Source organism: Phoca vitulina, unplaced genomic scaffold (genome assembly GCF_004348235.1).
Source record: "Phoca vitulina isolate PV1807 unplaced genomic scaffold, GSC_HSeal_1.0 scaffold31, whole genome shotgun sequence".
NCBI classification, from domain to species: Eukaryota; Metazoa; Chordata; class Mammalia; order Carnivora; family Phocidae; genus Phoca; species Phoca vitulina.
Window position 1 is genome coordinate 24,008,137 of NW_022589734.1, and position 72,089 is coordinate 24,080,225.

The following is a 72,089-nucleotide window of genomic DNA, read 5'->3' on the forward strand; positions in this document are numbered from 1 at the left end:
CACATGTTCCCCAATGTCCTTCTTAAAGCACAGCCCATGTGCATCATACACACGCATGTACGACTCGCCGTCTTGGGGCTCCTCTGCCCCGCCTGACTGGAATGCTCCCCTGGAGGTTTCAGTGCCTGAGCAAGCTGGGGATCGCTCTTTTAATCAGAATTCATTGAGCTGAAAAGCAGCATCACAAAATCAGGAGCTGCCACGATGCCCTGAAATCAGAAGCTTGTTAAACCCACCTGGCGTGAGGAGCAAAGATCCATCAGGAGTGAAACAAGTGTAGGTTGAAAGACTTCATGCCGTCATCATGAAACATCTGGTAACTTCTCCCCTCTCCCGCAGCCCCTCTCCCAGACACAGCATTTTCAAGGCATTGGGAGTCGCAGGTCTTCTGGATGCTGTGTGCCCTCAGGTTCCTGTCCCAGCTCAGAGCGGCAACGTGCTGACCCAAGGGTCCCACGTTATTCCTTTTATTTATATTCCTATCCCTGGACATACCTTTTATGTTCATTAAAAATGGAGATCTTTTGTCCTTTACTGACATCCCATGGGATGGCCACGTCCTCCACAGAGGCAGAGGCATTAAATTCCCATCGGTAGCCCAACAAATATCATACACATCTTCTAAGTGGCCCCCCAGGATTGATAACAGTCCAATTCTCTTCATTCAGCTGAGCCTCATCCTCGTCCTGAAAAGCAATCTATTTTGGCACCTTGTTATCATTTACTGTCCACAATAGACTGAGAGCACCATCTCCTCCTGATGCTAAAATTTCCCCAATTGGAGAAAAACGCATGATCCTGACAGCTTTGGTATGATGAGCCTTAGTGGACAAAAATTCAACAATTCCATCGGGTTCTTTTTCTGCCTTCCAGATCCTAACAGTGATGTTCACGCCTGCAGACACCAGTCTGTGGATCCTCCCGGCTGTGCCATGCTGGATGTCCAGGCTGGACACGGGCTCCTTCTTATGCCAGGCTATTTACAAATAATGACTTTCATCCTCCCCAGTCTTGGAGCAAAAAAAAAAAAAAAAAAAAAAAAAAAAATCCCTCGGGCATCGTTCTTTTCCCTAAGACAGGAAAGCTGCAGGGATGCACCTGAGTTTTTATTTATTAAAGATTAATCCTAGCTTATGTAAACTTGAAACTTACTTGGGTTCATTTCTATTATATTTTTGCAAATTTAATTTATATAAGCACCTTATTTTCTTTAAGCCAATTCAATGGAGCTCTTTTAGAAATTAATTTTACCAATACCATCGGGAGATAGAAAAAAACACTCTCTTCAACAAATGATGTTGGGAAAACTGGACAGCAACATGCAAAAGAATGAAACTGAACCACTTTCTTACAACATACACAAAAATAAACTCAAAATGGATTAAGGATCTAAATGTGAGACCTGAAATCATAAAAATCCTAGAAGAGAACACAGGCAGTAATTTCTCTGACATCAGCTTTAGCAACATTTTTCTAGAGATGTCTCCTGAGGTAAGAGAAATAAAAACAAAAACAAACTATTAGGACCATAACAAAATAAAAATCTTCTGCACAGCCAGGGAAACAATCAACAAGACTAAAAGACAACCTACAGAATGGGAGGAGATATTTGCAAATGACATATCTGATAAAGGGATAGTGTCCAAAATATATAAAGAACTTATACAAACCAACATCCAAAAAACAATCCGATTAAAATGGGCAGAAGAAATAACCAGACATTTCTCCAAAGGAGACATACAAATGGCCAACAGACACATGAAAAGATGTTCAACATCATTCATCATCAGGGAAATGCAAATCAAAACTACAATGAGCTATCATTTCACACCTCTGAGAATGGCTAAAATCAAAAACACAAGAAACAACAAGTGTTGGTGGGAATGTGGAGAAAAAAGAACCCTCGTGCACTGTTGGTGGGAATGCAAACTGGTACAGTCACTCTGGAAAACAGTATGGAGGTTCTTCAAAAAATTAAAAATAGAACTACCCTATGATCCAGCAGTTGCACTACTGGGTAAAGAATACAAAAAGAATACAAAAACGGTAATAAAGAGATATAGGCGCACCCCTGTGTTTATTGCAGCATTATCTACAATAGCCAAATTATGGAAGCAGCCCAAGTGTCCATCGACTGATCACTGAATAAAGAAGAGGTGGTGTACAGTCATTTAAAGAAGAGTTAATACATATTCTTCTCAAGCTGTTCCAAAAAATAGAAATGGAAGCAAAACTTCCAAACTCATTCTACAAGGCCAGCATTACCTTGATTCTAAAAACAAACAAAGACCCTACTAAAAAGGAGAATTACCGGCCAATATCCCTGATGAACATGGATGTAAAAATTCTCAACAAGATACCAGCAAATTGAATTCAATAATACATTAAAAGAATTATTCACCACAATCAAGTGGGATTTATTCCTGGGCTACAGGGCTGGTTCAATATCACAAATCTACCAATGTGATATATATATACCATGTTAATAAAAGAAAGGATAAGAACCCATGATCCTCTCAAACAAGAAAAACAAGCATGTGACAAATACAGCACCCATTCTTGATAAAGAGCCTCAACAAAGTAGGGATAGAGGGAACATAGCTCGACATCATAAAGGCCATATATGAAAGACTCAGAGCTAATATCCTCAATCAGGAAAAACTGAGAGCTTTTCCCCTAAGGTCAGGAGCACAACAGGGATGTCCACTCTCACTATGACTATTTAACATTGTACTGGAAGTCTTAGCCTCAGCAAACAGACAACAAAAAGAAATAAAAGGCATCCAAATCAGCAAGGAAGAAGTCAAACTTTCACTCTTTGTAGATGACATGATACTCTATGTAGAAAACCCAAAAAACTCCACCAAAAAATTGCTAGAACTGATACAGGAATTCATCAAAGTTGCAGGATATAAAATCAATGCACAAAAGTCTGTTGTACTTCTATACACAAACAATGAAGGAGGATAAAGAGAAATTCAAGTGATTGATCCTATTTACAATTGCACCAAAAATAATAAGATACCTAGGAATAAATCTAAACAAAGAGGTAAAAGATCTGTACTCTGAAAACTATAGAACACTTATGAAAGAAATTGAAGAGGACACAAAGAAATGGGAAGAAATTCCAAGCTCATGGATTGGAAGAACAAACATTGTTAAAATGTCTACACTACCCAAAGCAATCTACACATTTAATGTAATCCCTACCAAAATACCCCCAGCATTTTTCACAGAGCTAGAATAAATGGATCCTAAAATTTGTATAGAACCACAAAAGACCCCAAATAGTTAAAGGACTGTTGAAAAAGAAAAGCAAAGCAAGAGGCGTCACGATTCCGGACTTCCAGCTCTATCACAAAGCTGTCATCATCAAGACAGTATGGTACTGGCACAAAAACAGACACATAGATCAATGGAACAGAATAGAGAGCCCAGAAATGGACCCTCAACTCTATGGTCAACTAATCTTCGACAAGGCAGGAAAGAATATCCAATGGAAAAAAAGACAGTCTCTTCAACAAATGGTGTTGAGAAAACTGGACAGCCACATGCAGAAGAATGAAACTGAACCACTTGTTACACCATACACAAAAATAAATTCAAAATGGATGAAAGACCTAAATGTGAAACAGGAAACCATCAAAATCCTAGAGGAGAACATAGGCAGCAACCTCTTTGACCTCAACCATAGCAACTTCCTACTAGACACATCTCCAGAGGCAAGGGGAACAAAAGCAAAAATGAACTATTGGGACCTCATCAAGATAAAAAGCTTCTGCACAGCGAAGGAAACAATCAATGAAACTAAAAAGCAGCCTACAGAATGGGGGAAAATATTTGCAAATGCCATATCTGATAAAGGGATAGTATCTAAAATCTATAAAAAACTTATCAAACTCAACACCCAAAAAATAAATAATCCAGTTTAGAAAGACATGAATAGACATTTTTCCAAAGACATCCAGATGGCCAACAGACACATGAAAAGATGCTTAACATCACTCATCACCAGGAAAACACAAATCAAAACCACAATGAGATACCACTTCATACCTGTCAGAATGGCTAAAATTAACAACACAAGAAACAACAGGTGTTGGCGAGGATGCGAAGAAAGGGGAACCCTCTCGCACTGTTGGTGGGAATGCAAACTATATGGAGAACAGTATGGAGGTTCCTCTAAAAATTAAAAAATTTTTAAAAAGTTCTAAAAATACAACAGCCCTATGATCCAGCAATAGCACTACAAGGTATTTACTCAAAGGATATAAAAATACAGATTCAGGGGCGCCTGGGTGACTCAGTCAGTTTAGCAACTGCCTTCAGATCAGGTCATGATCTCAGGGTCCTGGGATGGAGTCCCGCATCGGGCTCCCTGCTCTGCAGGGAGTCTGCTTCTCCCTCTCCCTCTGCCGTTCCCCCTGCTTGTGCACTCACTCTCTTTCTCTCTCTGTCTCTCTCTCTCTCTCGGTGTCAAATAAATAAATAAAATCTTAAAAAAAAAACACAGATTCAAAGGAGCACATGCACCCCATTGTTTATAGCAGCAATGTCCACAATAGCCAAAATATGGAAAGAACCCAGACGTCCATCAACAGATGAATGGATAAAGAAGATGTGGTATATATGTACAATGGAATACTACTCAGCCATCAAAAAAAAAGAAATCTTGCCATTTGCAACAACATGGATGGAGCAAAACTGTATTATGCTAAGCAAAATAAATCAGTCAGAGAAAGACAAATACCATATGATTTCAGTCATATGTGGAATTTAGGAAACAAGACAGATGAACATATAGGAAGGGGAGGGAAGAAGACAAAGGGAAGCAAACTGTAAGAGACTCTTCAGATAGAGAACAAACAGGGTTGATGGAGGGAGGTGGGTGGGGGGATGGGCTAGATGGGTGATGGGTATTAAGGAGTGCACTTGTTATGATGAGCACTAAGTGATGAATCACTAAATTCTACTGAAACCAATATTGCATTATAAGTGAACTAACCAGAATTTAAAGAAAATTTTGAGAAAAAATTAAAAATTAAAAAATAAAGAAGTGGTGTGTAAACACACACATGTGCACACACACACACAAATGGAATATTATTCAGCCACAAAAAAGAATGAAATCTTGCCATTTGCAATGACATGGATGGAGCTAGAGAGTATAAGGCTAAGCAAAATAAGTCAGTCAGAGAAAGACAAATACCACATGATCTCTCTCATCTGTGGAATTTAAGAAACAAAACAAATGAGCAAAGGGGGAAAAAGAAGAGAGAGACAAACCAAGAAACAGACTCTTAACTACAGAGAACAAACTGATGGTTATCAGAAGGGAGGCAGGTGGGAGGGATGGGGGAAATAGGTGATGGGGATTAAGGGGTGCACTTGTGATGAGCACCGGGTCATGTATGAAGTGTTGAATCACTATATTGTACACCTGAAACTGATATTACACTGTAATGTTAACTACACCAGAATAAAATAAAATAAATTAAATTAAATAAATAAAATAAAAAATAAAATAAAATAAAATAAATGAAATGAAATGAAGGAGCCTGGGTGGCTGGAGGCTCTAGAGGAACCTCCAGGTTGTCTAATTATTACAGAATGAAGTGCAGCCAAACCAGGATACCTAGGCGGAGGGCAGGAGAGAGAGACAGAGAAGGAGGAACTGTAGTGGTTTCTCAGTGAGCTTTTTAGATGGTCTCTGAAAGAGGTCAGACTCAGCTCTAGAAGGTTTAGGGTTATTCTAAGGAAGCAAGTTGAGAATCATTTCATTTCTTAGAGACTTCCAAACACCAACTGAAATATGCTTCCTATTCAAATTGCTTGGTTTCCTTTTCTTTTTCCAATTGTGCATGCAAATAAACTAATTTGGGGATCTCAAAAGATGGCCAGAGTGGCCACTGCAACAACAGCTCAGCTGGGTCCAGTAAGACTAAAACTGACATAAAATGGATTCACAACATATAATCCAGCTGGGGCTCCAGGCAGAGGCTCTCTCCAGCAGCGATTTTCCAAAACAAAGACCCTGCTGAGTATTCACCAGACAGAAGAACATAGCTCTCTGTAGTTCAGGCAGACAGACAGACAGAAGCTGTCACCAGAAAGACACCCAAATAAAATTAAGCTGAATCTCAACCAAAAAGAGGGAGGTCCGGAACTGAGAGGACTCACCACTGGAACTCGGAGCCACTGGGGGACTATCAGAGCGCAATGGCTCGAATCTACGCAGGCTCCCCGCTGAGCAGGGAGCCAGATGCGGGGCTCGATCCCGGGACCCCGGGAACATGACCCGAGCCGAAGGCAGGTGCTTCACCGACTAAGCCACCCAGGCGCCCCTGGATCTCACTTCTGACACTATTTAGGAAGCAAAACTGGAAAGGAACAAAGGTCTTATTCAGGGTCTCAGAATTGCAATTTGGGGGAACACAGATTCCGGAGTAACCAGAAAAGTGTGCCACTCATGCAGGGAAAGTGAGGGGTTTTTATGAGAAAGGAGGAAGAGGGAATTAGAGGCTTTAGATGACGAAGAGAAGAAAAACCCCTGCGGTATTGGTGCTGACCAGCTGGACCGCTTCTGATGACCACCTTCAGGACCAGCGGCCCCATCAAACGGAACCGCCCCCGCTGAGTATGAACTAACTTTACTGTCGTCCTCTGACCCGAATGCGGGCGGCTCCGTTGAAATGTTAGGAGCAAGCATTTGTCATCAGTTGCTGCTTCCGGCCCAGCTCAGGAGCTCGTTAGTTGGAAAGGAAAACGCAGTCCCTCGCGTGCAGAGGTTTCATACACTCCCACCTCAGTTTGGGGGGCGGGATACCGAAGACCAGAGCGCCGCACCAGAAAGAACCTGGAGATGTGCACGGGGGGCCCCCTCGGGCATTCAGCTGAGCATTCATGGTGTGGGGGGGAAAGAACCCCCTGAAAAGATTGGAGGAAACAGACACCGGCCACTCCCGTAGCCCCGGGGAGTAGTGTGACTCTCTGCATCTGACTCCTCGGAATGTCCTGCATCGTGAGGGCACGTACCCCAAACCTCAGCCCTCAGACAGCACTCCGAAAATGTCTCAGATTCCACGCTAACTCCCAGCCACACAGTCAACCGTGTACCAGGCACTTGGAGCCCTTGCTGACCCTGGCCAGCCTAAGACAAAGCCCGATTTAGGAGAAGTGTGGACACCTCTCTGTACCCTTCCACCGCTCACCACTGTGACCACCACTGCCCCGCACCACACACACAGGCTTGCCCATCCCACCCACACTGGCGTCCGGGGTGCTCCTCCTGGCCCGCCATCCCCAAGCTCTGGGACTTTTCCCTCACTGCTCCTTCCTGTCAATCCTGCCTTGCATCGCATTCCTTCGGTCTCAGGCTCTCTGCTTCTCAAAGTGGCTGCCAGCCTTCTCGCAACCCCATCTGTGCCCATGTGTGATACACTACAAAGAAAGAGGTTTTATCCCCTGCTGTTCCCCATTTTCCCTCTCTGAAACCCATCCTCCCCCCAGGCACCAGGTCATAGGAATTGGAGTTTCCTGGGATCGGGATCTGTCCACACAGGAGAGGCTATAGTACTAGCAACGAGGAGAGGAAGAGCGAGTGAGCAGGCCTGACCCAAGGACCTCATCCTGCTGTTCCCTGCTCCAGACTTCAAATCAGCTATTTCTCCTAAAAAAAGCTCTGGTTCCTTTTGTTGGAAATAGTGTCTGGAAATAATAGTCGAGGAGCTGCAGACACGGCCACTCTTACAAGATGTTGATGTGCTCACAGTTTGGGATAGTGTAAAGAAGTTTTTGCAAATCATATACAATCCTGAAAGACTTGATTATTTAAGAATGGATTATCTGGATCTCTTCTTCTAATTGCTTACATACCTGTGTCCTTTCTGAGGCCAGGAGTTTGAGAACCGTCACCTCTTCTTCACTGATACCTGGCCCAAAGCTTGGAGCATGCTAGATACTCAGAACAAATTCACCAAATGAGAAAAATCAGGCTTTAGATGCTTAAAAGAAACTACCAAAAATGAGTTTCAGAAATATGAGGAGAAATGACAGCATAATTAGAAGAACTCAATGATTTGATTTAGGTCCAACATTTGCTCGGATGGTTAAGTCCACGTATATTTGCATTAAAAAGTACAGACTATTTTAAAAAGAGCACTTCCATGAAAAGATACAAGACTTAATTTCCTACTTCAGGTCATCCTGACTTGAGCTTTTCAACCTAAGACAATTATCCAGTAGAGACAACCGTGGGAAGGCAGGTCTGAGCTCACAGCTGGGAAGTGTGTCCAGTAGGGCTGAAAGTAATGGAGACCCCCCCCCACCCCGTTGTGGAAGGGTGTTGGCAGGGTCGGGCAGGGGTGGCAGGTTGGTTGAGAGAGAGGACTTCTTAGTGGATGGGGAAGCACATGGATGGACCACCCTGTGAGGCTGCAGATCGGCCTCGGACAGTTTGGAGGCTTTCACAGGGGAGGGTAGGACCTGAAGCACAGGCCCTGTTAGGAAGCTGGAGAAGGTGATAGAGGTGGATCTGCTGGTGGGGGGCAGGGAATGGATGGGTGTAAAAATGGGCCTCTCTTCCTCTGTCTCCCCCTGACGTCTGCATCTAAGTTTCCGCTGACCTTGGCTGACGCAATTCCATCCTGCTCTTGGAGCATCTGCTGGCTTACACTCCCTTCTGTTCCTCTTTCTGGCCAGCAGCCTCTCTCCAGGAGCCCTTAACTGGCCATAATGTGGAAAAGACAACAAGGATTTTTGCTTGCTAAGGGGGAAAACCCAACTCTGGTTGCCTCCAGCACAAGGGAGTTGTGAGGAAACCGACAGCTCTGAAAACCAGTAGGCATGTTTCGAGAACCAGCCGTGGAAATTGGCAGGACCCAGGGTAGCTTTAGGGGTGAGATCAGCAGGAGTGAAAGGATCCATTCCTGGCAGGAACGGTCTTGTCCAGGATGTTGCCGTTGGGATCAGCCAGCCATTTGTCAGAATCTCCAAAGAGAGCTTGCTCCACCAAGGTCCTAAGGAAGGGGCTTCTGGAATGGAAGGCAGCCCACTGGATTTCCACTCCCACCAAGACTACATGTGACGGAGAGAAGTGTTCCAAATTGGCGGTGTTGTCACGAAGAGGGAATGAATGAATGCTGGTCAGCCAAGAAAGGGGTTGGGTTTTTGTTTGGTTTGGTTTGGTTTTTTTACTCAAAGATATTACTTCTTATTATTATTTCTCTGAGAAATGAATACATGAACATGAAAACACAGTGCTAATAAATATCATAACCACACTATGTATTACTTCAATCATATGTCAAGAGGTATGTTATTCATAGTGTTTCCAGCTCATACAGCAAAGCTGTAAGTTTGACATGATGGTTTTATCTGTAACTGATGCTCAGGGAGGTCGAAGTGCTAGGTCATAGCTAATTATGGCAGAGGTGGGATCTGAATCCAGGACAACTGACTTCAAACAGACCACCGTCCCATGATGCCTCTGATCCCCCCAATTAGATTGATTTCTCTCTCCTTCAACTTCTAACATCACTTTTGACACCACTTTATTTATCATGTTTTGCAATATTGATCTGGGCATGTTTCTTTCTCACTCATTATGATCATCACAGTTATTTAGTGATCCAAATTTTATGATCATTCTTGAATTTTTAAAGTCAACATTTTGTTTATTAAAAAAAAACTTTTAAATTGAAAGCTTATGTGTTGGTTTGGTTTCTTTTCCTCCCATGAGTTAGCAACTTTAACAACAAAAAGCTCCTCACCCCTGGACTAAGGCCAGGAGGAAAAATTCCTTTATTAAAATCAGCCAACCCTGTTCAGGGGCCCTCTTCCCACCCCCAGGTTCCTTCACAACTTCCCTCAACCCCATCAGAAAAAACCAGTCATCAAAGCCTAGGTGTTTTTCCAACTTATTACCATAATATACACAATATGCAAAATACAAAATTGTATATACCCTGGGCAATGCTAGAAAGAACGATATAGTCAACTTCCATGACCCAAACTCAACAACTCATCTCTACCTCCACTCATATCCTCACACACCCTCACACATCCTCATATACTCTCATACACACTCTTTCACACACTCACACCACCCCCTCACACCCTCACACCCGCTCACACCCCTTCACACACCCTCATACACACTTTCACATACACCCACACACAGCTACACCCCCTCACACACACCTTTACAGTTACATTCACACCCCTCACACACTCACACCTACCCTGATGCCCACACACACTCTCATACTCCCTCACCCACACACTCATGCACTCTCACACACCCTCACACTTAAACTCTTGCACACACTCACACACCAGCTCACACCTACACTCACACACACCCTCCTCACACACCTACACACTCAAACTCACACATACTGTCCTCCCCAGTGGGATGATTCTAAAGCCAACCCCAGACATCATGATTTCATCTTCTCATATTTCAGTATGTATCTCTAAAATATAAGGATTCTAATAAATGTAACTACAAACCCATCACCAAATCTAATACATTTATTAAAAATTCCTTAATATTATCAAATATCCAGTCAGAAGTCAAATTCCCCTAGTCATCTTATGTATATTCTGGAACAAATCAGGATCCAAACCTGGTTCATACATTTCAGCCAAAATTTTTTTTTTTAAGATTTTATTTATTTATTTGACAGAGAGACACAGCAAGAGAGGGAACACAAGCAGGGGGAGTGGGAGAGGGAGAAGCAGGCTTCCCGCAGAGCAGGGAGCCCGATGCGGGGCTCGATCCCAGGACCCTGGGATCATGACCTGAGCTGAAGGCAGACACTTAACGACTGAGCCACCCAGGTGCCCCATTTCAGCCAAATTTTTAAGGAGATACCTATAACTGCCCAAAATAATGAGATTGCTCCATGTGTAATGACATGGAAATACCAAGTGCCAAGATACATTGGTGAATGAACATAACTATATGCATAATATGATCCATTTTTGCCTAAAAATTATGCATTTCTATATACATATAAAGAAATCTGAAAGAATAAGCCATTTGGTACATACCCAAATTTTAGACTCCCGGAAGACAATCAGGTGTTCAGCATAAAGCATACTGTTTGCACAGGGCACCTGGGTGGCTCAGTCGGTTAAGCCAGCAAACAATTAGAAGGAGTCAAGTGCACAATAAAAATAAAAATTACATCAGCAGCCTCCAGTCTGTTTTCATGGTGAAAATGGTAAAGCCAGTCAACTGTATCTCTTTTCAGGAAATCACATCTTCCCTCCAGAGACCTGGGGATATAGAGCGGAGCCCTAGTGTCACACTTCCGGCAAGACGGCCCCCTTCTGTGGACAAAGGCACTGCATTTCTTGTCCCTTTCTTCACTTTTCACAGCATCTTCCAAGAAAATTTGGGCCAACCCAAAACAATCCATAGAAAGAGTTTTCCCGGTCACTACAGCAGTTCTCATTCAATTGCTGTCTTTAAGGAAGGGTTTGGATGCCCTGGTCTAAGGTCTTTAAAATGGAGATTTGATTTCGAGCTTCTTGGTCACTCCCACAGTCTTTGATAGTCCTTTCCAAATCACGTGACTTGGACAAAGAAAGAACCGAGCCAAGTGCCTGATCCATCAGCAGGTTCTGCCCAGCCCAGCCCGGGTGGCCATACTTGGGTAACTCTACCCTCACTTTTGGGGTGATAACTTTTGCCCTTTCTTTCTATGTAAAATATCATAATTCATACATCCAAGCATCTACACTCAAGATATCTTGGACAGTGTTGATTTAGGACATGCTATCTGACGTATGACATAATATGTTTAGATTCAGAGTTCAGCAATTTGAGGATTGTCCAAAGCACTAGACCATCTTGTCTTGTCTGGTCCACATGGAGTTCTTTCATTGTTTGCAATTCAATCTCTACTGAAAAATGATAGAAGTAGAGAGCTTGGAGGTCACTTGCTGCACTTACAAAATCTGAAAACTCAGCTCAGTTCTGGGATTATTTATATGTTTTACTTATAAACCGGAAGGCTTGTATTTCCTTCCTCACAGCCACACCAACTTGTTATAGCCATGAGCCAGATACCTGCCACTTTGGGTTTGGAAATCATTGAAGTTACACATCCTTAAGCATATCCCTACGGTGATATAGGGATAACTCTGAACAACATATAAAATCTGCCTACAAATAAATGATATGTTTGAGGGCTTTCTGTGCTTTTATGATTTCCCCTGAGAGGCAATTTTAGCAAATATGTTGGGCAGTGTTCTTTTTCTCTGTTTTAAAATTTGTTTCAAATTTCAGTGCTTGGATCAAATAATCCACAGTCAAAGACATTTGATTACCTTAAATGGGTATGTGATTTCTACCTATGAGTCACTGTGAATTGGCATATCAAAAAATCTTCCATTAAAACTTAGAGGATTTGGGGGCACCTGGGTGGCTCTGTCAGTTAAGCGTCTGCCTTCGGCTCAAGTCATGATCCCAGAGTCCTGGGATCGAGTCCCACGTTGGGCTCCCTGCTCAGCGGGAAGCCTGCTTCTCCCTCTCCCTCTGCTGCTCCCCCTGCTTGTGCTCTCTTGCTTGTTCTCTCCTTCTCTCTCTCAAATAAATAAATAAAATATTTTTTAAAAAATAAGATTTTTGTCTACTATTTTCTTGACTCATTTTGTGATCAAATGCCTACTGCCTTATGATATCTCTTTATTGTTTATTGACTAATAGTTCACATGTGCTTTGTTAATTTAACACTTCAGGCCTTTGTCTGGTCTCTCAAAGCTCCATAAAAGCAACGACTATATTTTTGGTCACCTCTGCATTAAGCCAAGTGTGGGAAAAGTCACTAGGACCTACTAATCTTTTGCTGAATGGATGAACAGATGAGTGAATGAATAGGTTGTCAGCTCCTGAAGAATGTGCGCTTTCTCTTCCAATATCTTTACTAGATAAATATTTGTTTTCCCGAAGGACAATCTGAGTGCTCAGGCAAACACCGGAAAGGTGGCTACGCTATGATGCTTCTCCATAATCAAAACTTCACAAGCCATTCATCTCTTAGAGATACACGCCAAGAGATGAAGGAAAAGATTTCATGGCTGGGATTTGCTTCAAAATAATGGCTGGGGAGGGGGAGATGGGGAAACAAGGACAAGCACAACTAAAACAGGGTTAACCGTGAAGTGGACCAAGTTGAAGCTTATTGTGTGTGTGAAAGTTTTCAGAGGGCATTTCACAAGAGATACCATGTCTACGCTGAGCACGGATGTTTGTTTACACGCCTACTCTAGTACGTTGTTTTCTCTGGGAAAAGAGGCACTACGGATTGATTACTTACCATAGTCAACATCTCTGGCAACTTTTTAATACCCTTTATATCTGGGGAATTCCCCACTGAGTGCCTGCCTTCCCAACACAGAAGCCAGAAAGTCGCCCTCCGACCTCCTTTGTGTGGCTGGGCTACAGATCCGGGACCTGGAGCCTGTCCACCGGACGTACTCAGGTCCATCGTCAATTGAGAGGAGTCCCAAGAAGAGGAGGCACCAGGGAGAACCGATTCCGGAGAGGGGGGCGGTGAGGCTCCGGCCAGCCTGGCAGCTCCGTCCCCGGTCCAGGCCTCCGTCCAGGCCCGGTGCGTTCAGTATTGTACTTTGGCACTGGTCCCGGATCCTCGTATTTTTAACTTCCAATGTCCATTAACAAATTTCTTTACCGCTTGCACGAACTAAAGTAGGTTTGCTTTTTTTGTTTTTGCAACTAAATTCCTTCACTGATACATCTACCTCCCACTAGGTATTCGATATGTAGCATCTCACTGAATCTGGAAACAATAACCCATTGAGGTTTGAAGAGGGCAGGAATGATATTATGAAAAACCCAGTCGGCCATGCCTGGTTGTTTGAAATTTACTTTGTATGCAAAGGGGAGCCGCTATATAGTATATTTGAAAAGGAACTGAGGGGGCTGCAGAGACAGTGGGAGGAAAGCCTGAATCATCGCAGGACTTTGTCCACCAACACAGAGGCAACAAAAAGGAACAGCTCTGTGCCCAACACAGTTACTCCAGAATGCCGCTACAAAGCGAACACTTCCTCGCTTCGGCCAGCAGGGGGCGCACCCAGCTCCGGTCCCTGCTCCTGTCCCCAAGGAACAGTTTGTGTGTGAGCATGTCCCTGCCCACTTAACTGAGACGGGGTAACTGGCTGATGGGCATTAAGGAGACACTTGAAGTAATGAGCACTGGGTGTTATATGCAACTGATGAATCACTGAATCCTACCGCTGAAACAATAATACAGTATATGTTAATTAAGTTGAATTTAAATTAAAAAAATTTTTTTTAACCTGTAAAAAAAAAAAAAAAGAAGTCAACCGCCAACGCTCCCCTTTTCCATTATGGAACTAGATCTGCAGAGCACTGAGGAAGGTCACTCCAATTGCCAATGCTAATACTAGGCAAAGCAGTCCGACAGGAAATATCTTTCCAATAAATGGTACTGGATCAACAGAACATCCATATGGGAAAAAAAGAAATATCGATCTTTACCTCATATCTGCACAAAAGTTAGCATGAACTAGACCATAGGTCTAAGCATAAAGGATAAAACTCTAAAGCTTATGAAATAAAACGGAACAATACCTTTGTTGGCTTGGGAACAGGCCAAGGTTTCTTGAAAATGACAAAGAAAGCCATAACTATAAAGGAAAAATTGATAAATTAGACTTTACCAAAATTTAAAACTGTGTTCATCAAAATACAGTATTAAAAAAATGAACAGACAACCACAAACCAAGCTAATATTTTACATAAGACTGATAATTAGAATAGATAAGGAATTCCTACAACTCAATAAAAAAAAAGTCAAACAATCCAAATAATTAATGGGCAAAATATCTGAACACATGTTTTACAAAGGAAGATTTATCAATGGCAAATACACGAAAAGATGTTCAACATCACTAATCATCAAGGATTAATGATCACAGTCCCAGGGAAAGAACACAAATTAAAATCACAATAAGATACTACTACCACCCATCAGAATGGTTAAATTTAAAGACTGTAACACCAAATGCTGGCAAGGATGTGGTTCAGCCACAATTCTCGTACATTACTGGGGGGAGCACAATTTAATGCCACTTTCTAAAAGGTGTGGCAGTTTCTTATAAACCTAAACAGATGCTCACACTGTAAACCAGCAATTCTACTCCTAGATATTTATCTGAGGGAACTGAAAGCACATATCCACAGAAAAGAACATACCAAACTGCTCCATTAGGATCTTTATTCATGATAGCCTCAAAGAGCAAACAGCTCAGGGGGCCATCCATAAGAGAAGAGTTAAACAGTCCACGCTCACACAACAGAATACCACTCAGCAACAAGGAAGGAACGCTAATGCTTGTAACCATGTGGACGAGTCCCAAGATTCCACTTGTTAAGTGAAAGAAACCTTCCACCGAAGACTATATACCATCACTAATCATTAGGGAAATGCAAATCAAAACCACAATGAGATAGACACCACTTCACACTGTTACGGAACCTGGACTGGATCACCCGACAGAAGAACCAAGTGGCACCTGGAGATCTTGGAGGACAGGAGGTTTATTTAACACCGGAGGGCTCAGAGGAGAGTGATCTCCAAAGGTCTGAGCCCGGAGCACAAAGGGGACAATTTATACACTTCTACTTCCACATACTTGGCACTTTTGGTGTGTGCGTGAAGCAGGGCAGGGAGAGGAACCCGGAAGAGCCCTGAGGCAAGGACTGGGACTCTCCTGCTGGCTCCGTGGCCCATCTTAGGACACAGATTTTCCTTATCAACCGTTAGGATGGCTATTATGATCCCACCCCACCCCCAAAAAAACCCAGAAAATAACAAGTGTTGGGAAAATGTGGAGAAATTTCAACCATTGTGTATTGCTGTTGGAAATATAAAATGGTTCGACTAAGTGTGGAAAATAGTATGGGTGTTTCCTCCAAAACACAGAATTACCTCATGACCCAGCAATTCTGCTCCTAGGTATAGACCCAAAAGAACTGAAAGCAGAGACCCAAACAGCTATTTATACGCCAATGTCCACAGCAGCATTATTCACAATAGCCAAAAGGTAAAAACAACCCACAAGTCCATCAAGGAATCAATGGATAAACAAAATGGGGTACACCCATATAATGGAATATGACAACACAGCCTTTAAAAAGATATGGAATTCTGATACATGCTGAACCTGTGAATTCTGATCACACATGAACCTTGAACTCGTTATGCAAAGTGAAATAGGTCTGACACGAGAAGACAAACACTGTAGGGCTCCACTTATAAGGGGTTTCTAGAAGAGGCAAGTTCAATAGCGATTAGCAGGGGCTGAAAGGAGAGGAGAAGGTGGAGTTAGTGTTTAATGGGTACAGGGTTTCAGTTTGAGATGATGGAAAAGTTCTGTCGATTAGTGGTGACGGTGACACAACAGTGTGAATGCATTTTATGCCACTGAATTGTACACTCAAAAAAGGTTAACGTGATGAATTGTCTTACGTATATTTTACCACAATTTTTTAAAAACAGGAATGGGGCCTTGAACATTACCAAGTTAACTCCCTCCCCATATCATTGGCAGGTGACTTTTTTCCACTTTTATTTCACCCTATTGAGGCTACTTCCCAGCACAGTGTGTGTATCCTAATGCTCTTGTGGAGAAAAAATAATATGACTAAGAGGACAAATAAAACATGACTTACCAGGAATACAAGAAAGCCCTTCGCTCGCACATTCATCGTGTTGAAAATTTGAAAAGCGTGAAGGGGAATAATGAAGTTGTTGTTAGACCTGACTGACCGTCCAGTGCGGTGCTGAATGTTGTTTCGGAGAACACCTTTCCTCGCCCAAGGTCCACATCCTCTTCTTCAGGAAGACATAACCAGAGATGGCTTTGAATTAGAAAACAACACCATATAAACATGACTTCTTACCATTGGCTTCCGCGCAGTCATTTCCAAGCTTTGGGAAAGCTAAGGCTACCATTCGTCCCCAAATGGGTATCCCATTTCGTTGTTCCCCTTTTGCTGAGTATTTGGCTTGTGTCACGTATTTTTATTAATATAAGTAATGCTACTCTAAACAACAACAACAACAAAATTGCTAACCATAGTTTAGCTGTACATAACAGTGTGGTCTCAAATGCATATATAAAAAACAGTCCATGCCTATGTGCAGAATCACTGGCTCCGGATATTCATTCCACCTCTTGCCCTGGGTAACAGCTATGGGGTTTCCTGAGACTGACAACCCGCTCAGCCAATCAGGATAAGCCCATTCCCCTGCCGTCTTGATTGGTTCAGATAGTCCAGACCCAAGCAAATCAGCGCAGGGGATGCCCCTGCCACAGGGACTGATCTTCAGCAGCAACCCGGCGGGGCATTTAAACTCTGTCTGGGCACCATCTCCCAAAAGAGTTGATGGGGCTGATGGCCTCTCAACTGCCAAAATCTGTCCTAACCCACACCACCTTCCCCTAGAAACCCTTCTTGTACGGAGATGTGGTTCATCCGCCAATGAAGAAATCTGCTGGATTATTCTTCCAGATTCCCGGCACTGATTTCCAAGGGGGGGGGGTTAAAGTATCTTGAGCAGAACAAGAAAGGGAAAGCTGAATCTTTACTCCCACCTCCACTTCATAGTTGAAATCTGAACAAAAAAATGTATCTTTAGAACGAACCACAAACTAGACTTGACACCTACTGTCTGGGGTGTCAAAGGAGAACTTGTTCTAGAACATATCAAAGCGGAATTGTGTGTGGCAGGATCAGGCTGCTAAGACGATTCGTTGGGCCAAGAACCACGTTCAGACGATTAAACCTGAAGACAAGGGCAGGATGGCGTACAGACTTCCCACCAAAGAAAGGCAGTGGACCTGGGCTTGATCGAGGGCACTCTTCGTTTTTAAAAATGGCAGCTAGGTTATTACCACTGGAAACTCAAGAACTCTCCCAAACGAAGAGGGAACAGAGCGCTCACAAGAACAAAGCGGAAGCTCCCTTTAACGCTGACCACCAGAGTAGCTGTGTTGGATGACCTATGTTCTTCCCCAGCCATAAAGGATCCTGTACTAATGAGGACTAAAGGTAGCTCAATGGAAAACACCTGCTGCCAAATTAACTTTAAATAAGGATCCCTCGATCTTCGTTCCCTTCTTGGTGCCATGATGCAACAGAACGAGTTCAGGTTTCTCTACCCTGTTTCAAAGGCTGCAGCCTTTGAAAGAAGCTTTTTAAATAAATCTAGGCATGAAAGCAGTAACTGACAAGATAATATTGTGCCGAATAGGAAATGATAGTGACCTAAACCATGAGCCAATTTGTTCATCTCAGGAAATAAACCTGATGCTTTCTGGATATCCTATACGGTTCTTTCCATATGACATTCACAGTGACTTATATAGGACTAGGAAAAACTTAGACAGTAATTTTGGAAATACTCGACAAATGCCGCAGAGTGAGAAATTTTCAGATCTACCTTTTGATGAGGATTTTCTCTGTTGGCATATCAGATTAATTCCTGATTTATGTCCAAGATTCTCTCTGAGTGCACCTTCATGATTTCAGATCAGCAGCAGCAACAATCTCTGCCTCCCCACGCAAGCTGCAGGGTCGGTGGTCCTAACCACAGCAGCAGGTGCAGTGGACAGAGGCACGGGGTGGGTCAGCCGCGGCAGAATCAGCGTCGGCGCAGGACGAGGCTAGTGCAGGCTCCCCGCACACTTGCAGGTCGCAATTGTGACCCAGCTGTGCCTGCCAGTTCTCTGCAGCGAGACCTACCAGTGTGAGCTCTTTTCAGAATTTCCCGGCATATCAGGATTCTGCCCTCCGCCGCAGCGTTGAGTTTACTCAGCTGGACTTGGCTCTAGGAAGTTTGGAGACATCACCACACCTGATTTATAACTTCCACAATGTGGTCAGCTGTTTCTGGAAGTTTCTGAAAACCAACAACGTGAGGAAATGCACAGCCTATGGTACATTCTTAGGCGTGTCACGCAGGGGATGTGTCTTTCCATCGGTGTCAGCCAGAAACTCCACTCCAGGCTCGCAGACATTTTACAAGTTTCAGAACAGAAACCTATCCAGCTGAATTAAATGGCATAAATAACACTCAGACTGTCACAGCCTTCGGGCTCTTCCTTACCCAACAGAAACCAGACCTTTCGCAGAATGACATTGGGAAGCCCCCGGCTGGCCCAGTCGGCGGAGCGTGTGACTCTTGATCTTGGGGGATGTGAGTTCGTAGCCCCACGTTGGGTATAGAGATTACTTAAAAATGGAATCTTAAAAAAAAAAAAAAAGAATGACATCCAGTGAATGCCTCTAACTCCATACCCGATTTTCACCTTGGTTTTGGATGTTGCTTAAGGTAAGATTACAGAAGCATAAAGCTGGGAATGTCGGGGCCAGCAAGTTTAAGTGGAGGTCTGAAGACACATTGTACTGTCATTCCATTCCAAGCTGATCTTAGAAGACAACTTAAAAAATAAAATTGAAATAGGCATTCGTCAGTATTAAAATAGAAACTGTGCCACAACAAATAGTAATATGCTGCTCTTCACTTTACTCTGAGCACCGTTTTATATGAAATACTTATTTGAGAGCAGAAATGAGCATTTCAGATGCTTTTGAATTAGAATATTCTCGGTTTAAATTTGTTGTTTTGGAATAAAAATGAAACACATAGGGTTTGCATTTCTGGACTGTTACTAATAAATCAAACACAAAATTTAAAAAACTAAAGCTATTGCCCTGTGTTTTTTTAGCTCTGTTTTTATGTCAGATGTTAAAATAGTGTTTTTATAAAATGAAAATCTCAGTGCTTTTCTCCTTCACAATTTTTTTTTAGCCTATAACAGTACAGGATTTATAGTTTTTATAAAGTATGCCATTTTTCTCATTAAATTAAGTTAATAAGATCTTTTCAGCACACAAATATGTTACTTCATAAATCCAGTCATTTTGATCGGTTCTGATGTGTTATAACCATACTACTCATCTGCTTTATTCAGGTAATACAAGGTGAAAGGTAAGTAATTATTGAAAAGAGAAGTATTACTTAGCCTAACGTCTTCTAGATTTTAATATTATATGCCTTAGAATGAAAAACATTTTTGGAAGGACAAAGATCATCTTTCCTAATTATTTCTTAATATTTACATAAATATGAAGACCAGCACTTAACCTTCATAAGTGTCTTCAGGAGAATTTTTTCCTTTAGGAAGACCTCTGTACAGATAATTGGACATAGTTTAAAATGTTTGCAATGTGTAAAAACTCTGCTGCTAAATGCAATCATTACTCAGCTGCAATCAGGAGACAAAAAGGTTGATAGAAAAACTGCATCAAATAAGAAAAAGCCAGATTGCTGAGGATGCGACCCTTCAGAAATAAAGGTTTGAGTCACCCCGGCGGGTGGAGAATCCTGGCGAGCTGAGGTCACGGCTGAAAGTCAAAGAAAACCACAAACACTTTGCCGAAGAAGGAAGTTCTAAATATCAACTGTGGTTCTTTTTAGGTTGTCTAATTCTTCTTGATTTGGTTTAATATTAATTAATATTAGTTAAACTAATTAATATGAATTGGTTTTATATTTTTTTCTAAAAGATACTGCCTTTTGTGCAAGTTTTCAAATTTATTGACAAAATTATGGATAGTAGTCTCCTGCTTTTAAAAGTCTCTCCCGTATCTGTAGTTATACCCATTTTTCATTCCTAATATTGTTTATTTAGGCCTCTATCCTTTATCCACCTCCTTAGAAGATGGCAAGTTTTATCATTTCCTTTTTACAAAGAAGATTTTCATTTTTTGATTGTCTTTATTGTTTGGTTTGTTTTCTAATTATTTTTTGCTTTTTATTACCTCCCTTTTTTAAAATTTTATCTTTTTATGACCTCCTACTACTTTTTTCTTTTGTAAAGATTTTATTTTTAAGTAATCTCTACACCCAACATAGGGCTCGAACCCACAACCCCGAGATCAAGAGTCACAGGCACCGCCGACTGAGCCAGCCAGCTGCCCACCTTCTTTCTACATTCTTTACCCTTTCATGCTTTCAATAGCTTCAGGAGTAAAGAGCTTCATTTCTTTATTTCCAGATTTTAAGTTATTTTTTTAATAAATGCATATAAGGTTACAAATGTTCCTTTGACTTAATCTCACAAGTTCAGATCTGTAGAAAGAACCTTCTCAGCCCTTTGGGGATATACTCTGTCATTTCTACTGTGGTTCCTCTTTAACCCACAACCATTGGGAAATGTCTTTGTAAGTTTCCAAACATTTAGATTCTTTTCCGTCCTTTTATCATTTCTTTCTGATGTCATTATTACAATATGGTCAGATAATATGGTTTATGTAACTTTCATTCTTAAAAATTATGACTTCTTTGTTATAACATAAATAAGTCCCGGGGATATAATGTATGGCATGGTGACTATGGTTGATAATACTGTGTTGTAAATTTAAAAGTTAAGAGAGTAAATCCTAAAAGTTACCATCCCAAGAAAAAAAAAAAGGTGTAACTGTGTGTGGTGATGGGTGTTAACTAAACTTTTGTGATAATCATCTTGCAATATATACTCTAGGAGCCGAGGGCAGGCTGCCCCAAGATGGGCCTCTTCGGCATGAAGATTATTTTGAGCTGAAGCCAATTGAGACCCTGCAGGATCGAGAGAAACTTTTGTGCCTCCCTTAGCTACATAGAAGAATCTAAATTGGGAGTCTTTCCCAGAATAAGGGCTATTACTAGAGATAAATGTTATCTGAGTGACCCATCTGTATGGCAGGGCAAACGTCTGATTACCAAACATCTGCCCTTGCTCCTATTCCTCTGTAATTGTACTCCTTCCTTCCAAAGTCCCAGACACTGAGCCCCTTCTCCTTAGTTCAGGATGACGTATATGCCTTGTTTTGCCTGATTGCTTTGGATTTGTACATATATGGACTCCCCATAGGTATGTTATTAAATTTGATTTTCTCTGCTTAATTTGTCTCATGTCAATTTGATTCTTAGTCCAGCTAGAAGGACCTTGAAGGGGACAGGATATTCTTGCTCCACAAGAATTCATATATCAAATGATTATATTCTACACCTAAAACTAACACACTGTGTTAGTTTTAACTAACTCACTTCTCCCTCTGACCCTCCCCCCCCATGCTCTCTCTCTCTCATTCTCTCTCTCAAATAAATAAATAAAAATATTTTTTAAAAAATTATGACTTCTTGGGGCACCTGGGTGGCTCAGATGGTTAAGCGTCTGCCTTCGGCTCAGGTCATGATCTCAGGGTCCTGGGATCGAGTCCCATGTTGGGCTCCCTGCTCAGCAGGGAGCCTGCTTCTCCCTCTTCCTCTGCCCCTCCCCCCTGCTCATGCTCTCTCTCTCTCTCTTTCTCTCTCTGTCTCAAATGAATAAATAAAAAATTATTTAAAAAAATAAATAAAAATTATGACTTCTTTAAAGTGAAGACTTTCTTTATGACCTAGTGCCTGGAGTGGAGAGGGTATGGTAATATTTGAGAATTGAATTGGGTATTATTGAAGTTTTAAACACAATGGACTTCTGGTAACCAAAAGTTACTAAATCTGGCCAAGATTTCATCAAGGATTGGGAAAGGGATATTTCACAGAGCATGACTGAAAGCAATGATGGGAAAAAAATAAAATTTCTTCACACTTAATCCCCCACTGAAGCAAGACTACTTAATAAGCCAACTATAGTAGGTCCTCAATACATATTTGCTAGGAAAAAAAAAAAAAAAAGATTTACCCAAGAGCCCGCATCTTCCCAAAAAGTTTTTACATTCGGATTCTCTTTTGCCTAATTCTCCCTAATCTAGAGGGCTTTTCTTTGTTTGTTTTTCTTTTTCTTCAAAATCCTGATCAGCTTTCATTCCCAGTTTAGTTTCTGGCTAAATTCACTTAGCTCTCAAAGAAGCATGTCTATTTCTGAGGTCAAAGGCTTTCCTATTTTCCGAGGGTCCCCTAAGAGGATGCATTCCGGGCTTGACTGCTTAGGAGCCTGAGCCTCTGCTTTGCTTTCCCCCCCAAGCCCATGCCCTCCTGGGGTCTGTCCCAGCGGGTCTGCGGCTTCATACTAACAGGCCACCAGGTGTCAGTGCTGAGCCACAGGAAAGGAGCAAACTGGAGGGCGAGGACAAAATGTTGGAGGTAATACAAAGGCATCAAAGATCACCCATTTTCAACCAAAGCAGGTGAAAGAAGCCATGGCAAGAGTCTGAAGAAACGGAGGGATCATCACAAGTTTGAAAAAATTGCCCAAAGTGCTTAAATAAAGTTGGTACAACTATTATTAACACCAAAGTAACAGGGTGCTCTGGGGAGCTGAATGTCTGCGGACGACAAAGAGAATACTGAGTCCGTGAACCACCCTGCCGCCCCCGTCTCATCTTCCTTCCCATCCATTCTTCTCTCCTGCCCACCAGTCGGAAGAACTAAGGCAGCCATGTAAACCCCTCGCCAGGAACACCTCCAGACGTCCTGACAGTTTCTTCTGACATTTTTGGTGCTTGGCTTACTGTTCCCATGAGTACGTGCGTTTGTGTAGAAACCAGTGAAGGGGCTGAGATTCGCACTGAGCTGACATGAGGTGGGCCTGAGACACAGGTGCGGATGTGACAGCAGACAGAAGCATGAGTGAGCAAGCTCTCACGAGTCACTGAAGTCAGCTCCGGGAGCCCTGGCCATGGCTTTGGACCAAGTTTACCCACGTGTCTCAGAGGCAGGGAGGTCCCAGCTGACATTAACTTGCTCAAGTTCCTCTCATCCTAAACAAAAGACTCTTCAGCCCTTGGACGCTCCTTTTCATGGTCTCCTTGAAAGTATGGTCTGCATTTTTGGTGGCAGCTCCAGCACCTTCTGCCATCTGCTGATTACTCTCACCAAGGTCATAGGTAATGACCTCATGGGGAGCATCCTTAGTCCTTAGTGTACAGGACGTCTCTTCCACGTGAGGCACTGTGGATAACCTTCCTGGCATCTCTCCTGGAGTTTTAGCATTTCAGGTCTTACATTCAAGTCTGTAACCCATTTTGAGTTTATTTGTGTGTGTGGTGTAAGAACGTGGTCCAGCCTGATTCTCCGGCCCGGAGCTGCCCAGTAGCCCCAACCCCGCTTACTGAAAAGGTGGTCTTTACCCTGTTGTATAGTCTTGCCTCCTGTGTGATAAATTGACCACGTAAGTGAGTTTATTCCTGGGCTCTCTGTTCTGTTCCATTGATCTGTGTCTGCTCTTGTTGCCAATACCACAGTGTTTTGATTACTAGCTTTCTTGTAGAGCTTGAAATCAGGGAGTATGATGCCTCCAGCTTTGTTCTTCTTTCTCAAGATTGCTTTGGCTATTCAGGGTCTTTTGTGGTTCCATACACATTTTAGAATTCTTTGTTCTAGTTCCGTGAAAATGCCACTGGTATTTTGATGAGGCTCACATTGAATCTGTAGATTGCTTTGGGTGGTATGGACATTTTAACAATATTAATTCTTCCATGTGACTTATTTAGCATGATACCCTCCCTCTAGGTTCATACAGGTTGTCGCAAATGTCAACATTTCATTCTTTTTATGGCTTTATACATATATATATATAGTGTGTGTGTATATATATACGGTGTATATATATATCTCACATATGTGTATATGTATATGTGGGGTGTGTGTCTGTATGTGTGTGTGTGTGTGTATACACACCACATCTTCTTTATCCATTCATCTATCAGTGGGCGCTTAGGCTGCTTCCATATCTTGGCTATTATAAATAATGCTGCAATAAACACAGGGGTGCATGTATCCCTTTAAATTAGTGTTCTTATTTTCTTTGGATAAATACCCAGAAGTGAAATTGCTGGATTGCATAAAATTTCTTATTCTTATTTAAAAAAGAAATGTGATTCATTTTCTTCAATAGATTCCAAAATGAAACTTTGTTACCCTAAAGTCTGAATTAGGACAGGTAGGATTACAGTGAAACTCTAGCATAGTCATGTGAATGAAATCGGAATAAGGACAAGCCTTTCCAAAGAAGGGTCATATGTCTACAAGGGAGGAAAATCTGGTCCAACCAACCAGGTAAATAGTACACTGGAAGGCTTTATTGTGTTCTACTGCTAATGTTCATCTAGTGCTGATTGATTTTCCTATTAGAATGTAATGCAGATATAATCTGAGAGCTTTTTGACAATGAAGACGACCACAGCTAAGAAAAAGAACACCATTTATACTTCAGCGATCCAGATGGGTTATGATAAATGGCTGCATAACACATTTCAAGCAGAAAATATGTAGACAGTGTTTCCCATTATTTTTTCATGTTAAGGGACTATTAGAATAGAAGGTATTCTATTAAACTGCACAAATATAAAATGTATATAACTGGACTGCTTTCTTACACCATACACAAAAATAAACTCAAAGTGTATTAAAGACCTAAATGTCAGACCCGAAAGCATAAAACTCCTAGAAGAAAGCATCGGCAGTAAACTTTTGGGCACCAGTCTTAATGATATTTTTTTGGACCAGTCTTCTTAGGCAAGGGCAACAAAAGCTGAGATAAATAAATGGATGACATCTAACTAAAAAGCCTTTGCACAGCAAAGGAAACCATCAAAAACAAAAAGGCAACTTACTGAATGAGAAGCTATTTGCAAATCATACATCCAATAAGGGTTACATCCAAAGTATATAAAGAACATACACAATTTAATATAAAAAAATAATTTGATTAAAAATGGGCAGAAGCCTTGAAAAGACATTTTTTCCAAACAAGACATGCAGATGGCCAATAAGCACATGAAAAATGCTCAACCTCACTCGTCATCAGGGAAACGCAAATCAAAACCACAAGGAGATATCACTTCACACTGGTCAGATGGGCAATTATCAAAAAGACAAAAAATAATTAAACATTGGTGAGGAAGTAGAGAAAAGGGAGTTCCACTGTTGGTGGGAGTGTAAATTGTTGCAGCCACCATGAGAAACATTACGGAGGGTCTTCAAAAACTTAAAAAAAATAGAACTCCCATGCAGTCCAGCAATTCCACTTCTGGGTGTTTATCTCAAGAAAACAAAAACACTAATTCAAAGAAATATATGCCCCGCCCATGTTCATTGCAGCATTATTTACAAAAGCCAAGGTATGGAAGCATCCTAAGTACCCATCCGTAGTTGAATGGATATACAAGATGTGGTGTATACACACAAACACACACACACACACACACACACACACACACACTGGAATATTACTCAGCCATAACCAAGAATGAAATCTTACCATCTGTGACAACAGAGATGGACCCAGAAGGTATTATGCTAAGTGAAATAAGGCAAAGGAAGAAAAATACCATATGATTTCAATTGTATTTGAATCTTAAAAGATTGACTCAAAAACAAAACAAACAAAACAAAACAGAAACAGACTCACAGAAACAGCAAACTGTTGTTTACCAGAGGGAGCGGATAAAGGAGTGGGAGGAAGAGGTAAAGAGGATTAAGAGGTACAAGCTTCCGATTTTAAAATACATAAGTCATGGAGATGTAACATACAGTGTACCGTGTAGGAAATACAGTCAATAATATTGTAGTAACTTTGTGTGGTAACTAGACTTATCACGGGGATCATTTTGCAATGTATAAAAATACTGAATCACACATGATACACATCTGAAACTAAGAAGGATAGTGTCTGCCAATTGTACTTCAATAAAAAAAATAATAAAAACTTAAAAATAAAGCAGTGCTGGAAGGGGAAAGAAGGAAAATGAGTCAGAGGAACTGTCAGACGGACTGACTGACAGCATTGTCACACCTATTCCAGAGCCCCATCCTGCCCACCTGTGGCTGCTTAAATGTAAATGTAAATTCATTACATTAAATAAAATTAAAAATTCAATTTCCCAGTTGCACCAGCCGCTCTTCAAGTGTTCAGTTGTTACATGTCTACTTCACTGGAGATTACAGATATAGAACATTTCCATCACTGCATAAAATTCTACTGGGCCGCATCGCCTTACACACACACACACAAACACACACACACACACCACAGTCATCAGTCAAGGACCGTGGTAATAGAATTAAAGTTTCTATGCTATACACTAAACTTTGGCCTCTATTCCTCTTGTTTTAATTAATTTGATTATCAGGTTTTCTTATTAAATTAATATATGCTATTAAGATTTCCCCCCTCAGTTGTCAATCCCTGATTCAGTTACTAAAAGATGTTATAACCTATCTTGAAGTAAAAAATAATTTGGATACTGCCCTTCCTGGAGGGACGGACATAGCTATGAATTCGGGCATGTATTTGGTTCAAATGAAAAGACTGATACATTTAACAAAACTTAAAATCTATAAACAGAGTGCTAGCGTATCTGTACTGACTAGATCCTTACATGTCGGGTCCCAGCTGTGCTGTGAGTACTTAAGTAATTTAACTGCTCTGAAGCTCAGTTTCTTAAGCTGTACAGAGAATTATAAGAGATTTTTGGTAAAGATGAAATGAGATAGTGCATGGAGATGCACAGACCTCGCAGACATGAGCAAGGAATGACGTACAGTAACCATCCATGATGGCGAGTCAGTAGGCGTTAAAGATTTTAATGACTTCTGTACCTCAATCTAGGAATTGCTTTTCCCACCAGAGAACCAGAGGCCTGCAGAAAATCCCACCTCTTCCTGCCAGGAGGGCAGAGCAGAGAACCGATTGACAAATAATCCTTAGTGCCGCGCATTTCGTGAGAATACGATTTTGTGCTTTTATACAGCAGCCTGTGATTTATACCTATCACTCTAGAGTGGCCGACCTCACCTCGGGAGGAAGCGCTCTTTTCTTCTCAGGAGGAGGGGGCATTTCAAAGGCTGTCATTACGCCCGTCAGACCCCAGTCCCGCGCTGAGGATAACGCAGAGGCCCCTTCTCGCTGTGGATGGACAGTGCTGGGCAGCGCGCGGTGGGCGCCCGGGGCCGAAGGACACGCGGACGCCCCCGCACACACAGCGCACCCCCCGGAATCTGGAACCCCTGGAGAGAGTTAATAAAAGCATCACAGTGTTCAACGATGACGACGCGCGACTGCACGAACCCATCTGTCCACGCGCGTGGTCACCCCTCAAGCACCCGCCCCGCCCGCCGGGCCAGGACCCCCCGGGGGATGGGCACCTGCCGTTCCTATGGCACAAGAACTCAACGGCGTCAAACAAACGGCCTGTCTCCGTTGAGACTCTGGGGTTTTGTTCATCACGGATTTTTGCATCACTTTTGCTTCTTTAAATGTTGCATTAAAATAGTACGCATCCCGGGCGCCTGGGTGGCTCAGTTGGCTAAGCGACTGCCTTCGGCTCAGGTCATGATCCTGGAGTCCCGGGATCGAGTCCCGCATCGGGCTCCCTGCTCAGCAGGGGGTCTGCTTCTCCCTCTGACCCTCCCCCCTCTCACGTACTCTCTCTCTCTCTCATTCTCTCTCTCAAATAAATAAATAAAATCTTTAAAAAAAAAAAAAAAATAGTACGCATCCCGATCGCTGAGGCTTTCGCCGCTGCTCGACGAGGTCCGCCGCAGCGCGCGCTTCCCCGCCGCTCCCTTAGCCCGCCCCGCGGCCGGAAGATGGTCTCGCGAGGGTTGGTGCGCGTCTCGCGCGGCGGGAGCGGCGGACCTTAGGACCCAGCGGCGAGCAGAGGCGACTCGGGTCGGGGCCGCGGGCGAGCGGGGCCGGGAGCGGGGGGACCCGCGAGGGAGCGGGGGGAGGCGGGGGGGGAGCGGCTAGCTCTGGTGGGGGGGCGGCGTGCGCGGGAGCCGGGCCGGGGCGCGCGTTTGCCTTTCCGCGGGGCGGGGCGGTGGCCGGCCTCCCCAGTCTTCCGTACAGTATGTGACATCCTACAGTGACTCTGCGGTGAAGAGACGAGCTGGTGACCGAAAGAGGGACACGCTGGCCTGGAGAGAGCTGCAGTGGGCAGGGAAGATGGGAACGTAAAGGAGGCAAAATACCTGCGTGCTCCCTGTCGCAGGCCTGAGCTCCCTGCACATGGCAAGTCCGCCGGGCCCGAGCTCGTGCGGGGCCCCGGAGCCCGATCTGAAGGCAGCCCCGCACACCGTGGTCTTAGGGGCCGGGCCCGGCCAGGCTCGGGGCTGGAGGAAGAGGAGGGCCTCAGAAACATCAGATGTCAGATGGATGGGGATGGGAGCCTATTTACAGTTCCTCGGCTTCCCCAGGCCAGCATGTTAAGAGCGACTGAAAGACTGGATGACATTCTTCCAGTTGAGCCTTTATATAAAAGAGGAAACACAAGAAAAGTCAGTCAAATAATGAGACGGTTATTTAGGACATTTAAATTGTATTTCTGAACTTAAGTGAATCAATGTCAGAGGAAACAATGACCTATATTAGATAAAATGCACCTGGATAAAGGTGATTATAGGAAGACTTGATGAGATAGGACACACATGGCATGATCTAAAATTCACTTATGGGGGGGGCCCCTGGCTGGCTCCTTCAGTAGAGCATGGGACTCTTGATCTTGGGGTTGTGAATTCAAGCCCCATGTTGGGTGTAGAGATTACTTAAAAATAAAAAATCTTTAAAAAAAAATTCACTTATAGAAATTTTCGTAAGTTCAAAGATACTTGTTAAGCGGAAATTAAAAACTGCTGTAAGTATTGCTAAGGCCCCTTAGGATAGAGTCCCTCCTTTCTGTATATCCAGAAGGAGAGCGAAGGAGAAGCCGGGTGCAGCCATGTGAAGTGAGAATGAACGTACATTCCTGGAGAATTTGTACAACTACTTGTCACTCAGAATGGGCACCTGGATCCTGGCTTCCTGAGAGTGGTTTGGAAAGCCTGAAACCATGGGGACTTAGATGACACGTACAATTTGTTATTAGAAATCCCAAAGACAGAGTAATCATTCTAGGACAGACGTATCTGCAGTATGTGAGAGGATAAATCGCCAACACAGATCCTGGACAATGAACAGAAAGCCAGGAGCCAGGACCCAGAGCAGAACAATTCCCTTGACCACATCTAGTGAATGGGTATTTATCACTGGAACAATGGTGCATATAATTTGTGATATATGCATTCATGCTTGAGTCGAGCGTTTAGCAAATAGAACCTAGTTGTATGTCGATGAATGACAGTAAAATAAAATTTATAAATTCCTGAATTAAGGAGTCCCTCTGGGGAATGCTAAAAATGATACCTTCAGCTATCAGCAATCCAAACTGTAGTGCTTAGAATGGGCAGGCTAGTTAAACAATGTAGCCTGACTTAAGTACCAGCTATTGAATCAGAATCATCTTGGAGTGCTTGCTAGAAACAGAAATCTTTAGCACCCATCCCAGATGCACTGAATCGGGGCTTAAGGATCTGCCTGTCAGCCACTTCCCTAGGCAGTTGTGAGACCGTCAAACAAACCATGAGCAGAGCTTATATTTCAAAACGAGTAAATGAGGACTTCCCCACTAAGAAGATCTGAGACTTCTGACCCTTCTAAAAGGCGTGGGGCAGGAGCCTCTGTCCTGGATCCTGCCCCTGGGACATCCAAGAGCCCCAAAACTGGCCTTTGAGGACCAGATGATGCCTACGCTCTTGAGCCAGACCCAGGATTTTCTCAAATAGGTAGAAGAAAGGGCTTCCACCAGTACCTGTGGGATGACCAGATCGAGGCCCCAGGAGCTCCATTCTTGAGATTTTTAACCCGTCCCCCCAAGGAACCCCATGGGCAGAGTGCAGGGGAAATTGCCCTGACTGCCCACCATCGTGCAGGATGAGAACTCCCTCTGGGACCCCAAACACCCCTACAGGTGTATAACTGACAATGTCTGGGGAGGGAAGGAATGCTTCAAATGCTGGAGAATAAGGCTTGTTCTGGGGTTTGTTCTTTCTTTCTTAAAGATTTTATTTATTTATTTGACAGAGAGAGAGCGAGTACGAGCAGGGGGAGTGGCAGGCAGAGGGACAGGGAGAAGCAGGCTCCCCGCTGAGCAGGGAGCCCAATGCGGGGCTTGATCCCAGGACCCTGGGATCATGACCTGAGGCAAAGGCAGAAGCCTAACGACTGAGCCCCCCCAGGGGTCCCTGGGGTCTGTTCTTTAGCATGGATATAACAGGAGCATCTAATTATGACATGGAAATGAAGATTGGTCTTTCCTGTGCCCTCAAGGGAACCACGAGCCTGCACCCCTAACAGCTGAGCCCTCAAGCAAATGTGTGTGAATGTTTTTATGTTAAAGGAAATAAACCTTTTAGTTAAAAATAAATAATATATTGATGTCAGTTTCTTAGTTTTGACAAATCCTCCCTGTAATGTAAGATGTTAACAATGAGGGGAAACAGGTGGGAGGTTATATGCAAACTCTCCTCTTCTTGCAATTTTAAGCCTGACATTAAAATATTTAAATATTTTAAATATTTTAATATTTTAAAATAAAATAAAGCTTATTAAAAGTAAACACAAGAACGCCACCTGCTAGAACCTGCGGGGGGTGGGGGTGGGGCTGGGGGTGGGGCTGGGGAGCACAGGTGGGTAGATCTCAGACCCTACCTTCCTCCAGGCTCTGGCCTTTCTGGCAGAATTTCGGCTTCCATGACTCGGAGATTTTCTCCTTTCAACATCCCTGAGGATGGTGTCTTAGCACTGGTTTTCCCTTCCTGGTGGGGTGAAACTTTTTTATCTGTAACCTCTACTTAATCCTTTGCGCCAACCCATCTGCGCTACAGCCCACCGGCCGCTTCTTCCAGCCACTGCCCACCCCCAGCCCCGTTCCTATTGCCATCTTGTTAAGGCCATTCGATCGAAAGGGTGGGAATGAATTTGCCTACCTCTAAGATTTGGCTTGAAATGTATTTCCTCACTGTTTATATTCTTTGCATATGTAGCAACTCTGAGAATCACGCGAGGCACAGTGGTAGGGGTGAGAAAGAACAAAAAATGGGGGGGCTCATCAGCTTTACTTGGAATCCTTCATAAGGGCACAGTTTATTTTAGAGTGTTAAAGTTGTGTTCCACCACGCTTATTTTAAGAGGTAACTATTAAGAGGGACAATTTAAAAAAAATTTTTACGGGGAGTGCTGGGCCCTTTCCAAACTCCCAGTTTAAAGAATATGAAGGAAGTAGGGGGACGTGTTCTCTTTGTGCAGAACTCTGAATGGAGTGCATTGTGTGAGGCCAAAGGAAAACCTCATTTGGGTAAGATTCTAATTGTATTCTTCCTTATCATGCTGGAGAAGCTGACAACCTATATTTTACCGCTCAAAAAAATAATAATAAAAGGCTTAACTTGTTCCTAGTGCAGAACGCAGGAGTGCCTGAGGGAACAAGTGGAATGAAATGTTCCCTTTTGATTTTCTTCTCTTTCAAAGCCATTAACCCGCTGTTTATTCGGAGCCACTGGATGTGGCATGCAGAATCCAGGAACACAAACACTGACCTTTTATTGAGCTGATGGATTCAGCGCACGGAGCTTATGCTGTTCAAGGTATAGCCCCGGCCTAAGCAACCTTCAATGTCAAATTGTGACAGATGTTAGAATACCTTTGTTACGAGGCGGTGGTTCTCCACAGGGGTGATTTTGGTTGTCACAACGGCGGGTGGGGGCGGGGGTGGGGATGGGGATGACAGCGCAGGTGTCTAGTGGGTAGAGGCCAGGGACGCTACTAAACATCCTACAATGCACCAGATGGCCCAACAACAAGGAAAATCCAACAAGAAGCATCCAACCTGAAATGTCAATAATCCCAAGGATTCAAGAGCAACTCTCTGAAGTTCATTTAAGGTTGAGAAAACAGTATAATGTAAATTATAGGGTAATTGGTATAGTGCTCTATGTGTGATACAAGTCAGGTGCATCAGAAGAGCAAAGGAGTGATCACAACCACTTGGGATAATTGGAGATTTCAACGACCTTTCAAGCGGGCTTTTCTGTGGTCCACGGTTCCTCATTTTTTTCCTGAGTCTTACAGATCATCTGGAGTCCCTAAGTACCGTATTGCTATATTTCAGTCAATAAGTAGCTGGTGAAAATCCTTGCTTGGCCACATTAACTCAACATCTCTGTGTCTCTGTTTTCTTTGCTGGAAGGGGACAGGTAGAATGCAGAAGCCCTAAATTTCCTCCTGGATTTGAATAAGTGACAGTTCTCACTCTAAATGTCTGTCTAGTGACCTGTGCCCCCCAAAACACGCTTCTCAGCCTTTTGGGGTGAATGCACTCCCGTGAATATCTGTCACCCCCAACATGCGTGTAAATGCAATGATTTGCTTATAATCTCAGGGGCTCCCCGAAGCCCTTCTCTGGACCCCTCTAAGGGCACATGGATCCCAGATTGGAAATTTCTGCCCCAGAGTTTCCTGAGCAACAAAATCTTTTGCTGGGTCTACCTGATCCCCGGGAACCTGACCCGGCTGTGTTTTCAAAGCTAACAAGTTCTTTCTCTCTTGTGCGACGCCCTCATCTGTCTCTTGTTTTTTCTATCATGGAATTATGTTTTTCTACTGCGGCTTCGCCCAAATCATTTTAGTTAATCTCATGGTCTTGCCAAAATCCACCTGTCAGAGCAGTTACTCTGACCTGCCAGGATGGGCTATCACCACTTTCTCTCGATATTAGAGTGTTTCTGGTGGGTTCCCTTCAGCTGGGGGAACAGCCAGTGAATGCGTCCCTGAGGTCCTTAGGGAGAAGATCCTGACTGGAAGGAGCTTAGGAAAGACCACTAGGGAGGGAAGTCTGCTATAAGCCAGCAGGGTGCACAAGAAATGGCCTGACTCTCCCCAGAAGAGAGATGCCAAGGACTGCTTTTCTGCCGCGAATATGGCCGCGAGACCCTAGGTCTACACAGCTCAATAAGTTAGCTGCGTGTGCTATTGAGCGCTTGAAATGTGGCCAATCCAAACTGAGACATGCCACCAGTGGAAAATACCACCAGATTCTGAATACTTGACATAAACAAGGAATATAAATATTTCATTAATGATTTTTATATTGATTACATGTGGCAATGATGATATTTGGGATATATTAGGGTAAATAAAATATATTATTGATGTTAATTTCACCTATTTCTTTTTACTTTTTCCATGTGGCTACTGAGAAGTTTCATATTACACACGTTCCTCAGATTTAGGCCTGTGTTGTATTTCTATCAGACTGCGTTGCTTTAGAATCTCATGGAGTATCCCCTGAGCGCTGGTTTTAACCTCTGTGGAGATTCCTTTTCTATCAAATGTATGTGACCTGCTGAAGGGCTGGTACCTCCTACTGAAGAACCAGCCCAGATAGCTGGAACTTTCTTACATTAGGCAAAGGTTCTGAGATCTGGAATATACTTTTAATTTTTAATTTTTTTATTTTTAAAGATTTTATTTATCCATTTGAGAAAGAGAGAGCATAAGCAGGGGGAAGGGCAGAGGAAGAAGGAGAGGCAGACTCCCCGCTGAGTGGGGAGCCCAACATGGGGCTCCGTCCCAGGACCCTGAGATCATGACCTGAGCGCAAGTCAGATGCTTAACCGACTGAGCCACCCAGGCACTCATGGAATATGCTTTTAATTGGCTAGTACATGGTCTTGTAATGAGTACTATAGATGGAATATTTGTGTCCCACCAAAATTCATATGTTGAAACCTAATGCCCAGTGTGATGGTATTAGGAAGTTAGGCCTTTGAGAGGTGCTTAGGTCATGAGGGTAGAGCCCTCACCAAAGGGATTCTTACTCTTGTAAAGCAGAACCCACAGAACTCCCTAGCCTCTTCCACCATGTGAAGAGACAGCAAAAAGACAGTTGTCTATAAGGAAGTAGGCTCTCACCAGACACCCAATCTGCCAGTGCCTTAATCCTGCACTTCCCAGCCTCTAGAACTATGAGAGATAAATTTCTGTTTTCCATAAGCCACTCAGATTATAGTATTTTTGTTATGGCGACCCAAATAGACTAAAACAATGAGAATTACCAGTGCTCTTGCTATGACCATAAACCCTGTGATGTTGGTGAGTATCAATCACTGGTGACATTCAAATAGACTCTTGGTGTTAGCCAAGGTGGGCCCCAGCAATTCACTCTCAGTGGTGGAATATAGAGGTTGAGACTGGAATCTTCGGCCAAGGATGCAACTCGTCTCCTTGGTGGTGCTTGACTTTTCCCTACTGACTTGCATACAAGGAATACCCTGACACATGATGAACAGAAGCCCAAATATTTTATAGGGAGATACCTTGAGGCTATGTAAATATAAAATTTTTTACCTACTAGTTTTAGCATTCATTGATGTTTCTTGGCTCAATTCATTATTTCTTCCACGGTTGCCAAATAGTGCTTTTCAAACTCCAACATTCCTTCTATTTATTATTTGGAATTTTGCTGTAAGAAAAATCTTTTATTCTTATTTATTTATTTATAGCAGTGTGGACTCATGGATTGCTAGTTTATTCAATGGGTTACAATTCGTTGCTTATCATTTATTTTGAAGATCAAATTATCCCAGATTTCACCAGTAAAAGCCCCACTTAAACTAACTCTGGTGTCCTTTTTGATATGTCCCCAACATTCTTTGAGAATTTCCTTACTTCCTGGCAAAAGATGTCCCAGGATCATCTTGTACTTTTCCTGCCCTAGCCATGGACTCAGCCATTTCTGTATAAAGCTCTGGTTCATCTTGGTGAAGAGTGGTATTTAAATACCAAGATGTGGGCACTGGGTGTGCTCAGGGCTGTTGGGGTGTTGCTGCTGCCCTCGGCCCTCTCGGTAGACAAAGCTAAGGAATATATGTATCTGCATAATACATGAATGCATATCTTTATTTCTATATCTAGATGCTAGATATCTTTTGAAAACCTTATATTCACACTACAATTCCAATCCCACAGCACAGACTGGTTCTAGTTTTTTCCTTTTTCATATTGGTAACTCCATTCTCCCACAGTGAGAAACTTGTTTCCCATTATCTTCAATATATTCACTTACTGGCTCATCACCACCAACAACCCAATACACTACTAATCTCCCCTTGGTGCTACCACTGTAATCCCCCAAACTCATGTGAGCAACCTCCTAAACCCACTTGGGTTCCAAAACCCTACGTCAGGCCATTGCCACGGCCCCCCATGTGGGTGTTCTCCTTATTCTTCACTGGCGCTGATATCCCACGCTGAGCTGCTGCTGACACCACTACCCAGACAGGGATGTTTTCCTCACTCCACCCCTGCACAAAGGCTTACCTTATTCTGTACTTCGTAATGGCTTTGGACTGCAATCAGGAAGTCAGGCGATCAGGCAGGCATGAATCAATTAAAATATCTTTGAGACAATTTAGAGCATAAGCAAACATATTTTATAGTTTTTAGGACAGCCTAAATGGTTCTTCGCAGTCTCATCCTGTCTACCTATAGTAGAGTCAGGTGAGTATCTTAGGTAAGTAGCTTAGTAAGAGGGTGCTTGCTCTTGGTGTACAAGAGGAGGCCTAATTTACAAGAGGAGGCCTTCATTGAGAGTGTCACTATGAAGCAGCATATTCATTTTCAATGATATATGGTCTTGTAAAAAGAGATCTTCTCTGTTTATTGAAGTCAACAGGATATTTAGTACCTAAGGTAGTTTTTTATTCAATGGCATATCCTAAAATGACCTATGAGTTCAAATCAAAGTCAGAATGGATGAATCTATATGCCTATAACATTGTGAAGGAGCATTTGGGTAGTAAGTATCCTTTCTCCAGAATGAATTGCAATGTGAGGGAACACTATCTCTAATAGAAAAACATTGTAGAGCCACCAGTCAGTCAAGCATCTGACTTCGGCTCAGGTCATGATCTCAGGGTCCTGGGATTGAGTCCCTCATTGGGCTCCCTGCTCAGTGGGGAGTCTGCTTCTCCCTCTCCTTCTGCTGCTCCCCCTTCTCGTGCTCTCTCTCTCAAATAAATAAAATCTTTTTAAAAAATAAAATGAAAATGAAAAAATGGGATCTTGAGCTTTTCTCAATGATACATGTCACAAACATTTTCCCATGATATTAGATACTCTATGACCTCATAATTTTAGTGGCTATGTAATATTTTGTTGTATAGATGCACCATAATTTAATTAATCACTTTTCCGGTTTGGGGTATTTTCATGGTTTCATACCTGGGCTGTTAGAAATGGTGTTGTAATCAACATTTGTAAATAAGTATTTGCTCACATCTATGATTATTTCTTCAGCATAAACTTTTACAAGTGGAATTGGAGTCTCTGGAGCAAATAGTGTTGTACAAAATTGTGTTACTATCATGATTTTAATTATATGTAAATCAATAGGATATGCAAAAAGGAGTAATATACTTTACTGAAGTATGTGACAGTTGTTTATAAATATAATTGATATACTATTTAGCATTTTGGTTGGACTCTGTGCTTAATAATCCCTAGAAAAATCAAAGAACAAACTGTCTCCCAGTAGTCTCAAAAAAGTAGGATTGCTAGTTTGATCCTAGTTCCAAGGACTTCCCTTGGCTTTTGTGGTAATAAAGAAATTATTGCCTCATCTCACACTTGCAGAGCAAACATTGAAATATTTATTTTGGAATATGTGCTTTCTATATGGATAGGATTTGGAATTTTAAAATCTTTCCAAAAACATTTCAGAACCACAAAATACAATAAGCTTTGAATTAAGTATTAATTGCACTTTTCTCTTCCCCACTTTTCTCTTTCCTACTGTTTGATCAATTTTTTAAGAGAAAAAAAAAAAGTGCTACACAGAGAACAATTAAATCTTAAGGCTTGAATAATTTTTTGTGTGCTGTTGCCTGGATCCAGCAGACTGGATCAGATGACCTCCTGAACTTGTTTCAGCTGAGCAATTCCAACTTTTATGTTCAATGAGCTTTAACTTGGAGAACTCATCACCCACTGCTCAACCAAGCCCTTTCCTCTTTACCACACATTTTCTTCGTGCTTTAATTTTCCTTTTATAGTCACAGAGGGTGTCTGCCAACCCTCCATTGTTGTCGTTATGGCAGTGTTTTTACATGAACATTACTTTAGCAATGAAGGAGACAAAGGGGTACAATGCCAAGTTCAGTAATTCTTATACAGTCATTGGCATAGAATATTCTTAGAGTATTAACAAAAACTTTCAAGTCTTGGTTTAAAATCTGATGTAATATGATTATACTTGAGAGTAGAAGAAAATTCTCAAATACATAAGCCTTAAAGTGCAAAGGAAATACAGTGCTCTTTTTTTTTTTTTTTTTGCACAAAACCTTCTACAGAAAGATGGGGGAAGAAACCCATCAATATGTTATATATTATTTACGCTCTCTAATTCACTGAACTATAGTTTTATAATTTAATAAAATTCTTATTGTCTATATGAGTCTACTGCTCTAACATACTGTGTAAATGATTTATGTTCACTGGCCTGGTTCAGCTTTTGTTGCTACTGGTTGGTGTGTGTGTGTGTGTGTGTGTGTGTGTGTGTGTGTGAGAATCTATGTTGAGCAGTATAATGGTCACCCATTGGTTGATCCTCAATATCTATGCCCGACTTAACCTTTTCTAATAGTCCCCATTTCCACTTGGAGATCCACAGCTACCCTATCTCCAACTATCCCACTTCAGGAATGGAACAGATGGCACGTATTAAGGCAGAGAAGACATTCTATTGCACTACCACAGTGCTTAGGTCAGAGCTGAGCCTATGGTCCAAGCCAACAATGAATTTCAGGACTTCTGCTGGCACTTCTGGAACACTTTTCTTTTTTTCCACGTGGTATGGAATGTAAAGTTAGAACTATTATTGTTACTTTGCCACCATGTAGGATGCTAACCTCAGAATGAATCCAATGCACAAAGAAGGAAACACAGAAAATTAAAGAGAAATTTAACCTTGATTGATCCACACCTGGAAAAATAAGTTCCCTTTGTTGTGTAATGTGGTTTGATTTAAACTTTCTGTTACTTGCAATTGAAAGTATCATAACTGCTGCAGAATCCCAGAAGTGGTTACAGTCCTGGGAAGCATGGAGGAAGCCACATGGTTCTGGCCTTCTTCAGTTCTTCTCGAGATCAGTGCCCATTAGTTAAAGAAGAGATGAATGGGAGGTATGGAGAGAGAAGAAGTCAACCCAGCTGTCATGGTTAATTTCATGTGACAACTTAATTGGGCTAAGGAATACCCAGGTGGATGGTAAAACATTATTTCTGGACGTGTCTGTGAATGTGTTTCTGGAAAAGATTATATAGATGATGATGTTATTCCACACACCTAAAGCAGTTTCTGGCTGCTTTTCCACTATGTTCTCTATGTCTCCTCCAGGCATGCATAATATAGCTGGTAAACCCATCCAATGAGTTCTTAATTTTATATATTATATTCTTTTCTTCTAGAATGTCCATTTGATTCTTTTATTATCAATTCCAGTTCTAACATTCTTCATCTTTTTATTCTTTTTATCCATTTTCATCCATTTTTAAACATTAATTATGGTTGTTTAAAAAAATCAATGTCTGGGGCGCCTGGGTGGCTCAGTCGTTAAGCGTCTGCCTTCGGCTCAGGTCGTGATCCCAGGGTCCTGGGATCGAGCCCCGCATCGGGCTCCCTGCTCGGCGGGGAGCCTGCTTCTCCCACTCCCACTCCCCCTGCTTGTGTTCCCTCTCTCCCTGTGTCTCTCTCTGTCAAATAAATAAATAAAATCTTTATTTAAAAAAAAAAATCAATGTCTGCTAACTCCAACATGAGACTTACGTATGGGTCTACTATTGTTTGTTTTTCTCTTGATTTTTAAGTCACATCCTCCTGCCTTTTCACATATCCAGTAATATTTGTTGTATTCTGGATGATGTGTATAAAAGAATCATAGAGGCTCCAGATGACATCGTCCTCCAGGGAGTTTCCCTTTTCTTCAGTAGATTGGGTGAGAGATTGATTATCTCAATCCAACCAGGGATTGAGCTGGGCTAGACCTCACTGTAAGTTCACTAAACTAGATCTGCTCTGGTTCATCCTTATCTCTTGGACATGGTCCTCCAAGGCTTTTAATTGAGAACCCGGCAGTCTTCGTCTCCTTAGCCCAAGAGGATGCATTTTACTCTGTTCTTTGAAGATTCTGAGCTGTTAGCCTCCCTCTATTTAGCCTGCCACTCTGTACACTCAAATATGGCAGATGCCTTGAGGGGAGACCAACTTCATATTTGAGACAGACTCCCTCCTTCTAGCAGAAGTTTGCCTCCTTAGCATTGCAGAATGCAACCTCTCAGCTGCCTTTACGTAACCAGAACTCACCAAATGTCTCATGGTAAAACCAGCCACATTTGCAGTTCCTCAAATTTTCAATCTGTCACGCCAGCCATGCACAAAATTTCACTTGTTTCTCTTTCTTCCAGCAGAGTCCCACTGTATAGGCTAAGCCTGATCCTCCCTCTGTGCCTAGATTCAGCAAACACCTTCAGGAAGAAAACAGCAAGTGATTATCAGTGGACTCCAGAAGGGCTCCTCCTTTTCTGGAATTCTGGGCACCTGGTCTGCATTGCTCTCACAGCTCTCTGATGTCTTAAAAATGTGCTCCTGTAATTTCTCCAATTTTTCTGATTGCTGCACAGGAACACTGTGTGGCTGTGATCTATTTTATTCTACTCAAAAGTGGAATGCCGCTTGTGGGTAACCTCTTAATTAAACTAGCATTTAGTGTGGTGGCTCAAGAAGTAGTCTCAAAATTCTACCTTACTAGCTATTTGACCATGGAAAATTCACTTAACATCTCTTAGGGAGAATAATGGCTACTTCTTTGAGTTCTTATATGGAGAACTTTCAAAGTATAAAGTGTTTTAAATAAAAGGCAGTCTCTTTTTTATTCATTTATTTATTCATTCAAAGACACTAGTTGAATACTTAATATATTCCAGACACTTTGCTAGAAGCTGGGTGGGAAAAAATGAATGAATAATACTTGGAGGCATGATCTCACAAGGAGCTCACAATTCTAGTGGGGAAGAAGAATAAATAAGAGAAATATATTGTACAATTATAATATAAGTATAAGATAAAATGGCATAGAGAAAGGAATAAGTAATTCCTTTGATAGGGTAGGTAAGTTATGGAAGATTTCTCTGAGAAAGTGAGTGACTTACAAGTGAAAGAGACTGCCAGTTGTCCACCTAAATCCATTCTCCATCTGTTCCACAGAAAAGAGTCATCATTGGACAAATAGCTACACACCTGGAGAACACAATCTCAGCCTCCTTTGCACTTAGGTATGATATGACTGTGTTGAAGTTCTCACTGAGATGAAAATAAATAACAATTGTCATGTGTGCCTCTTAGCCTTAAAATCTTTCATATAATATGCCCCATGCTTCTTCCCTCTCTCTGAGAGCCAGGGCATAGGCATTCCTACACCCAACTTAGCCACACAGACAAGGACAGCAACCTAGGAGAAGGCCAAGCAACAGGATATAAGGAGTCTGGGTCCTTGAATGATCATGTGCAACCTACCCATCCCACTAACTTGGAGTGCTCACCTCAAAACTCACATGAGGAAAAAAGGAGTTGTTTTCTTTAAGCCATTCTATTTTAGAAACTTTTTGTTATTCTATCTTAGCTGTACCATACCCAATTGCCCTGAAGAAATACTTCTAAAAACCAATAAGAAAATGATAAGCCAAATAGAAAATGGGCAAAAGTCATGAATAGGCAATTTATGAACAAAGAAATGTAGATGGCCAATAAACATATGGAAAGAAAAATTCAAACTTACTAGCAATTAAGAAACTACAGATAGGGGCACCTGGGTGGCTCAGTTGGTTAAGCAGTTGCCTTTGGCTCAGGTCATGATCCTGGGGTCCTGGCATCGAGCCCCACGTCTGGCTCCCTGCTCAGTGGAGAGCCTGCTTCTCCTTCTCCCTCTGCCTGCCCCTCTGCCTACTTGTGCTCTCTCTCTATCTATCTGTCGAATAAATAAATAAAATCTTTAAAAAAAAAAAGAAACTACAGATAAAAATAAGATGCCTGCTTGCTTATCAACTGATTTCATTATATATAATGTATATGATTATATATGTAATGTGTATATATATATATATATATATATCTTAGCAATTCACTTCTAGGCATTCATTTTAAGGAATTATTTTTCAGAATATGGGAATGCATTTAGAGTTGTTAGGTTATAATTTATATATTTCAGAATTGAAAGTAATTTATATCCTTAACATTAGGTTATTGGGTTAAATAAATCTGGGTATAAATAATATTCCATCATTTAAAATGATTAGTGGAGGGGCACCTGGGTGGCTCAGTCAGTTAAGCATCTGCCTTCGGCTCAGGTCATGATCTCAGGGTCCTGGGATTGAGCCCTACCTCAGGCTCCCTGCTCAGCGGGGAGCCTGCTTCTCCCTCTCCCTCTGCTGCTCCCCCTGCTTCTGCTCTGTCGCTTGCATATGCTCTCTCTCTCTCTCAAATAAATAAATAAAATTTTTTTAAAAATAAAATAAAATGATTAGTAGAGGCCCAAGAGGTGCCACTTGAAGTGAGAGTTACCTGTCTGACCAGGCAGTCATGAGTGAATAACAGGATTGTGGACCCAGGTCCTGGGAGCAGGAGATTTTAAGTGACCAAGCTTAGCACAGGAATCACAGAAAATTTCTTATCCTTTTCCAAATCTTTATTAGAGGGGAAAAAATCCTCTAGAAATTGTGGCTATGCCCTGGCAAATAAGGAAAATTACATGATTTAAAATTATGCCCCTGGCTGGGAAATTATTCAATGATAGTTGAACATATTTGCTTAAGTCCAGTGGTTCTGGTTTAAGACAGATAAATACCCATAATAAAAATACAGTGCATATTTTTCTCAAGTTCTTGGAACCATGAAACAACACAAGTTCTGTTCAACAGGAATTTGCCTTTAAATGTGGCTTTCACTTCTAAGGGAAGAGAAGAGTCTTTGCACATCTAATCTTCTTGGAGTGTGTTGGGTTGTCTGCTGATGCTCACCAATACTTTATAGAAAGAAAAAGAATACATCTGACTTGGGTGCTGTACTAATTGTTGCCTCTTATAAAGTCGTTCCTCAAAATTCACTTTGAAGAATATATAATAATTGATTTCAACTGACTTAGAGCAATTGTTTAAAAAAGGTCAAACCTATCAGAATACAGAAACTGAATGTGATGGGAATGTTAAGATTTCAAAACAATTGAAAGGACTGTGGGAATGGGAAAAGGTCACCTTACTTTCATTCCAGAACATACTGGTAATATGGCTAAGTATGTAGATGCATATGTATTGCAGTTGCATTGAGAGGCTGTGCCTATTAAGGAATGTTTGATTATCCAAAATATCTTGAAATACATGGTTTTCAGAAAGACATGTATTCTGAGAACTATGAATCGTGGAGGAATCAAAACCTTTTTTTTAAGCCGTATAACTGAAACCACCAATGAAAGGTAATCTATTTCACAGCAAAGTTGAAAAATATGTGAAAGAAACATTTTCAAGAAGTCGGTAGAGTATGCAACTCTTGATCTTGTGTAGTGAGCTTGAGCCCCACATTGGGTGTAGAGATTACTTTAAAAAAATGATTCTTTATGGGGCGCCTGGGTGACTCAGTCGTTAAGCGTCTGCCTTTGGCTCAGGTCATGATCCCAGGGTCCTGGGATCGAGCCCCGCATCAGGCTCCCTGCTCGGCGGGAAGCCTGCTTCTCCCTCTCCCACTTCCCCTGCTTGTGTTCCCTCTCTCGCTGTGTCTCTCTCTGTCAAATAAATAAATAAAATCTTTAAAAAAAAAAAAAGAAGGTTTAAAAAAATAAATAAGTAAATAAAGCAAACCTTCATATGGCACAAGAATATAATTGATACTTCTATGAAGAAAGATGACTGACATTTATTACCAGAAATGACAAAAAGCAGTCACCATTAACTTGTGGTTGTGTTTTACAAGAAGACATTTAAATATATGTAGCTATTTTCTTATGCTTACAAGTGTTTAAAATGTTTTTAATAAAAAATCAATATTAATATTTTGTTCACACTGAGGCACTAGGTAAGGAAAATATCATAATTATTAATATGTTATGATACCAATAACCATTAAAAAATAAAAACCATCATGCTTTTGACATGATGAAATATATCTATGAAATCAAGATTTTATATTCAGAGAGAATGTTGTCGAAACTAGTTTCACACAGTTTATAAAGCTCATTCTTGGTATTTCTGATATTTGCTGGAATCAGCATGTCATGAATGTGTGTATCTACATGAAAAAAAAGAGATGGGTATTACTTTGCAGATGCTTAACTTGATATGTTTATGGAATTAGCTAATTTATACTCATTTTTTTACTGTGGGCAGATTTCTAATGTATTTAGTTCTGTGCAATTTAAATTTCTTGTATTTGAATAAATTCACTATTTCTAACTTCTGCTTTTTTAAAAAAATAACTTTGTGGAAGTACATTTATCTACTCGCAGGAAGATCTTCACCATTTATGAAGGAGAAATATTAAGCTATGAGCTTATTTTTGTGACATATAGTTTGTAAGCTAGAAAAGGAGTCTGGAACAGATACTAGTTGCACAGTAGGATCACCAGGGGAGATTTTAAAAATCCAATGACCAGACGCGACCTCAGTTCCCCTAAATCAGAATCTCTGCATTGGGATCTCAGGCATTTACTTCAAAAGCCCCCCAGTCAGTTGAGCATCCCACTTGTGATCTCAGCTCAGGTCTTGATCTTGGGTTTATAAATTTGGGCCCTGCATTGAGCTCCACACTGGGCATGGAGCTACTTTAAAAAAAAAAAAAAAAGAGCTCCTCAGGTGGTTCCAATGTGCAGTCAAGATTGAGAACTACTGGTTTAGAAATACACACACACAGGTGTGCTCTCTCTCTCATTCTCTCACGGGCATGCACACACACTCACACCTACAGTAGATCTATGTGTAGATCCCCCTGTGATGTGGATTATGGGAAATTTTTATATTCTTCTTTTAGCTTATCTGTGTTGTCTGCAATAAACATGTATATTTTATACAATAAACATGTAAGCAAATGTATGTAACTTTTGAAAGGCAATGAAAATCGGAAGGAAAGGATAGAAGGAAGGATGAAGGGAAGAGGGAGGGAGGGATGGGGGAGGGAAAAACAAAAAGGAAAGAAGGAAGGAGAGGTTTGTTTTTTTTTTTTTTAAAGATTTGATTTATTTATTTGAGAGAGAGAGAGCACAAGCAGAGTGAGCGGCAGGCAGAGGGAGAAGCAGGCTCCCCACTGAGCAGGGAGCCCCATGTGGGACTCGATCCCAGGACCCCGGGATCATGACCTGAGCCGAAGGCAGACGCTTAACTACTGAGCCACCCAGGCACCCCTGTGCTTTATTTTTTTATCCCATTCAATCCCATGACCTACCCTGCAGGGCTGATAGGTCATTTTCTTTTACAGATGGGCAGACGGAGGCCCAGAGAGGTGAGGTGACTTGCTGATAATACTGTATGAGCCAAAGCCACTATCCCACCCCTAAGCTCACCTTCTGTGGTGAGGAAAAGAAGGTCGTTGGGCGCAGCGTAATTCTCCTTGGTGTGTCTAACAGCTCTTAATCTTTCTTGTTTTTCTTTTTTACTCTTGTGAAGAACTGATAACTTTTCCAAGCTTTTTTTAATATATATTTTTTTCTAAGAGGGCTCCACACCCAAGGTGGGGCTTGAACTCACAACCCTGAGATTAAGAGTTGCATGTTCTACTCAAAGCTTTTTAGATGCCACTTTTCCCCAAGACCCACCTCCTGTTGCTTGTCCTTGGATGACCATAGGTTCTTCACTGTGCAAAGCTACACAAATAACTTCGTTAGAGGAATTGTCTAGACTTTCTACTGAAGAATGCTTGCTGCCACTCCCTAATGAAGACCCAACAAGACATTAGAAACCCACCCAGACTCTTTGCAAACATGGCTGGGCCAGAGCATTGTCACTGTGTGCTAAAAGCACAGTAAGTTTCCTGTCAGCTCCCGTGAGTTGACAGCTGTAGCTGTAGATGGTAAATAACAAAAAGAAAAGGGTTATCTAAGTGGCAAACCTTACAGGAGCCAGAGAGAGTCAGGCAAGAGAGAGATACCATTTAGATATGTCAGCTCTAATAAGTAAATTCATCATTTTTTGAAAAGATTTGTGTATTTATTTGAGAGAGAGAGAGAGCGTGCGTGTGCAAGGGGAGGGGCAGAGGGAGAGGGAAAGAGGGTCTCAAGCAGACTCCCCACTGAGCGCGGAGCCTGACGCTGGGCTCGATCTCATGAACCATGAGATCACCACCTGAGCCAAAATCAAGAGTTGGACGCTTAACCAACTGCGCCACCCAGGCGCCCCTGTAGATTCATCATTTAAAATAGTATATCCATCAAGTTTTTAAAAATAAGTGAGCCCTTGGAACCCTACCCTCTTTTCCTGTATATTTTAGGCCAGTGCTATACAACTACATTTCAGTAATATGTATCTTGGATTAAAGGAAAATTTTTAAGTTTAAAATAAGACCATTCTAATTTCTTCCTGACTTTGCTCTTTATCACCTCCCTCAAGTTCCCCTTAGACAAAACCAAATGCAATTACAATTTCCCATACTTGCTGGTTTGCTTTATTTAATGGTTGGTAACCCCAAATAACTTAAGAAGAGCACACAGGAAGCCCAAATCACCTCCAAGACAGGGCCGGTTTACTTGCTCAAACAGTCCCAAATGCTCAAGATGGCTCCCTCCATCAGTTGGCCTTCCCTCTGACCCCATTTGACACACTGTCTTCCTGGCATCTTTCCTTCAGCAGGATGGTATGAAAGACAGAACATCAGCTCTGGAGTCAGGCTGTCCTGGGTTCGAATGCTGACGCTACTGTTTTTTTTTTTTTTTTTAAAGATTTTATTTATTTATTTGACAGAGAGAGACGCAGCGAGAGAGGGAACACAAGCAGGGGGAGTGGGAGAGGGAGAGGGAGAAGCAGGCTTTCTGGCTGAGCAGAGAGCCCGATGTGGGGCTCGATCCCAGGACCCTGGGATCATGACCTGAGCCGAAGGCAGACGCTTAACGACTGAGCCACCCAGGTGCCCGACGCTACTGTTTCTTGGTCACGTGAGCTTGATGCTGTTGTTTAGTTATTCTGGGCCTTAGTTTCTATATTTTCAAAGTTGGGAAAGAATTCTTCCCATGTGCTTCTTAGGAAAACTTCCAGCATGAATATGTATCAAGTGACTGACCCAGTGCTTAATACAGGGAAGGCACTTAACCGTTAGTTCACACCCATATCTGGTTACCATTCCCGTTACCCCCAACACACTCCTGCCTGCCACCTAGTATTATCATGATGGTGGTTCTCTCTAGATAGTACACTGTCCTCTAGGAGACTCCATGCTCACTGGAGGTGAAGACGATGCCCGATCTTTGATAAAGATCATGTAGGCCTGAGCATCAGTGATGGGCAATAACCAATGTCCTTGGCTAGCCAACCTTTCAACCAGGAGTCATTGAGGTATATGGCTAGGCCAGTGCTTATCACTATCAATCAGTGATTGATACACTCTGGTCAGAAAGCCTGGCGGTGGCCATTACACTCCTTAGCTCTAGCAAAGTATTTTCCAATATCCCATAAAAACAGAGCTTTAAACCATTCAAATCAATACATGCCGTGCAACATAATTAGAAAGTATCCACTCTAAGACAAAGAGTCATTTAAGAAAGGCTATTGATTTTTGATTTGTAAACACAGGAGGCCCAGGCTCCCCTACAGGACCAGGCTGTGGGGCCCATTCCTAGCTGAGGCTACACCATAGAAAAATGTCTGATGCTCTCTTGGAACGGATCCAAGACAAATATGCCTTAGAGCAAACAGCCCCCTGAGTCTCATTGTCTTCCAGACGCAACATGTTATTTTGCTGTCTTGGAGGTAATTTCTGAAATATCTGTCAAGTGAAAAATGTTCACTGATCTATATAATATAAAGCCTTGTGTGACTTGCGGGAAAGATCATACTTCATTCAGCTCAGCAGCATTTGTAGATCAGAGTATACACTGTGAATTCAGTAAGTGCTAAGTAACTGTGAGTTGCATTGAACTGATCAGTGCTGGTCTGTTGGAGGGCAGAAAAAAGAAATACTTCAGTATTCATATTTTGACTTAAAAAGTCATTCTCATGGTCCTCTTGCAGCTGAGAGCCACTCCCCGGCACAACCTGATTTCTTTCAAGGCTGGGATGATTTCCACCAGTTATAAAAGCATGTTAATTACGTGTGGAGGTTTGGATATAGTTGTGCATATTTAAAATCAAATTCCTCCGAAACATTCTCCCCTCTGAATATTTCTCACCCAAATTCGGTCTTCTTCGGTTTCAAGCGTTTAAAATATAAACAGGGTTTAAACCAAGCTGCAAAATGTAAACTAAAGACTGGCATTTGGAAAAGACAGACTTCTCCATGTATGCACCAAAATAATGGGATGATTGAATAACATTCCAGAGGGGACACATCACCTGTTGTAAAGATCGCTTTAAGTACTTAGCCAAACGTCCCATTCCGTAACCAGTCGAGTGGCAAATTAGAAACAATGCTGAATTGCTGTGTTGTCCTGTGGCTGAAAACAAAAGCCAAGAGTAAGGGACCTGTCACTGCCTATCGACTTAGCAAAACTGTAAAAAGCGATGATATTTGATGCCAATAGGCTTCAATAAATCTGATACTCTCGAGCACTGCAGTTTGGGAAACCACAAAAAGTTCCTAGCCTCTGATCCAGCTTCTGGGATTTTATCCTGAGAGACTTGTGCAAATATGAACAAAAGCTACGCGCACGAAACCCTGTCAAGGCAGCGCGGTCCATCCTGGTGGACGAGAGAAGCGTCTACACTGCGGTGCTTGCAGAAGCACCGTGTCCCTGCTCTAGGGACTGTTCATGCCAAGAATGACTATAAAATCCTAGCATATGGAAAAATGCATGAAGAGTGTCGACCTAAGAAACAAAAATTGTAAAATATAAAGTTACTATTGTGTTACAGCAATAGTTACATAATTAATGCATGTAATTCAAAAAGAGTAACTAAAGTAACTAAAGGTAGCTGGGTGGCTCAGTCGGTTAAGCGTCTGCCTTCAGCTCAGGTCATGATCCCCGGGTCCTGGGATCGAGCCCCGCATCGGGCTCCTTGTTCATCAGGGAGCCTGCTTCTCCCTCTGCCCCCTGCCCCTGCTTGTGCTCTCTGTCAAATAAATAAGTAAAATCTTATTAAAAAAAAAAAAGAGTAACCAAAGAGACACCCACAATGATGGCAGCACCTTTGTTAGAAATCGAGCACTGTAAGAGGATACGTAGTTTAAAAACATTTTCTATTTCCCAAATATTCTATATTGTGGTCATATTTAATAAGTAAAAAATGGGAAATAAGACCTCCAGAGAAAGAAAGCAAGAATCTTTTCCTATTTCTTCCTCCAGTGAGTCATAAACTTAACGGTGAGTAAAGTCTTCCTTGAATCCAACCTGCATTTCTCATGCTGTGGCTTAAGTATATTTTCTCTTGCTCTCCTGTAAAAATGATCATTTCCATTCTCTGGATCTGTTCTTTCGGCCAAGGGCCCTATAACTCCATATTAGAGTTTTTCAGTCCTTTTTTCCCCTGGGGTTGCATGCAGGTGTGTTTTAAACTCTAAATACGATGTACTTAACCCAATAAGGCTTGTTAGACCGTCGGCTGTTAGGCGGCCATCTGATGGATGTGTACTTTAATTCTAAAATTCTGTGCTTGTTAGCTGGCCTCCTTCTGGGGCTTATCATTTTAAAAATGAAAGCACAAAAACATTCCCACATAGGATTAAACCAGGGCCATCGCCTTTCTTGTCTTCGAGGGCTCCTCTCTGTTCCAAGCTGAGTAAACTGGTGTTATTCAGCTTGCCTCATGTGATTGAAAGAAACTCAAATCTTTTTCTTTTAAGTACCTTATTTATTTATTTGTCAGAGAGAGGAGAGAGAGAGAGCACAAGCAGGGGGAGGGGCAGGCAGAGGGAGAAGCAGGCTCCCCACTGAGCAAGTAGCTGATGCGGGACTCGATCCCAGGACCCTGGGATCATGACCTGAGCTGAAGGCAGACACTTAACGACTGAGCCACCCAGGTGCCCCAAAAGAAACTCAAATCTTTATGGTTGCCCACGGGAACTTCACCAAATTCCGGCTTTCCTTTTGAGTTGTGGAAATTTGAGCTGTATTTGAGCAAAAATAAAATATCCAAGGTCTGATTCTTTGGGGACCCATTCTGATGGTGGTGGGTTGTTGTGCTGCATGAGGATGTCTCTTTAGCTCAAAAAACTTACCTACTAACAGGGTTAAAGACGTATGCCCCAAGCATAATATGTGGCACTAATATTGTATAGTTAAGAACCTGGGTTCAAGTACTTGCTCTTTCACTTACTAGATGTGTACCCGTCACAAAATAAAACAAGAAACCCTCATTTCTTGGTACGTATGAGTAAAAGTGAATAAGAATCCTAATGAGGATGCATTTTTTAAAATGTAATCACGGGTTGTGGTGTTTCCCCCCCCAAAGTGCTCCCTGATGTAAATTCTGAAGTGCTCTAATGGTGTAGAATGTACATGTGATTGTATGTATATATTAGTGTGTGTGTATCCGAGACATTAATAATTAAATGATGGTTATACAAATTGCTTGTCAAAGAAATCTGCTTGTTCAGCCTCACTGTGAGCCAGGACCCCCGCCCCCCATCATAAACATCTCAGCAACTGCTGACTGTGAGTCTACAGGGTCAGAGAAGTTGTAGATTCTTTATCGCATTCCTTTCTCGAATAGCATTTATACAGGAATCCTCAGCCTAGAGCATCTCAACTACCACACAGTGAATAAATAGCAAGTGTGTTGACATTGTGATTCCTCTCAGCCCTTAGGGCAGCCCAGGAGGGCCTGGGGATGTACTGGAGCCCCTAGAAAGCCCCAGTCCAGTTGAGAGCTGCCTTATCTGTCTACGCCAGTGTGCTGAACAAAAAGGATCATTTTCTACCTGTGCATGCCAGGAAAGGGGTTGGAAAGCCTCGTGATAGACACTGGTCTCATTGTGGATCACTTGTACATTTAAGTCACATACTTCTTAGACCTGTCTTGGCTTTTCATTGGCTCTCTTTCTAGCTGTTTGTATTTTATTGCTTTAAATTATTTATGCTTTTTCCAAAGACACTGGGACAGATGTGGGATGTCCAGGGACTGGAGCATCTGTTAACGAGCAGCGAGGTTCCTGGCAATGTCTGCTCAGTGGTGTCATTAAATGACCTTACAACTGTGCTAGAGCTAGACAAGACAAGAGGGAAAAGTGGAACCCACCCAGATCTCATTTAGGAAATGTGGAAAATTTTCAGAATAAAATGAAACCTTAAATAGATTATTTTAATCTAACCAAAAAACTTAAAAATCTAAATGAAATTGCCAAACTCTACCAGCCTTAACAGCTATGGAGTAGGTCCCTTGGTCTTGGGGGACTCGGGCTGGGAGTGAACTTGTGGAGGGAATGGGCTTGAGGTCTGCCGCCTGCCCTACGTGCTTGAGCTCTCTACCAAAATCTCCAGTGTGATATTGAGAAGACTTAGAATTAAGCAGAGAAGTTGGTTTTTTTTTTTTTTTTTTAAGGCATAAAACCAGTGCTAATATTTTAGGTTTATATTTGGGAATAGACTGTGACTAATGTGGTTCCTTGAGGTAATGTAATGTTTAACAAATTTTGAATATACTATTTAGAGTATTTAACAGATTTTCACAGTGCTTCCAAATTTAAAATGTGAAATGTCATCATTAATTTAGACTTATTTTAGGTTTCAACAAGGTGGGGAAATTGAGACTCAAAGAGGTTAATATACTTATCCATAGCTGGGATCAGAAAAAAATCCACATCCAACAGACTGGGTTTTAAGTACTGCCTTTACCATTTTTTGCCCCGTGACCTTGGGGAAGTGTTCTGAACTTTCTGTAAAATTCTGCCAAGGCAAGCTCAGCAGGGTTTTTGAGGAGCAAATGAGGACAAGTATAGGAAGGCATTACCTAAAAGTAACGTTACTAGTTATCAACAGGGTAAGGCCTAGAACCTACTTACTGACTCTCAATTCAATAGTGTCTTCCTGACCAGCTCCCAATCAAGTTTTCTCTGCTTTCAAATGATCTCCTTTTCTTTTTTAAATCTTTGCCCCCATTTTTGTCTACAATGGCCAGCATTTATTGAGTATGCATCTTGTTCTTGGCACCGTGTAAATATCATACAGAGCAAGGTATGTGAAAAGTTGGCTCGCGCTACCCAGAGCCCGCATACTATAATGACAGATGCAGAAGCAGACCGAAATCCTGATCTTGAATAATTTCCTTTACCTCTTTGCACTTTAGTTTGTCCCTCCACACAATGAGCGATAATATTATTGTCTCAAGAAAAATTATGTGGGGGCGCCTGGGTGGCTCAGTCTGTTAAGCGTCTACCTTCGGCTCAGGTCATGATCCCAGGGTCCTGGGATCGAGTCCCACGTCGGGCTCCCTGCTCAGTGGGGAGCCCGCTTCTCCTTCTCCCCGTTGCTCCCCTTGCTTGTGCTCTCTCGCTCGTGTTCTCTCTCTCAAATAAATAAGTAAAATCTTTAAAAAAAAAGAAAAATCATGTGAAGGACATAGCACAGTGAATTAATACAAACTATCTGTAATAACATGAACGAATCCTAGTAAGAATAATTACCTGGAAATGAAGCTGAGTAACCCCCAGACTACTGAGTGATGTTCATTTTCTGACCAAGCAGAATAGAAGGATCTTGCTGAACATGCCAGGTATTCACTAGAGAATCCCAAAGAACCACAGGTTAGGTAAGGCTAAAGCAGCCTAAAGTAAAGATTATTCCAGGCTGACCCTGAAAAAGACAAAAAGTATTGAAAGTTGATCAATAAGCCTGCTGGAACAAAACTCAAATACTGTTATCTTTAAAAGAAAACACAAAATCCAGACACTAAATAATAGCTTTCACAACGTCAGGTATCTAATCAAAGATTCTGAGGCAAAGAAGCCCGAAAATGTAACCCCGAAACAAAACCAGAAAAACAAGCAATCAAAAGAAACGTGTGTGTGTAGGTGTTCAGGCAAACAAAAAACAAAACAAAAATAGCAAGCAAATGATGGATCTAATATTTAGGATCAAGATATCCTCTGAGGGAGATGCAGCAGGATGGGATAAGGGAGGAACACGTAGGTAAATATAAGTTACTTGTCGTATTCTGGCCCTTGGGTTGGATGATGTTCGTTGTGTGATTAAAATAAGTAAAGGACGCCGTGAATGGACCAATGATGATGACCATCACCAACCAAAGGTTATCATTTACCTAATTCTCTGCATTTGAACTCAGGGCAAAGGGAGTAAAATGGGAGGAGTAGAAAAGAACACAACACATACGGAGAGTGTGGGACAGGAAATAGCATAACTTTCTAGAAAATGAAAAAAGGCCAGTGTGGCGGGCACCTGGAAAATCAGCAAGATGTGCCTCTCGGGACAGACTCTCGCCGGCCAATCCAGCAGAGGCAGTTGTTCAAGCAAGAGTGTTCATGTATTAAACCATGGTGTGAAATACAACGGTCATATGCTTGGCAAAGGGGGCCCGGTTAATGGAGGAAACGGTCAGAAACAGTTACCGGCACCCCGTGTGGAGGCAGCCCCCACGTCATTTCTGGATTTGGTTCTTTGTGCAGTTAAAGAACTGCTTGAGAACTTTCTCCGAGAAACATTCTCCTGGGAGCTCCCATTCATTCATGTGACAAAATCTGAGCGCCCACTACGTGTCAGGCTCTGTTCTAGGCACCAGCAAGGCACATGGCCCCCCAGTGAGTCCCAATCTCGGTGCCCCCCGAGCGGGAGCACGTTGACTCTGCTAGCCACCAGCAGGTGGCAGTAGTAACCACTTCTTAAGCAACATAATCGCTTTAGGAATAAATCCAAGGACAGCCTCTTTAACTCAACCTGCAATCAGACATAGTCTGGCGCTGATGTGCGGCCTTGGGACAGGCATTCCACCCCTCTGGAGTGCCTGAATAAAGGAGATAGTGAAAGCACCTAGTTCATAAGTGGTCTTGAGGATTAAATGAGAAAAGGCATTTAAAGAGCTAAATATGAAGGACTGTCCGGTGAATGGTGGCATGCGGTGTGGTTGATACGGTTCCCATCCCTTTTGACACAACACATCACCTTGCCAAAGTAGGAGTAAAATCAGATGGCTAAAAGTAGTATTTCTTTGTAGAGCAACAATGGTATTAACAGAGAAGGAGGGGATGTACATAACTAAAAATGTAACAAAGGATGGAATGCAACCTTAGGTGATCATTTGAAAGAAAGCAGGAAATTGGGCAGAGTTTTAAATTACTGTTTTTTCTCATTTTTAGAATATCTTGGTTGTCTGATGGCTACCTAGTCGTACTGACTCCAAGTCCGTGTGAAGTACTGGTCGATTTCCCATCTATCAGGGGCACAGTTGGCTGGCTAATGGAGTTCCTCGCTAGCTAGCCAAGGGAAGCAGAGGGCTACAAGAAAGTGAACAGTTTCTAATAAGCTTATTGTTTCTTGGACAAAGGAGACGGTTGTTCCAAGACCTCCGGACTGCCTCTGTTCAAGTGAGCCAGAATTCAGGTTCAAACGCCTCAGTGTCAGCTTACCTCGCTTCTAGAAAAGATACGGCAGAGCAAAACTGGGGAACAGAGTTGGGGGCCGAGGGGCGAGTAGGAGGACCAGGATTCTTTCATAGGACTTCGAGAACGGGCTCAAACAGATTCCCAGAAACAGACAGCTATTTCTCGAGAAAATCTGGATATGCAAATATAGGTATTTACTGAATAAATTCATCCATATGGGAATGATTAAGATGCTTTGGGGCATAGATGATTCCAGTACAATCTCAAGAGTTCAGGTAAAGAGGCCAACCGTGTTTCCATTTGCAGTCCGAAACATCCACACTTTTCTCTAGTAACAAACAGTGATGTCTCCCAAGAAATCTTATCCTTTGGGGGGAGCCCCACAGCCTGAACTGACAAGCAGCTGAGCAACACTTTGCTCATTTTTATGAAACCATGTGATGAGATTGAACAAAGGAGCAAGAACCTACGAGATGATCCTCACTGCTGATAGACGTCAAGGGCTCAGCATCCGTAAATGGTAGCTATTACCGTTGTCATGACTTCTCATCTAACGAGATGTTTTTGAAGCAGACTTGATTTTTCAGAGTAGTTTTTGGTTCGCTGCAAAATCGAGTGGAAGGTACAGAGATTTCCTATACCCTCCCTGCCTCTCCTGTTACCAACATCCGTCACCAGAGGGGTACCTCTGTTACAACGGATGGACCTACCTGGACACCTCACTGTCACCCAACGTCCGCAGTTTACCGCAGAGTTCACACTTGGCGTTTTACATTCCGAGGATTCGCATGAATGTATGATGACATGTATCTGCCATTATAATATCCCACAGAGTAGTCTGACTGGCCTAAAATCCTCTGTGCTCCCACCTCCCTCCCCTCGGTCCCTGAAACCACGGATCCTTTTACTGTCTCCATAGTTTTACCTTTTCCAGAATGTCATACAGTTGGAATCATACAGCATGGAGCCTTTTCAGATTGGCTTCTCTCACTTTGTAATATGCATTTAAGGTTTCTTCCATGTCTTTTCATTGTTTGATAGCTCATTTCTTTTTAGCGCTGAATAATATTCCATTGTTTGGAGGACCACAGCTTATTTCTCCAATCATGCCTGAAGAACATCTTGGTTGGTAGATTTTTTAATTAGAGAGTTTGAAAAAATATCAAGAACTGCTACCTTCTCTTTTATCTTGACTTATTCCTTACTCCCAAGTCAAGGCACTTTCTAGAAACTGTTTCTGATATCAGGTTCCAAAAGTGATAAGCAAAATAAAGGTTAATTTTGTGTACATAGATATTAGTCAAGAAGAAAAAGAGTGTGAAAAATACTTACATTCACTAATAAAGTATTTGCTATCCTTACTTTATTTTGTGATGTATCGATATGTTAAAAATACACACACACACACACACACACACACACACACACCCTTAAGTTCAAGGGAGCAAAGCAAAGCAAAACAAAACAAAAACAAGTATAGCCCCATCAGTAAGCAACCACGACACAATAATTTGCTGAAATTTCCTCTTAATTGTTTTTTTCTAAGTTTTATGCCAACTTTATTATGGTAGCAGAATTCTAAAATCAGCCCACATAGGCCCTGCCTTGACTACTCCCTCCTGTAGTATGTGGAAGGCCCTGTGAATCAGATGGGACGTCACTACCATGATCAGATTATGTTATGCAGCATAGTTAACTTTAAGAAAGGGAGACTATATTTGGTGGGCCTGACCTAATTGGGTGAACCCTTACAGGCAAAGGAGACTTGAAACACAAGAGGGATTTGATGGAAGAGAGGCTTTTGCTGGCACTGAAATGGAGGGGGGCCATGTGCCAAGGAATGAGAACAGCCACTAGGAGCTGAGGATGGGGCCTGGCTGACAGCTTTTTTTCCAGAAACAGAGACCTTGGTCCTATAAGGAACTAAATTCTGTCAGCATCCTCAGTGCTTGGAAGCAGATTCTTCCCAAGAACCTCCAGAAATGAAAATTCCTGGTAATATATTTTAAAATTCTGAGAGCTCTTTCGTCTTCTCTGATTTCTAAAATAGAATCCCCAGGGATTCTTTAGTTTTCATGGATGCTATGATTTTTTTAATCTGATGATGTAATTGTAGATTTTTTTCATCAATCTTATTGTGGCGTAACCTACAGACAATAAACCATATGCATCCATTTCAGGCGCACAGTTCAGTGAAGTTTGACGAGGGTATGCCCTCTGTTCCTCTAGCCATAGTCAAGATAGCAAACATTTCCATCACTCCGAATTGTTCCGTGTGCCTCTTCCCAAACACCTCCCAGCTCCAGTTCCCAGGTAACAGCTGATCTGCTTTTTGTCACTATGGATCAGGTTTGTCTTTCCTAGAGTTTTACGCAAATGGTATGAACATGCTGCATTTGTTTATTCTTCTATTGTATACGTTTTGTTTTATTTCATTTTGGGATGTTATGAATAAAGACACTATAGACATTCTTGTGTAAATCTTTGTGGGGACATATATTTTTATTTCCCTTAGGTAAACATACAGGAGTGAGTTGCAAGGTTGTATTTCCAGCATTGGGTTAACTTTGTAGGGAACTGCCAAAGTATTTTCCAAAGTAATTGTGTAATTTTCCATTCCTCCTAACAATGTATGAGCATTTAGTTACTTTGTCTTCACCAACACTTAGTATTTTCAACCTTTTTTATTGAAATTAGTGGATGTGAAGGTACTCAATATGGTTTTAATTACTGTTTCTATGATGGTCAGGTTTTATTGACTTTTAAAAATTATTTGTCCGGGGTGCCTGGGTGGCGCAGTGGGTTGGGCGTCTGACTCTTGGTTTCGGCTCAGGCCTTGATAACATCATGAGATCGAGCCTCGCATCAGGCTCTGCGCTCAGCACAGAGTCTGCTTGAGACTCTCCCTCTCTCCCTCTCCCCACTCCCACTCTCTCTCTCTCTCAAGTAAGTAAATAAATCTTTGAAAAATTATTTGTCCATTTTCAATTTCATTGATTTCTGCTCTGATCTGTATTATTTTCCACTTACTTTGGACTTCATTTTCTCTCTCTCTTTTTTTCTTTTCTACAGCTTCTTTTTTTTTTTTAAAGTAGGCTCTAAGCCCAATGTGGGGCTCAAACTCAAGACCCCAAATCAAGTCTCTGCTGATGAGCTGGCCAGGCACCACTTTCTTTTATAGCTTCTTAAAGTCTTCACTAAATGCCCAGGATGAGAACACTCAAATCCCTGCTTGAACTGGTCTGAAAGCTCAAATATTTCTTTGCCCTTCGTGAGCTCTAGGAATAGCTAGATTTACAATACCCCAATTGTCTGTTGCCTGCCCTTGCAGAATCTCACCCTATTTGTGTCTGACCTAGTACTCAGCCAAGACTTGAGGGATTCCCTCTGCTGATATCTGGAGGCTTCTTCAGCCCAGCTTCCCTCTCCTTAGAAATCTACCTTGCAATATCCAGCTGTCTCTGCCTCTCTAAACTTTACCTTGGCTGGACTTCATGCAAGATCCCCCTCTTTGCACCCATGATCCAGCTATTCCCAGGCAGAAAATGGGCCATCATAGCGGTCTCTTTCCTTGTTTCCTTTCTTTCCAGGATCCCACTCCTGTCCTATCTCATGTCCAATATCTGAAAAATAGTAGTTTCTTGTATTTTGTACAATTTTCTACTTTTTGATGGCAAAGAATGTCTAATTCTTGTTCCATCCTGACCAGAAGCAGAACTTTCCTCACTACAGAGTCCTCCGTGCTCTCCAGCGTTCCTTCTTAGGGTCTCTCACTTTTGTGGTAGAGGCTTTCCTCAAATATCAGTGTTCCTTAGGTGTCCATATTTAACAGTGAGGCATAACAAAGCTGATCTGAAGCCCTACGTGAATGGGCAGGGCTGATCTACTGATGGGGCTCAATTTAGGGCGATCGATGGGGATGTGACTTTTTCAGTGCCAAAGCCCCATGTATCAGTAATCCAGGTTTTCTTCCTTTCTTTTTAAAAATATTTATTTATTTATTTTAGAGAGAGAGAAAGAGCAGAAGGCCCAGAGGGAGAGGGAGAATCTCAAGCTGACTCAGTGCTGAGCATGGAGCCCAATGTGGGGCTCGATCTCACGACCCTGAGCTCATGAGCTAAGCCGAAGCCAAGAGTCCGATGTGTAACTGACTGCACCACCGAGACGTCCCCACAGGGTTTTCTTTTAAAGTTACTCAATAACCTAGGAGACAAATTCTCTAGTCCTCTATCAGAAATTATAAGCCTTGCTGTTAGCCTTTCGAGAAGCAAGCCGAGAAAGAAGTTGTGGGGTGGGGGGTTATGCTTAGGAGGTAGACTGTCTCTAAACTTCCCTCTTTTCAGTATGGTATGACTTCTGACTTTTACCCTCTGCTGTTCCAAGACTCAGTCCTTTTGATTCAATCTCTCCAAAGAGTAAACCTCCAGTCTTGGGCAGCTGGGGGTGGGGGAGCGGCTCTTGGGGGTGGTTTTTGGGGTGGTAGGTGATCAGCTGTGTAAGGTGGAGGTGGGAATCTGAGCGTCAAATGCTTCCTTTTAAAGTGTTTATCACCCCCCTGGGTTTTCTTGCTCTCTCATTCTGCACTTCTGCATTCAGAGATAATTTGTCTCTGGTTCCTGAGATTTTTCCTGGGTTCTGCTATAGAAATCAGCTTGCTTTTTATTTGCTTTCTCTCTGCTGGTTTAGAATTTGTCTTTCTTTGGTCTGTTAAGTCAGTTACCATTCCTTCACTGGCTTTTCCAGTTTCCAAAATGTTGACTTTTCTTACTTGCTACCACCTCCTATTTTTTGGTCCTTGTGGTTTTATGCATTTTGATGTAAATTTGTAGACTATTTTTAAGAGCAGTTTCAGATTTACAGAAAAAGGGAGCAGAAAGTACAGAGTTTCCATATACCCCCTGCAAAGGAAAAAAAATGGCTTTCCTCCTTTTTACTAAAGATTTATTTATTTAGGGGCACCTGGGTGGCTCTGTCAGTTAAGTGTCTGCCTTCAGCTCAGGTCATGATCCCCAGATCTTGGGTTCGAGCCCCGAGTCAGATTCCCTGCTCAGCAGGGACTCTGCTTCTCCTTCTCTCTCTGCCCCTCCCCCCGATTGTGACACACACACTCTCCCTATATATTTATTTGAGAGAGAGAGAGAGCATGAGTGGGAGGGGCAGAGGAAGAGGGAGAGAGAATCTCAAGCAGACTCAGTGCTGAGGGTGGAGCCTCACATGGGACTCGATCTCATGACCCTGAGGTCAGGACCTGAGCTGAAACCATGAGTCAGACTCTTAAGCTTAACGGATTGCACCACCCAGGCACCCCATTCCTCTATCTGTATGGGAAAAACCCAGTTCTTCTCTCCTCTGTCTTTCTTTCCTGTGTGTCTTTTTTATTTTTACAGAGAACATTTCACTTCTGACATTTCCGGTCACTGAATGCTTGGAAGCTTTTCCCCACAACAAGCAATTCTCTGTGACATCGGCTGGGTGTCCCACAGTGTAATTTCATTCTGACCTATCTACCTGGAGATAGTTTGGATATGCCACAGGTTAAGCGCCCAGTCCCATTGGACTGTTCCCATCCCACTTCAGAAGCCAATCACTAGGAAGTCTCTAGGTCACCCACAACTTCTGTCCCATTTGGCTACAGATCAGAGGTTCCCATGATCCCCTTCTCAGGTTCCATTAATTTGCTGGAGCATCTCACAGAACTCTCCCAGAAACACACTAACTAGTTTATTAAAGGATGTGATAAAGGACACAGAGGAACATCCAGGTGAAGAGATACATGGGGTGAAGTCTGCGAGGCTCCTAAGAGCAGAAGCTTCTGTCCTTATGTGGTTGGGTTGGGTCACTCTCCTGGTGTGGATGTGTTCACCAATGTGGAAGCTTTCTAAACCCCATACTATCGGGATTTTATGGCAGCTTCCTCATGTAGGCACGATCAATTATTAACTCCATTTCCAGTCCCTCTTCCCTCTCTGGAGGATGGGGGTGGGGCTGAAAATTCCAAGCTTCTAAGCATGGTGGGTCTTTAGGTGACTAGCCCCATCCAGGAGCCACCAGGAACCCACCCAGAGTCGCCTCATTAGAACAAAAGACGCTCCTGGTGCTGTTAACACTTAGGAATTTGTAAGGGTTTTAGGAGCTCTGTGTGAGGCACAGGGTCAAAGACCAAGTATTAGAACAATAGATGCTCCTGGTGTGTTCTTATCACTTAGGAAATTACAAGGGTTTTGGGAGTTTTGTGCCAAGAACTGGGGGCAGAGACCAATGTACATATTTTCTATTATCTCACCCCCCCCCAGCCTCCACCCACCATAATTCCCCTTCTTGTTAACATCTCACATGAGTTTGGTACATTTGTTACAATTGATGAGACAATATTGATACAATATGATTAATTAAAGTCCATAGTTTACATTAGGGACTTCATACCTTTTTTTTCTCTCTCTCTCTTCCACTCTATTGGGAAGAACAGCATTATATAAATGTAAGTATTAAATCCTCTGTGTTCAACAGAAAGTCCACCGGATAGCCTTTTGGCTACCCCATTCTGGAGTTATCTGCATTCCGCTTACCCCCTTTTCCAATTCCTATTCACTCTTCAGCCCACTGCAATTTATCTTATTCCCTCATCAGTCTACTGAAATTGATCTCTCCAAAGAAAGCAATTCTTTCCTTACTGCTAACTTCAGGCAATGCACATTATTCCTTATCACATTTGACTTTTCAGCAGCACAGGACACTGTGAACCCCTTCCCCTTTCTTGAAGTATTATTTTCTCATGTCTTCCCAACTTGACATCCTCTTTCTCTGGTTTCTGGCTATTTCTCTGTGCTGGTTGGTACTTCACTGGCTCTGTAGTAGGACATTTTCTAATACATTCCCATTGATCCCTGCCCTTGATATTCACATTGTGCAGTCACCTCCCTCACTGACCTGGGTTGATCCACTGATCCCTGTGACCAATAGACTACAGCAGGAGTGAGGCATGTCATTCCAAAAATAAGTTATCATTTTCTGTCTCAGCTTGTCTTCCCACCACCCGGCCCCCCACCCCCATCACTCATGCTGGAGAAAGCCAGGTGCTCCTCATGAGGATGCTTAAGCAGCCCTGAGTGTCCTGAAGAACTAAGGCTTCAGCCGAAAACCAGTGAGGATCTGACAACACTCTGTGAAGCCCAGTGAAGCCTTCAATGGACCTTCAGCTGCACCTGGCTGTGGACCTCAAGTGCATGAGAGACTCTGAGCCAGAACCACCCAGCTAAGCTGCTCCCAAATTCCTGACCCACAGAATCTTCGATGTAGTAAATGTTTGAGCCTCCAGGTCTTGGGGTGGTTTGTTACACAGCAATAGATAACTTATATAGTCTCCCTTGCAGCTCTACTTTTTCCGGTGGCCTATAATTCTTCAGAGTTCAAGTTCTTTCCTCCTCACAGTCTATACTTTCCTTGTTAGATCTCACTCACTTCCTGAGATGGATTTGTTCTGTGATAACCACGGTCATCTAAACAGTAAGTTAGATTTTCCTACAAAATTCTATGACTTCAGATACCATATGTTGATGAATCTTGAATCTACATGTCAGACCTTCTCCTGAACTTCAGACTTCCCTATCCAGCCACCTAATGACCATCTTGCCTTGGATGCCCTGTGGGCACCTCATGCTCTTCAGATCAAACCTAAACCCCTCATCTTGATTCACCACATATGCTCTCCTCAGTGCTTGCTTTTCCAGTCAGTGACAGCCCCCTCCTGCCCACTCACCAACCTAGAACCCCGGGCCTCACCTCCTCTCCCTTCCTCCCTCCATCCACTGTTCTCAGATCTGACCAGCCCTTTGCCTTTACCTTGGCTCAGGCTACTATTGTTTTTGTTGGTTTTCCCCCCTCTCATTTATTGCAACAGCTTCCTAACTTCTCTTTCTGCTTTTAGCAGTCTTGCCTACCTTCCCGTCTTTTCTATTATTCCAAGCAGGTAATCCTTCTAAACAAGAAAATCGGATTGTGGTGCTACCTTACGTAAAATCTCTCAAAAACTCCCCCTTTGCTCTTTGGATAAATCCAAATTCATTTGGTAGTTCCTAAGGTCTTGCAGGACCTTCTAGTCCCCCTCCATCTCCACTGATTAAAACTCAATTTATTTCAATTTCTCCATGTTTTATCTTGTTTTCTGGCCTGTACACATTTTCACTCCCACCTCCCCACCCTCCATTCCGCACCTCGGCATTTGGAGCAATTGCCCTTCTCTCTCTCTCTCTCTCTCTCTCTCTCTCTCTCGACTGCTTCATCAGGGTTCCATGAAAAATCCGCATAATTCACCATTTATATCCTCTGGCAAATAGTAAGTGCTCAACTCACATTTGTTGAGTAAGTTTGTAAAGGCACCTCTCCGTGTAGCTCTCTCTTCCCCTTCACTTCTATGAATTTCTATGGCACTTACCGAACTCATCATTTGGCACCTAACGAAACGTTTTGCATTTACTTTTATGATTTTCTAAAAATGTTCAATTCGGTTAAACGAATTCACACCTGCCACGGGGCTGACACTGGACTGACTAACTGCAGGGCAATCGAAGATCACCTTAATCTTCCTCCTAGAGAGGGAGCATCTTGCGGGCGGGTGGGGGCCAAGCCCTGGCCATCTGCAAACTTCCCACACAACACAGCCCAAGAGCCTGGAAAAGGGGCGTAGCAAAATGCTTGGCCTGCAAACCTCAAATTCTAGGTTCAACCGTTGACTCTTACTCTGTGACTTTGAGCAAGTCACTCCACAAATCTGAACTTATTTCCTCATTGTGATATAAAGATAGAGGAATTACAGTTTCTAACCTGTCAGAAGCTATTAGTTGTCAGATGCACCACTGATTCCAGAGCAGATATTGTACTTGTGTTGGGTGTGGGGTGTGAGAAGCACGATGTTAATTGCCTACACCAATTATAAAATGCGTTCTGATTTCATTAACATGAAAATGAGCAAAAGTGCTTCTTTGAATCAAGGCACTGTGATATCTTTGGAAGTGTTCAGGTGTTCTGAATATGGAAAACCATTGGGTAACTGTGAGTTCTGATGATGGCACGCTCAAATAGAGTTTCTGAGTTAATAGCTGAGTTGACTTTTTCCTTCTTGCTCAGTCTTATCTGTGAAGGATTTGTTCTGATTATTATTGACAATTTCAAACATACATAAAAGTGAGAGCAATGAGCTCTCATGTACCCATTATCCAGATGCAACAAAAATCAATACAAGAGCTCTTGTTTCATCGTTATTCCTATGCAGTTCCCCATATAATAGCATTTGTGAATACTTTAAAGGAATATTATCTAATGGTCATTTACCTCGCACTGTCTTCTAATCAGAGATACAATAATTTTTTCCTGGAGGTGTTTGCAAGCTTAGTGTGCATTGTATATTTTTCCAGAAAAGTTTACATTACCCAGTTGAGAAACACACATCTCCTTAAGAAGGCCTCTAGCTAATGATAGTTTCTAAGGGTGGGAAATGGAAATTTTGTTGGTTCCTATATATCTGAATATCTTCCAGTTTTATTTTATTTATTTTTTAAAAAATATCTTATTTATTTATTTGAGAAAGAGAGTGTGAGAGAGAGCATAACCAGGGGAAGGGGCAGAGGGAGAGGAGGAAGCAGACTCCTCACCGAGCAGGAAGCCCAATGCAGGACTCCATCCCAGGACTCTGGGATCATGACCTGAGCGGAAGGCAGACGCTTAACTGAGCCACCCAGGCACCCATATCTTCCACTTTTAAAACCAGTTCTCAATGTAGTATGCAAGATCAGAAATTGACTTGGGTAAGTTTATGGGTTTGTTTGATTGATTGTTGATAGCTTGCTGATTTCTTTTGTTTTGTCTCCATGGGTTTAATCATTATATGATATGGTTCCAACAATAGTGTATTAGATCATTACAGACAATAGTATTTTTGGCAGATTTTTAAATTCAGAGTGTACTTTCTCACCAGAATGCACTACAAAATATACTATATGGATATGAACATGTGCCTATGAACTAAAGATAAAAGTCTATGTATAATTTTCTAAAATAATTTCGTTACTCCGTATATATTACATTTTGCAACTGTGTTCAGGTCCGGTAGGGATGCTCTGAAAAACCAGTTTTCTCTTTCTAATAGATTTGTTTATCAGTGCTAGTGGTAATGTCCAAACACGGCTATATATAAATATTTACTTAGATAGGGGCGCCTGGGTGGCTCAGATGGTTAAGCATCTGCCTTCGGCTCAGGTCATGATCCCAGGGTCCTGGGATCGAGCCCCACGTCAGGCTCCCTGCTCGGCGGGAAGCCTGCTTCTCCCCCTGCTCATGTTCTCTCTCTCTCTCTCTGTATCTCTGTGTCTCGAATGAATAAATAAAAAAATCTTTATAAAAAAATATTTACTTAGATGAAGCTATAGTTCATCTCATTTATAGTGACAATCAGTTTCATGTGGTGGTTTAACATGAATTAAGACAGTATCGGCAGGGATGACCTTACAATTCTGGAAGTTAAAGGGCAGTTTCACTGAGGGAAAGTTTGCAGCATTGGAGGGGTGGGTAGATTTCAGTAAATAAGCACTCATTTCAGAATTCGAAATGCATTCTCTAAGCTGGCACCATTGATTCTATTGTGCAGGGGGATGTTTACCACGGGCTGGGTTATGCAGCATTATGAACAGTGCTCCTTGGAGTTCTCCGCTTGCTATTCTGAAACATATTTGAGTTTTGCACCCAAAATCAGCCAGTCCTTTTTCGGTATCGAGATAGGAGATTCATTTGAATCCGCGCTTTCAGAGATGCCAGAGCCAATCAAGACCCTTCTTGCAGTGGAAAAAAAATGGATTCTTTTATTGAAATCCCAGCTTCCTCTACAAGATGCCAAGGAGCACTGAATTACAGGACTGCCATACAGCCTTTCCTTTATTCTTTCCATCACCCCGGGGCACAGGAAAAAAAAAAATCTTTTGTCCTTATTTTCACAAGTTACCACATGGTTTGTATATGTGCTGCCGAAGCGAGCACTTGTTACCACATGGTTTGGAACCTTCAGGGCTATTTCTGAAACTCCATTGGTGTGTGCCAGAAAAATCCTCTTTAACACACACGGTTGAATGGAAGATAGTTTTGAGATGTTAATTTCCATTTATTGGACAAAAAAGATATTTAATGTACAAAGGAAACATCTAACTTAAAGCAACTTCCAATTTTTGAGAAAACATCAGGGAGCCTGACGCCACAAGCTTTAAAACCAATCGGTTAACAAATGTTTATTGAACACCTATTTTGCGCAAGCCTGTTGAGGAGGTTTAGAAGTCTGAGATAAAGTCCTGCCCTCAAATTGCCCAGAGCCTAGGTAGTTGGGCAGACAAATCCAAACTCAGGGAACAAAGCAAGAGTTAAACAGTAAAACCAGATAAATATATAAGCAGCGTAAGAAGGCACTGTATGGTTTGGGCTTACAAAGTGTTTCAGGCAATATACTCTGTTGATTTTTAATACAGGGATCACAGTGCCCTGAAAACCGCTGAACATCTTCACAGAGAAGGTACACATTGGGCAGGATTGAAAACACAGGTAAGAACCAAATAGCCTTAATGGGTTGGGAAAAGCAAATAGTCTTGGAAAGAGTCAGGTTGTCGGAGGGGGGAGTGGGAGAGGTTAGAAGTGTAGCAAGGACCATATCGGGACATGCCTTAATGGTAACACCAGGCAGAGAGGCTGAAGATCACTCTTGCCGATCCAAGGTGGACAGCAATGTTTAGAACTAGGGGATTCCCTTCCTTTTCCTCCCTCCCCTCTTTCTGTCCTTTAAAAACAGAACCTGATTCGACAGAGACCTTCCCAGCTGCCAGGAAAGAAAGCAGCAAGTGAGGCGCTCACAAGTACTCCTGGCCCCGCAGTTGTCTCTCTGGGGGTGGGGTCTGGGGAAGTCGAGGGAGTGGGGCCAGGTAGGACCAGACCTATCAGCAGCCCTAATCCGGCTTCTGCGAACACTGCTCGGCTAGCTCTCCCACTAAGTCCTGGGGTTAAAGGAGATGCCGCCGCGAGTGAAAGGCTTTTTCCAAAGCGCTCTCTCAATTCCAAGGTCTTGAGATTGTTAACGGCGGCTGCGGGGCGCCGGCTGAGCACATAAAAAAGTGTCTTCTCCCCATATGGTTAGTGCTTCCAGGTTTCGTCTAGCTCCTGCTCACCAGGAATAGAAAATTAATCACGCTGATGAAAGGACAGCATGTCACAGGGAGGGCTGGCAAAGGGAAGTGCGGAACAGGGTCCCAGACAGAACGGGCTTCCGTGCAGACGGGGCTGCGGAATCCGCGTGCATCTGCAGTCTCCCATGCTCGTGCTCCCTCGGCCGCCGGGAGGTGGGGACAGGGAATCGGGAAGCCCGGGCACACCCGGCTCGCCCCGCTCCCAGCCGGCAGATGGCTCCCGGCCTCGCGCTCCCTCGCTCCCTCGCCGCATGTCCAGACGCGGGGCCCGGGTGGTTTAGGAGCGAGCTGCAAGGAGGGGCGCCCGCCTGCCCGCCGCCGCCGCCGCCGCAGCCCCGCGCAGCTGCCGTCTCCCGGGTGCGCCCCGCGCTGGAGGCCGGCCTGGGACCCGTGCGGAGGCCGGCTCTCGCGAGGTGAGGAGGAGACGCAGGAGGAAGAGGGGGAGGAGACGCAGGAGGAGCAGGCGGGGGGGGAGGAGGAGGGGGAGGGGGGAGGAGGGGGAGGGGGAGGGGGAGGAGAAGGAGGGCCGGAGCTGCCCCCGCCCAACCTCAGCCCGGCAGGAGCGCGAGGAAACCTTAGCCCCGCCGCGCCGCGCCGCTCTCCCCGCCCTCTCCGCACGCCTTCCGCCTTCACCTAGGGCCGTAGGTGCGGCGCGGGGCTGGGCGCGAGCTGGCCGCGGCGGGAGCGGCGCTGCTGGGAGCCGGGAGCCGGGAGCCGGGAGCCGCCGCCGCGCGCGCCCGCGCGGAATCCCCGGGTCTCCGTTCCGCCGCCGGGAACTGCGGGGAGGCGACATGTAGCAGCGGCCGCCGCAGAACCACCTCGTATTTGCAACTCTTTTTTTTTTTTTTTTTTTGAGGGGCGGGGGGCGCGGCAAAATTGTATCTCCGCCCTCGCTTTCTTGCCTACTCCCGTGCGCAAGCTGCATCTGCCTCTAAAAATTGAGGGGCTCGGGGGAGGGCGGGGGGCCGTAAATCAGAGTTGGACCGGCACTGCCCCCGCGCCTGGAGGGCCACCATGACCGAGGAGAGCTCCGAGGTTCCCAGGGAGCTGACAGGTAAGAGTGGCGCGGCCGCGGGCTCGCCGCCTGCCCCTGCGCACCCCTCCCCGTCGCCCCCTGCCCTCCTCCGCCTTCCCGCAGGTCCCGCGAAGTGGCGGCGCCCCTCAGGTCGCCTGCGTGCTGGGCGGGGCGCCGGGAACTTTGCTCGCGTCTCGCAGCCTGGAAAGCCCGGTCCGGGGAGGGCGGCCGTGGGGGGCAGCGGGGGCCCGGGAGTCCGGGGCGCCTCCCCAGCCGAGACCGGGGGGGGGGGGAGGTCGCGGTGGGCGGAAGAGGGGGGCGGGCTGCCTCGGGCTTGGGAGTTCTGGAAGCGAGGAGCACCCTGTACGGCGACCAGCCCACCTCCCCAAACTCGGGGAAGTCCGGGAAGGGCCAGCGCGGGGCCAGGGGGCGAGCGCCCAGTGGGTGGATTCCGGCACCTGCCGGGCCGCAACCATCCCCCTCCCCCCCGCCCCCCGAGGAGGGGCTCCTCCCCGCCCCCCGGCGAGGGGCTCCTCCCACACGCGGCCTCGGGGGAGGGGGCGCTAGTCTGGGGTGCCGCCTGAGCCGGGCGAGGCTTGGCTTCGCCCAGCCGGCGGGGAGCGAAAGGGTTACAGGAGTGACGCACGCTCGGGCCGGGAAACTGAGGGTTAATGGTACAAGCTTATTTTGATAATAATTAACCTACCGATTCTCCCCATCCCGCATCTCAGGGAACCAGTGTGCAAGGTGACCCGTCGTTTGAGTCCCTTGAGGTTTTTTTATGTTTTGTTTGTTTGTTTGTTTTTGGTGTGTGTGTGGGGGGTGGTTGGGCTGGATTTTATGTCTTGGGGTTTAACTTAATTATGTGGAGGGTTAAAATGGCAGAGTTAAAATGATGAGCGGGGATGAGTGTTCCGAAAACCCAGCGTTTAAGCGTGTGTGTATGTAGAACACGTTGTATTTTAACAAGGTGTGTGTGTCTCTGCGCGCGTGTTTGGAGCCCTAGGGACCTGTATTCCTTACTGTACCATGCTTGGCACACTACACAGAAAGATGCTGTGTGATCGGGGCTGACAGCAAGAGGAAGTTCTGCCTGCCCATTCATCTGCACTTGAGAAATTTGCCCCTTGATTTCTCCTCTTAGCCATAATACTTTGGAAGAGTTGTGTGTGCTCTTCCATTAGTACCTAACTCAGCAGGTGACACTTGATGTGAAGAAGCTGTTGCTAGGTTTGTATGAAAGCTTCAGCTTTTGTTAAAAAAAAAAAAAAAACACCAAAAAAACCCAATCCTTACTTTTCACCCAAATTTAGGATATGAAGTTACTGCCCCCTTCCCCCACTCTGGCCTTTTCTCTCTCCCCAACCCTGTGGAGTCGGCTGCTGAGATAAAGCATCAGCTGCCTTTGCTGGAGTGAGTGGCCCATCCGGTTCTGGGAGGCTGAGGTCTTCCCAGCACCCTACCCGGAAGAGGAAAGAATGCCCAGAGTCTCTGCAGATGCCTCCCGAGGTCCTGAGAAAGTTTAGGGGGAGGGCTGGCCTCCCTGGCCAGGGGAGAAGGATGGCCAAAGACGTGGGCAGATTTTTAAGTTAGTTGACCTTGAGCCTGGTAATGAAAAGTTAGGTAGTTACTCAGACTCAAGAGAGAGGGGGGAGGGATGGAAATAAGATACCTGGTTTATGTGAATGGTTCTCAAAATAAATCCTTTGGTATGTTTGAAAAGTCGATTTAATCCTTATCTAGACATGGAATTTGTGTGTTTATTGAGTCTTGCCCAGCTCACATATCCTTCAACCAAGTGACACATGCTTTTGTGACATGCCCAGTATGATTTTTCTGGGCCTTTAAATGGCCTAATTAGTCTGGGACAGGGGAAATTCCTGCACCTGCTTTTCTCTAATTTCAAGTGCTCACAGTTACACTCAGATCAATTCAAAATGGCAACCATGTGAAAACCTCAGTGTATTCCCTTAAGCTAATCCCCGAAGACGGTAAAAAAATGCCTTGCGTATCTCTAATGAAAGAAATACAGGTTTTTATAAAAAATTTTAAACGCTAAGAAGAATGAGAAGACTGTCAACCGTATTACCTCCCTGAGATAGCTACTTTTAACCTTTTGGTGTATAACTTTCCAGTCCTGTTCCACGTGTGTATGTTCTTATTTTTTTTTCCAAAGATTTATTTATTCTAGAGAGAAAAAGCACGAGGGGGAGAGGCAGAGGGAGAGGGAGAGAGAATCCCAAGCACACTCCACATCCAGTGCAGAACCTGACACGGGGCTGATCCTGCCACTCGAGATCTCGACCCCACCCGAGCCAAAACCAAGAGTGGGGGTTTCAGCCGACTGCACCATCCAGGCGCCCCTCTTAAGTCTGTTTCAGATGTTCCTTTCCCACATGCCTTTTTAAGGGGGGGGGAGGAGTAGCCTTTATCTGTTTTGAGCTCTGATAAGATAGGAGCTGCATAGAGAACTCCCAGCGCAGTGAGGTTCCCCACTTGTCCCCTTTCTCACCAAAACGTCCCAGCTGGTTGCTGGTCCCCCCCACAAGCTGCACTTTCTCTTGTTTCCATTCTCTTCTCCATGTGGGCGACGCTCTTCCTTCTCCTTCTTCACTCTTACCTAACTTAGCAGTGGGTTCCCAATAAGAATATTTGATTACCCCTTCGTAAACATATTTATTTACTTAACTACATATATACTTCGTTTATAATTTAAAACAAAGTGGAGTACATCGCAAATAGAAGTAAAAATTATATTTTCTTCCTCCACCTCAGTGGATTATATTGTACACTGTACTTTGGACTAGTGGTCTGTGTCCTACTCCTTTAAGATTCTGCTCAGGGTTCCCTTCCTCCCTGAAACTTTTCGGGAATCTCCTTGTCCATGATCTCTTGGTAGTGAGTGTGGATTTGCCTAGAGGCATTTATCTGTGTTCTCTAGGTCGTAAGCACCTGTGAAAGGCAGAGGCTGTCTGTGTCTCAGCACCTAGTCGAACACTTGGCATACAGGAGCTCCTCCTGTGTCCATATAGTTGTTGAATATATGAATAAGCCAAGATGATTATAATATAGAATACAGAGCTTTGGAAGTATAGAGGAGGTTTCCATATATATATATTTATTTAAAGATTTTATTTATTCGTTTGACAGAGAGCAAGAGTGGGAGAGAGCACAAGCAGGGGGAGCGGCAGACAGAGGGAGAAGGAGAAGCAGGCTCCCTGCTGAGCAGGGAGCGAGCCTGACATGGGGCTCCATCCCAAGACCTTGGGATCATGACCTGAGCCGAAGGCAGATGCTTAACCGACTGAGCCACCCAGGCACCCGAGGTTGCTATATTTGGAAGTAGAATGTAACCAGGACGAGACTAGGGAAAGGCATCCCAGGAAAGAGAATAGTACGTACAGAATCCTGGGGGTGTACAAGATGGAGATGATGAAGATGATTGGATTGTTAAGTGTGTGTGTTGAGAAGTTAAACTGAAAAAACTGTGGAAGACCTTGAGTGGCCTGCTAGTGGGTTGGGGTTTATCCAAAAATGACAGCAACTCATAGAGCAAGAGTGATGTGATCAGACTTGTGGTTTTTGGAGGGTCCCTTTGGTGAGGGAGGGACAGAGAGCTGATAAGTGGGACATCATGGACTTGTCTTGGGGAGAGATTCTGAGCCCTTGAATGCAGGGGTCAAGCCCAGGGGAGTCGGGAGCTGTTTAGGAGGTAGTTCTAGGAGAGTGGGTGACTGGCTTTCTATCTGATAGGAAACAAAATTTCTAGCTTCGTTAGTGGCCAGAGGGGTGGGGAGGAGAGTGAGTTTGATTTAGGACCTGTTCCATTTGGAGCACTCCCTGGAGTCGTTCCTGCCACCATCTAGATTTTGAAGTCTCCCCGTCTCTCTTGATTCCTCTTTCTTGTTGTCTTCGACCACTCTTTGGGGGTGTCGTGCTGTGATGTCTTCGGAAGGACAGATGGCCAGGATCACCCTTCCCTGGCCAAATTGTCCAGTCTGGTTCTGGTTCTTTGCCATATTTCCCAACTGTGATGTCAGGCACTCCTAGAAAATGGTAATATTTTCTGTGATGAACACAGAGGCTGCTAGGGGCCAGAGGTAACCAGCCAAGGGAGTTTATGAATTCCTATTGTGCTTATGGTCTGCATGCAACACAGGCCTCCATGAACCTTCCTGGCGTTGCTCGTGTTTTTTTTTTAAAT

At 43.2% G+C, this 72,089-nt stretch overlaps 1 protein-coding gene and 1 long non-coding RNA gene across 13 annotated transcripts in view; one reads left to right on the forward strand and one right to left on the reverse strand.

The window, feature by feature from the left end:
• Positions 1–10,843: 10,843 nt before the first annotated feature.
• On the reverse strand, positions 10,844–28,389 carry LOC116644989. Of its 2 annotated transcripts, XR_004301863.1 has the most exons (5): positions 28,200–28,389; positions 27,850–28,061; positions 16,733–16,921; positions 14,630–14,685; positions 10,844–11,283 (listed from the first exon to the last, which is right to left on the reverse strand). It is a non-coding gene; the product is annotated as an uncharacterized LOC116644989 (long non-coding RNA). The 2 variants fall into 2 exon arrangements; XR_004301862.1 differs by lacking the exon at positions 10,844–11,283 and having other exon boundaries at positions 14,323–14,685.
• Positions 28,390–67,433: 39,044 nt separating this feature from the next.
• CARMIL1 (capping protein regulator and myosin 1 linker 1) overlaps positions 67,434–72,089 on the forward strand; it is a 306,714-nt gene continuing 302,058 nt past the window's right edge. For 7 of the 11 annotated variants that reach the window (XM_032424754.1, XM_032424755.1, XM_032424760.1 and 4 more), the window contains exon 1: positions 67,435–67,924. In XM_032424754.1, coding sequence (XP_032280645.1) covers positions 67,885–67,924 — 40 coding nt within the window. In that variant the 5' untranslated portion in view covers positions 67,435–67,884. Of the gene's footprint in view, positions 67,925–72,089 lie in introns of all 11 variants that reach the window. The other 4 variants (XM_032424762.1, XM_032424766.1, XM_032424765.1 and 1 more) reach the window with 2 other exon arrangements.